Source organism: Centroberyx affinis, unplaced genomic scaffold (genome assembly GCF_046629955.1).
Source record: "Centroberyx affinis isolate AG114_WGS23_722 - 3 ecotype Tasmania unplaced genomic scaffold, CSIRO-AGI_Caff_v1 ptg002071l_1, whole genome shotgun sequence".
Lineage (NCBI taxonomy): Eukaryota > Metazoa > Chordata > Actinopteri > Beryciformes > Berycidae > Centroberyx > Centroberyx affinis.
Genome location: NW_027280401.1, coordinates 34,448 through 106,536, shown reverse-complemented (window position 1 = coordinate 106,536; position 72,089 = coordinate 34,448). Strand labels below are relative to the sequence as shown.

The window sequence follows — 72,089 nt, the reverse complement described above, 5'->3', positions numbered from 1 at the left end:
GTGTGTTTTTCAGGTGTTTTTCTCTAGTCAGTGAAAACAGGTCACTGAGTCTTTGTACTTCACCAATGTTAATTTTGGCAGGTTGTAGAGTGATTTAGTGAAGGCCATAGCTGGCAACAGGAAGTTGTAATGCACCGGTTTCCCAACGCAGAAGTTGTCATGACGATGTGAAAAGGGCCTATTAAGTCGTACTTAGCTCTGTTGCTCATCAATAGCTGGGCTTCCATCTAAGTATTTCTTTGCTAATTATGATTTATTCAATTAGAAAATTAGAAAAGCTGATTGGAAATGACAAAATCCAATAAAATTTCCTCAGTGTCGTAGGCTTGGCATGATGGACCAGATGAATGGTTCAGTTTCATTACATATCAGTTCAAATGTGGCTTTGAATGTCCTGAAATTTGGTCTATAAAATATCTGTTAACTACAACCTCCCAGAAATGTCTCCCTGCTGTTTCTCCCATGTTGTGGTTGTATGACGATTACTTGGTGCCCTCAAATATTGCCAAGTACATTTCTTAGTGTTTTTTCTTCAAATGAAAGCATGAAATATGGCCACCATCAGCTGACACTAAGGAACAATAACAATTTGCCCAATACTGATCAATTCTTGAAAGGCTTTTCTCTGTTGACATTCAGGAAGAATATTTATTCACTTTGACCCAGAAATCCACTTAATTCACTTTTTTTTTTTGGTGACATTTCAAAGGTTTGTGTAAAATTCACTTGACAGTTGGATGGAAACATAGCTAATGTAGTGGCCTCATACTTCTCAGTCTCTCCTGCCTACTGACAAAACAAATGGGGTATATACAGTATGCAGCAGAGGGTTAATGGGGTTCATTAGCTGCTTGTTGTTTCATCAGGCCACTCGTCTTCTCTCTTTGTCCACCTTGCAACCAGTGCTCGACCCCTACATAGAAATTAATGTTCCCTTAATATTCAGGATGCTCAAGTACTCTGTAACTAAGCTGACAAATGTAAATGCCATTTCCTGTTTACAGTAACTTGAATAAGCTGTTTTCCCCGACTATGAGAAACCTGGATGAGGTGCTTGGGATCCGATATTATGTGATACTGGCACATCCTGTTTACTGTTGGTTTTCACAGTCCACACAAGAGCACAGTGTCATGGGTGAAGTCACAACACATCGGTAAGCCTCAGTTACTCAGGTCCTCCTATTACTGGACTGGAGATGAAACTGAATTGTGTCCTATCATGAAAGATGTGGTCTGGAAGGCACACAGCATTGCAACAGTGATTTATTTAAGGTAGTTGTCAAATAAAGGCAAGACACTGGTTTCTGCAGACTGAGCAAGGCAGCTCACAGTGTAACGTTGTGAGGAGATCGTATTATGCAACCACAAACACTAACAACACTGCTGGGGTGAGACAGAGGCGACCAATCATCTCCACAATGGTCTCATTTGTTTACAGTAATTATACCAAGGTATCACAATTTATTTGGCAATGATATATCCAAAGACATGCAGGTCAGGTGAAGTGAGGACTCTAAATTGTCCATAGATTATGTTTGTGTGTAGTATGGTATATGATGTACAGTATATGATTTACTATGCACTGTATATGACATAGTATTTGATAGTGTGTATATGATGTAGTAAATGATATATATGAAGGATGTATATGATGTGTATATGTAAATATTATGTAGTATGTTATATGACATGTATATGGTGGTATGTAAAGCCCTTTGAGACTTGACTGTGATGAAGGGCTATATAAATAAAAAAGACAAGACTAGACATATATTGATATTTAAAAGTGCTACACATAGCACCTTCAGCAGAAGCATATAAACAGCCTGTCCCAAATCAGACCTTAACCGGGATATGAGCCAGTATCTGGGATACTGTATACATGTAAACGTTGCCACTGTCACCAGATAATAAAGAGTTCTATTCTCTGTCCGTGTCGGTTATGAAACATGGTCAGAAACAAGGCCATCGCATGGAAAAGGAATCAAATGGACTAGTTTTAATTAACAAGTGGGCTTGACTTTCACTTGTTTCCGCTCCATTGGCACGGTAATGCCCTTTGTGTGTGTGTGTGTGTGTTAATGTGTGTGTGTGTGTGTGATGCTGGTAGTGGGTATGTGGCGGGTACAGTTACAGGAGTAAATGGAAGGGATCGCTTGTCATCAGTTATGTCACACCAAGGCTGGAGGAGACAGACAGAGAAGAAGCATGTGTCTATCTGTGTGTACTGGTGACAAGAAGAGAGTGTTTAAATAGTGCTAGTAGACAGAGAAAGACAGAGTGAAAGAAAGAAAGAAAGAAAGAAAGAAAGAAAGAGAAAGGGAGAGAGAGAAATAGAAAAAAGAGACAGAATTAGTGTAAATAATGAAAATAAGAGGAGGCAGAGGAAATGTGCAGTGGTGACAAGAAAAAAAAGCGTATCACCAATACTGGCAAATAACAGCAGTGAGCAGAGAGTATTTGTGTAAATTATGAAAATTTTATTAAAACAAGAGAGCAACAGTGCTGAAGCGGTGGTGGTGTTTTAGGGAAACCAATCTCTTTGTCTTCCGAAACTGCACCTTAATTATTCTTTTTCTCAGTTATATGAATCATACCCCACTTTGCACCAACGTTCAACAGTCATACAGGGAGAAATCCAGCGTAGAAGAGGCAGAGAGACTAATTTCTGACAGAAGCCTCAATAGACCAGAATGCAATGCAGCCACACGGCATGTTACATTTTGAGTAAGCGATGCAGCGATCATAAACACACCCCAATGTTCACAAACTTGTTGGTTAGGTAGCTACAGTGTATTTATATGTCCATACGCCCACCTTTGATTGAAAGCAACAAATTCAGGCCCCTTCTTAGGTAATTCACCATAGGGATTGTGGGAAACGTAGGAAATCACAAACTGAAGAAGAAGGATGAGTAGAGGGTTTTTTGGATTGGATTTTTTATTTTGAAAATTATTATATTATCCTACTATAAAATGAGGAAAACTCTGTCCGTCTGTCTGTGTGTCTGCATCCATTTTGCTCCTCAATGGGTTGGACAATCAATCTGAAACTACTCATGGGCATTGAGCATTGGCATAGGCAGGAACTGACGGAGCTGATTTTTCCATTTTCCCAAATTTACGCTGTTTATGCGCATTTTTGGCAAGTCTGCGCGGAGTTGTGGTGCGCGCATCCCTGGGTATGGACTAGAATATTATATTATTATATTGAGCGAGAAGTTGGGTTGTGGTCCCACTGACTTGCATGGAGTTGGGAGTCGAGTTTAGAGTCTTTTTGGAGCCGGATGTTAGAGGACTTCCGTATCGGCTTCAAAATTCACCCACGTTTTTGGCCACTTGATACATACAAACTCTCTCAATCCCATTCTATTCTGACTAAAACGTGTTTACAGCACACCGAGTCCCCTCAGAGCAGCTACAGTAAAAAGCCAGGAGCCGACACTCAGCATGACCGTCTCCAGAACAGTAACTTGGCTCCTCAGCAGACTCAGTGTGGGGGCCTTGGCAGCACAACTGATTGCCGGTGCTTGTGTGTTATCATTGCAATCAAAGCCGACGTTTAGCAAGGACAAGAGAGGTGTGATGCAAAAAAACTTGATTAATCAGCAGAGTGCCCTCTTAACACGTGGGTCTAATTTAGGCCCACAAAACACACACACAGGCACACCTACACACACACACACAAACACACACACAAAACAACTTATACCTATTCACACACACACACATACACATGTATTCCTATTGTCACACACACTCAAACACACACCTATTCACAAACACAAACACACACACCTGCCCATAGGAACACAAACACACACACAAAACAACTTATACCTATTCACACACACACAAACACACACCTATTCACAAACACAAACACACACACACACACACACCTATCCATAGGAACACAAACACACACACAAAACAACTTATACCTATTCACACACACACACACAAATAGACACAAACTTATACCTATTCTTACGCACACACACACACACACACACACCTATCCAGAGAAACACAAACACACAAACAATCCAACTTATACCTAATCACACACACACACACACACACACCTATCCAGAGAAACACAAACACACACTCAAACCAACTTATACCTATTCCAACACACACACACATACACGCCTATCCAGAGAAACACAAACACACAAACAAACCAACTATTACCTATTTACACACACACACACACACAAACATATTCCTGTTCTCACATACACCTACCTATGCACAAACATGCCTATTTAAACACACACACACACACACACACAAACTTATACCCACTCACACACATAACTATTCACACATACAATCTCTCACACCAACAAACAATTGCAAGAGCGCATACATACAAGCAAATACAGAAACACATGTAGACAAACACATATATGTAGTGACATGGAGAGTTACTTCCACCTACAGTAGTGTGTGTGTGTGAAAAAGAGGAGGCAGTGAAAGAGGCAGAGGGAGAAAAAGAGAGAGAGAGAGAGAGAGAACGGAGAGAGAGAGAAAGAAAGGGAGAGGTGAGCGAGGAAAACCCATTAGCCGGGTCCATAAGGTCGGGAGGTGAGGAACACGCCACAGGCCACATTCCCGGACCGGCGGATCACCCCGTACCCACCGCGACGGTACGCCCCCCGTTACCATAGCAACCTTCCCTAAATGTCAGGGGACTGCGGAGAGGAGGGGGATCCAAAGTTGGTAAGTCACATAACAGCTCAGTATGGCTTCCCTCCCTAAGGACTGAGTGTGTATGTGTGTGTGTGTGTGTGTGTGTGTGTGTGTACTGCGCACCTGCAGTACTGAGGAGCAGTTTGAGTTTTGGACACAGGAAGTGAGGACGTTTCTGGAGGAACAGCAGATATTTTGGCTGGCCCTCACTTTGAAAAGTGGATACTTAAAGGTGCTACTTGTAGGATTTTTAAACATCAGTGCAGTATTTGTAATTGGTGTAATTTGGTATTAGTTACCCTACAATTACCGTAAAACAAAGTAAAAGATAAACAGATTGGAAGTCCCTTGAATGCAAAAAGTGAAAGTTTATACCTGCATGTATATAAGCTTTTTTTTGTGTTTGTCCCTTGCTAATCTATGTGCTTTTGTTCATTTGGGCGCTTATATGTAGCATGAAAAAACTTTCACGTTTAGCATTCAGGGAACTTCCAATCCTATCATCTTTTGATTAATCTTTTGGCTACCTTAGAAGACCTTTCCTCACTGTTTTTACATATAATTACCCTAAACAAATGAAACCATGGCTGAGATGATTGGTAGCCTCCATCTCACACCAGTAGTATTGATAGTTTGAGTTTGAGTTTATTTATTTAAGAAGGGACAATGCACATTAATTAACATGAGTACTTAAGTCCATCATGTAAAAGTGCCAGATTTAGCCGTACAGGCTAGTTTTCATCTGCAGTCCCTGGCAGGTTGATGGCATATAAAAAACATTAAGAGAAAAACATACAGGAACACATAGGCACATAAACACATAAGCACAGACAAAAGCATATAAGCACAGAACAAATAGAAAGACAATGACATAACCCCTACTCCAGGTTATGACAGCAGTCCCTGGCAGGTTGATGGTATATAAAGAACATTAAAAGAAAACATACAAGAGCACATAAGCACATAAACACATAAGCACAGACAAAAGCACATGAGCACAGAACAAATAGTAAACAATGACATAACCACTATTCCAGATTATGACAGCATGTTTGATTGTCCAGTAACCACTGTTTTATAGATTTGGAGAAAGAGTTGAGAGATGTGATGTTCCTTAGTTCTGTGGGTATAGTGGTCCAGGCATGTGCTGCACGATAGGAAAGGGCTGACTGCCCAAAGGTACTTTTTCTATGTGGTCCCCTCTGGTACTAGCTCTGGTAGATGACTTTTGATTTTGTTTAATTTTCTCAAAATTAGGACCACATTTCCCATAAAACCTGTTGCTTCCTGTTGTAAAGAGGAATGGTGCGTTCCACTGTACTCGGAACTCGGAGAAAAACGACTTCCAACACGGAAAAGTGCAACAGAACGGTTCTTTCCGCCCGAGTTCTCCAACATAAACACAGCATCAATCTGTACTTAATAAAACTTGATTTTACTTGATATGTAGTTTTTGTGTTATGAAAACGTGTTGTAACAACTTTGTAGTTTCCATTTGTAATGAAATTCAGTTGACTTGTGCTTCGTTACTAGATAGAAGTCTTTGCTGTATGAACTCGCCTGCTAACGTAACTAGAGCTGCCAGATAGCTGCTGTTAATGTTAATGGGCAAAGGCTGTTGCGTCCATGTTTTCCCGAGAAGATGCACTGGAACGCATTTAGATCAGATTGCACCAGAAGTTGCTACTTGTCCTGCCTCCCCCTCGCTGACTCTGGGTGCGTTTGTTTTCTCTTTGGCTTTACTGAAGAGGATAATCATGTTGGAAGTGATTTGTCCATCAGCCTTTCACTCCTTCCATCTGCCATTGCCACAAACTCTGAAAGCTTTAGCTCTGTTTGTGCTGGAAGAACTCTTCCTCTTTTGTGCCGTAAAGCAATCCAGCAGATTTTCCCTTCAAATCCAACATGTAGCACACAATGTAAATTGTCAGCCTGCAGTGTGAAATGCAGGTAGAAGCTGACAATCTTCTTGGTGATAGTCTTGTTTGTTTACGGTGATTACACTACTGTCTCAAAATTAAAGCTACACTAAGCACTTTTTTCTGACCACAAACCGCAACACATTTGTAAACACACACAGCAAAGCTACTAGGCGACGGAAGCCCTTAAGGACAAACCGTGCATAAAGGCTAATGGCTAAAATAAACGTACCTATGGAGAAATATCGGCGGTTACCAGTCTCGCTTTGCCAGATTTTTCTCCTGCTGAAGGTCACATGTCCCACACTGATAGGTGATGAGGTAGGTAGCAAGATTACTAGTTGAAAACGTTTACTTGCTCGCTTCATCGATTCGCCTTTTCTCAAGCCGAATTTGACAACAAGCTTTAGGAAAGAGGTGAAAACAACAACACGACTGGTCTGCGTGTGTGGCTATTTGTTTATATCACTATGTCTCACGGATATCTCCACGTAGCACACGTTAGTTTCAGGATTGGTTACAGGGTCTGAAATCGCTTATTGCAGGTGTAAGTAAGTAATGATTTATTGACGTTAAAATTCTCCGCATTGCACCTTCAAAGATGCTCGATCTGGGCTAGGGTTATGGTGAGATATACTGTCTATAGCCGTTGTATTTTCTGTAGCTTTTCTATTGCTGTGACTCCTGTCCACGTCTAGCGCCCCTAGGGCTGTGGAGGACAGGCTTCCCACGGACCCATTGGTTTTCATTGAGTCAGTGGAAAGCCCTCACTTTGGATGCAGGGTAAGTGTGTGTGTGTATGAGTGTTTGTATGTGTCTGATCTCTCTAAAACAAACAAAACAGAAATCTTGAGATGTGTGTTCATGCGCACCAGGTCCCATGTTGTGATGTTTTCACGTCTCCCTGCTTGAGAAGGCAGCGGAGGGAAGTGACTAGTGTAAATAAATAAGCAGACCTCCTCCAGGGGTTAGCCTGACCCCCCCGAGACTCAGCCAGGAAGACACCATGGGGACAACATGGTTATTTATAGACAGGGAGACACTCCCATCCACTAACATTGTGTTTATTTACACTGAGGGGCCGTGTGCTCAGTCAGATAATTCACATTTTAAGTCTCTCAGATAGAAAGAACTATTTTTGTTGTTGCTTTTCATTTGATGATTCTAGTTGTGTCATACTTCAGTCACCCATCCTCCCCATTCCTCCTGTTTTTAGCTCCTTCCACAAGACATGAAGACTTCACAGCTCATTACCAAGCTGGCAAGTCCCTTTCATATGCGCCGTTTTGATCTATGTTTATTGATTTGCAATGTGGTTTGTTTGAATTTGTACCCCTCAAAATTTGGGGTACACTTTACCTCCGTTTCCACCAACAAAACGTGAGTGGATAGGACAGGTGTTAACACTCAAATCAAAATTCTTGGACGGTCAAATGATGTCTGTCCTTAAATGTTTAGATGTGGCTCCCACTGGTTATGAGGGATACACTGCCATGTTGAAGGAGTGACAACAAAGGTAAAGATCCTCTCAGATTTTTTCACTCCTACAGTATGGATTAAACACCCTACAGCACTGGCTCTCAATCCTGGTCCTAGTCTCTTTAAATACTAGGCCTCCCTGCTGCCCATAGTACATACGATACAGTTTAAAATACATTCCTCCTACATTGATTTCTAAAGTGATACCACTGGTATTTATTTATTTATTTACCAGGGACAGTGCACATTAATCAACATTTCAGTTTCCACATCAATGTAAATGTGCCAGAGTTAGCTAATAAGCTAATTTTCATCTGTAGTCCCTGGGCAGGTTATTGCAAATTAGTGGCCTAATGTAATCAATACAATGCTTCAGCAAGCACTACAGTACGACACAATACAATACAATACAATACAATTGCAAAAGTAACATATGTAGAAACAATGAGACTATGTAAAGGCAGTCCCAGAGATGAGGTAGTATGATTACTCATGATTGCAAGTTTGGTTTGCTTTAAGCCATCTCTTGGTGCTGCGTTACAATCAGTTGTCAAGTCCTCAAGAAGCCACTAATGATGCGTCTATTAACATGAGGTTGGTGCCAGGGTGCCGTATCTCACACAGGAAAGAGGCGACTTCACAGCCCAGCAGGCGGTTATATCAACAGCAGTGGGAGAGACGCATTGAGATCAGCTGAGGTCATGTTTTCCACGAGTCCATAATTAGACTTGGGTTATGAAACACACAAAAATGAATGATTGACATATGAAAAGCTCTAGTGCTTTTTTACAGGAAATGAGGAAAGGAGTTTCCTTTTTTTTATGACTATTTTAAACCAATTCAGCTTTGATAGACTGTATGCGATGCAGAAAGACAGGAAAGACAGGGGAGAGTGAGAGAAAGAGAGAGACAAGCAACAAAGGTCAAGTGTCGGATCAAACCCATAGCGTTGTTTAGTACAGGATGCACCACGGAAAGCATTTTTAACTCTAACTTTTAGCATAATATGAGTCAGTACTGATATGTTAAACTGCTTTTTGTTGATTTTGAAATGACAAACCAAGGTACAGATTCCCCCTTATCCAAACTCCAACTTGGCCTTCTAATCCAAAATAATCAGGTGGCACGGAAAATTTCCTGAGGGAAAATTCAGTTTGCAAATTAATTATCAAATTATCAGTATGGTCAGTCTAGTAATGCCACTGAAATTAGGTGAATGACGAATTTAGCAGACTGACAGTCCTGCAGGGAAACAACAAGGACTTAGAAGTGGACCCGAGAGAGGCAGTTGCCACGTCAACCGAACTGAGCTGGATATCAGAAAGGAGGAAAGGTGACGAAAGGAGGAGAAGAGAGGAGAGGAAAGGAGAAGGGCGGGGGACAGGAGGGGAGGGAGAAGAGGTACTTGCCCTTGTAGAAACCACAACATACTGTATAATCTAATATGTTCTGCAAATCTTTGTCAAACCAAAGGATTTTCTCAATTGTTGTTTCAAGCGACACACTGTGAGTCGGTCCCAAGAAGCCATTTCGGTGGATTTCAGGGAGCGGCACTGATGCATCTTAAGTACAGCAGCCTGTCTCAAGTTAATACATTTAGGGAGAGAGAGACACAAACCTATTTATCTCTCTCAGAACAAGGAGTAGACCAGAGGGAGGCAGTCTCCACGTCAACCGAACCGAGCTGGATATCAGAGAGGAGTGACGGGTGATGGAGGAGGGGTGGGGAGTAGGAGGAGGGTGATGGGTGGGAGGGGTTGGGGTGAGGTGGGGTTGGAGGGGTGGGGGGGGGAGGGCGGTAAAGGAGAGTGGACTGGAGCCAGGAAGCCCAGGAAGCCCAGGGGAGGGGAGGGGACCCGAGCTGGGAGGCTGAAGCGTATCGGTCAGCTCGTTCCCAGACCGACTTCCCAGCAAAACACAGCAGGAGCCACATGGGGCGGAGGGGTGGAGGGTGGGGGGGTGGTGGTGGTAACTAAGACTATATTTAAGACTATATTAAAGAGATATACACACACACACACACATTCATGGACAAAATACACATATAGCTGGGTGTGCACATTTGGAGATATACACACAGACAGAAACTCGAACAGGAAACCTCTCAATCACTCACGCCATGAAAGATGCAGGTCAGTATAGATTTCCCAGAATGCACCGGTAGTGACCCAGTTTCCAGCTAGGCCTACTAGCCTGCAACCATCCTGTCTGTCTGTAAACACAAACAAACTCACAACTTGTCCTCTTTTGAGTGGATGCTCTGCTTTTTTAACTGGTTAACAGTTTGTCGATCTTGGGTTTTTTTTCTTTTCTCACGCTTTTCACTTCCCACTGCTGCAGGCTATAATAAAGAAAAAGTAGTGTCTGTGAAGAAAAACTAAGTTGTTTCCAGATGATGTGTTAATTCAACTGTCCAGAGGCTGGGAAATATATCGGGACTTGACATGTTGTGTATTGTTACTCCAAGTTATATTCAACAATTGACTCAACGCGGTCGGACAGCTGGCACATTATCTCAAATTGATTACGCAAGTCAGTTTTTACTTAATTAAAACATTACGAAACCCTACCGCATTTGTTTTTACAATACATGGTTATATATCTCCCCCGGATTTATTTCAATTTGCATTTGGCTCAGGCCTTTCGTAACCTCACCCAACCCATCTAAAGCTCCCTAATGAAAAACAGGGTCCGAAGGTTTACGGTTTACCGCCTGCTAATGTGGGGCTGCAGAAGCCAGTGGCTGGAAATCAGGTTGCTACAGTAAACAGCATGGACAGTAACGTCAGTAGACTGAAGCCTAATTGGGTGTGATCCACATAGCGGCTCCGGTGGCTAAAGACAGAGCTAAAAGGGGTTACCGGCAACCGCAGCTCTGATGCAACTCCTGCAAAGCCACATGTTTCCAGCTCGGCAAAAACAGGTGTCGGGATCAGGAGCTCGCGAACGCCGGCTAACACAGGAATGCCGGGCAGCCTTGCTCGCTAGCTAGCGTGCCGCATGCCAAATTCCTTTCCCGGCAGAGTGGAAAACGTCAACAATAACAGACAGAGTTCAGAAAGTGGTGCAGAGACAGGAAGACAGTGTCCCAATCTGTTTATGTGGTGAGAAATTAGATGAATAGATAGTATATTGGAGGAATTTTAATTTTATTTTCCTGGCCTTTGAAGTCACACTTAATAAATGTATGTGAGAACTGAGGAATTGTAATTGTATTTCTAAATTAAATAGTGTAGTAGTTGTAGTGTAGTGTAGTATAGTAGTTGTATAATATATAATAGTTGTAGTGTAGGTTTTGTGTATATATATATATATATATATATATTTTGTAATTCCGTGTTCTGAATTTTACCTACCTCATTGTGTGTGTTTTTGTTTTCATTTATGTGAATTGCTGCTGCAACACTGTAATTTCCCTTTGGGGATAAATAAAGTACTCTATCTATCTATCTATCTGTCTGTCTATCTATCTGTCTGTCTGTCTGTCTGTCTGTCTGTCTGTCTGTCTGTCTATCTATCTATCTAAACAGAATATTAAATATAGCTCATTTTTAAAATGACTGTCAACCTCTATAAAGTGTATTTCAGAATCAAAATCAATCACTTTATTCAGCAAGTACAAAAAATACATATCAACAAATTACATAGCAACATAGTACATACACTTGCAAGAGTAGGAGTAGGCTACAGTAAGTAGCCTACATCAATTTCTCCCCATTTGACTTGACAGCTTTTAATGGATTGAATTACAGTCAAGGTTGTTTTTGCAGCAGTTATAACTTTTTGGGAACCTACATTTACATTTCAGGCATTTAGCTACTACTCTTATGCGGAATCATTTATAATCTGTGAGCAGGTCGGGCTTTTGCTCCAGCTTTCGACAGAACACAAGGCTCTTGATGGACACATGAAATGGCAACAGTCCTAACACCAAATTAGCCTAAAGGTTCAGTCCGGGGGCCGTTTCATGTTCAGTGGTGTGATGTTCCCTTCAGGGGCAAAATGTCCCGCCCTGAGCTTCTCGGAGTCTCACATCCAGGAGCCAATAAAAGTCTGGCACAGCATGGACTGCTTCTCACCTGCACCGCTCCAACAAAAGGCCTGTGACCTGTTACACAACCTGCTGCACTCACCACAGGCTCAGCAGTGTTAACTCTCTCTCCACACAAGAAACTGAAGACAGTAGCGTCCACTTGACCTATTACACAGCATGAGTCCCTAAATCCCCCTTCACACACACAGAAAAACACATATCAGATCCCATAGTCTCTACTGTTCTCTCCAGTATTATCAAAGCTGTTTGGTCAGATCTAGGGGAGGAGATGAGCGGTAAGGAAAACAGCGGTGCGTTTTTGATATCCTTACCGTTACACCGCTGCCAGCTGGGTGTTTTGGAGAAACATTATGGTTTTCATTCAGTGGTGGAAGAAGTACTGAGATCTTTTACTTAAGTAAAAGTAGCAATACAACAATGTAAAGATACTCCATTACAAGTAAAAGTCCTGCATTCAAAATCTTACTTAAGTAAAAGTACATAAGTATTGGCAGCAAAATGTACTTACAGTATCAAAGTAAACATACTCATTATGCAAACTGTCCCCATTTAGAGAGTTATATTTTTCATAAATTATTGGAATATTAATACTGATTTATTGACATACATGTACATGTAAGCAGCATTTTAAAGTTGTCAACGTGAAGCTAATCTTAACAATTTAGCTATACTTTTGGGTAGTCTAATCTATAACAATGATATTTTATAGTTATTTTATAAAGATGATCAAATGTTTTAAATATAAAATATTGATCTGAAAAGTAACTAGTAACTATAGATGTGAAATAAATGTAATGGAGTAAAAAGTACAATATTTCCCTCTAAAATGTAGTGGAGTATAAGTACAAAGAAGCATAAAATGGAAATACTCAAGCACAAGTACCTCAAAATTATACTTAAGTACAGTACTTGAGTAAATGTACTTAGTTACTTTCCACCACTGCTTTCATTTAATACTTTAACACATCAGCCGGACCAGAATAAGGAAAGAGCCAAAAGAAGTTGTCATGGCTACAGTGTCCGCCCTACTGATGGAAAGGTAGATGGAAAATTGCGTTTATAGGAAAGACTGCTGCCAATGAGTTTATGGCGTCTTGTCAGTGTCGAGAGGTGTTTAGTTTCAGAAATTCACCAGGGTGGTCTTAAATGCACGCTTGCTCATGCATGTGTGCGTACACACACACACAAACACACACACACACTCAGACACAGACACACACACAGACACAAGGGGTGCATCTCAATAGCGTCAAGTGGCTTCCTCTTCTGCTTTCAACTCTTTCATCCAAAGCAGACCAAACAACGATGAGGACAAACAATTGAGTTCACTGAGTTTTGCTGGCAGTGGCAGAGCAATTAGTTAGTACAAAAGACAGACAAAATGGACTATCATTGATTATGAAGCAGTGTGAGTGTGTAGGGGTTGGAGCAGGGCTTGTTTTTGTAATTTTTTTTTGTTTTTTTTTACTTAAAAGTAGCTTGTTTAGCTGAGTATTAATAACCATACATTTATGGGCAATTTTGTTTACCCCAAAATCTACTGAGCCCGGTTTTCCCAACTCTGAGCTACTAACCTCCACTGTTCCTAACATAATACATATATAAAAAAGAAATTGATGTAGATGTAGTCATTTATTCCAGCTTGAAACCACATTTCATTATTACTTCTGTGTTCCTGCTGTCTGGTAGGTCTTTGCTGGGAAAAAAAATCCTCTGGCGTACAGCGGTTTGTTTGGAATAAACAGAAGAAGAACTGGGTAGTTGGCATGAGCAGCGATAGCCACCCTGGCTGAACAGACAAAGAAAAGAGCGTCACCTACACAAACTTCAAACTTCATCAACAGAAAATCCAAGGAAAAAGACGTCACAGTCCCGCCCACACTGTTTGATTGACAGGTGATCTCTGGGAAGTGCAGTGCAGAAACACAACAGCAAAGTTGGCAAAATAAAAAAATAAAAAAACAAGAACCACTTTAACTCAGTAAATGAAATGACACAGTAGATTGCAGCCTACATACTGTGTACTACTGTATACACTATGTGTGGCAGGCTGATTGTATCTTCATAGAATGATTATGTGACTGATTCTTGTTTTTATCTATGCTTGATTTTATCTGCATTTGTGTCCTTTTGGTTTCTGTAAAGCACTTTGTGACAGTCCTGTTTGTTAAAATTGCTCTGTAAATAGACTTTATTGCGATTGCAGGACAGTTTGTACTAGTGGGATTTTCCCATCAGAGTTACAGCGCTCTGAAACTGTTAAATGAGCCTCAACATCCGAGCCATTTTCCTGTTTCCCATCTGTTTTGAGGGGACACTCGAACCACAACCACAGCATGTAATCATCAGGGGAGCCTTTTGCTGTGATGAACCATCAGATCCGGGTAATTGATACCACACAAACAACTATTAATAAACTACATGGATGTCACATGACCACCGAATGACTTAGTGTCTAAATATAAAGGTAACATATCACCATGAATCAAACAGAGGGACAGACTGACAGTTTGTCCATGTTCACTTTAAAGAAATGCTGGTCAGCTATATGCTAACTCAGTAAAGGGGATACTGGTGATTCTTCTTCTTCTTCAAAGCTGATGCTCTTGTTCCGTGCAGCTTAAAATGAACAGTTTTGGGTTCAGTGCCGTGCTGAAGGATACCTCAACAGGGATTGAACCTGCAACCCTCCACGTCTGGGATAATAACTCTGCAAATGAACTGTCCCGTCACTGGCATATCCCTTATTTAGAATCACAGAAAATGTATTTCCATGAAGATAATCTGTAAGGAGCCTGTACGTTTCAGTCACACCTAATGGGATTGGCTACTGTAGTTACAGCAAGACATGTTCCCATGCTGCTGAATATCTTAACTCAATTTCGGCTAAGGCAGCTAGTGACCCGTGACTATCTCAACAACATGCATGAGCCTCTGATGTGTGTTTGGGGGAGTGAATGAGTGAAGAAGGGAATGTAAACATGGGATGATTTATCACCAAATTAAATCTACATACACATAATATGTAACTTAATTTATATATGGACTGTAAAAAGGTCAGTAATGCCTATGACACAGTATACAGGGTAACTCTTATTTTTCTGTGAGATAACTCCACTTGTTTCCAAAGCAGTTTCACTTGTTTTGGGAATTTTCTAGAGATTCAAGGCAGAACAAGGCAGATCACTGCACTACTATCAAGAAAATTACACTTGATTTGCATTGGAATTTGATTTGCATTGGAATTTGCAGTTGATTTGCATTGGAAACAAGTGAAATTATCTCAACCCGTTGGCAGATTTTTTTCACTTGTTTTAATACAAATTCTAGGACTCAACAATAGACTGAATTACTTGTTAAGATGGAGATTTTTTGCAGTGCAAGCATGAACAGAATTTGGCCGCAGGGATCAATAAAGTATCACACATTATTATTTTGTCAGAGCGTAAAGTCAGTCTCATATTAGGGCTGGGCAATATATCGATATTATATCGTAATATTGTGATATGAGACTAGATATCGTCTTAGATTTTGGATATCGTAATATCGTGATATGGCATAAGTGTCTTTTCCTGGTTTTAAAGGCTGCATTACAGTAAAGTGATGTCATTTTCTGAACTTACCAGACTGTTCTAGCTATTCTATTATTTGCCTTTACCCACTTAGTCATTATATCCACATTACTGATGATTATTTATCAAAAATCTCATTGTGTAAATATTTTGTGAAAGCACCAATAGTCATCCCTATAAAATATTGTCGCAATATCGATATCAAGGTATTTGGTCAAAAATATTGTGATATTTGATTTTGTCCATATCGCCCAGCCCTATTTCATATTATTTGTGAAATGATGATTTGCTGAAAATAACCAGGTAGACGGCATGAACACTGCTGCCCAAAGCACATGAAAAGATAAACTAAGAGCATGAGGTATGTTATCTCAGCATGGACACTGATGTTTCCAACGTGACTGACCACAGTATGAATAAACAAGAATTTGCTTTCCCTTAAACACCCTTATCGCATCTTTTGGGTATAAATCCAGCAAAGGACAGATAATCTTTGTAGTCTCACGGATCTGGGAATAAACGTCTTAATGTTCCCTGCATTTTGCAAACATTACGCACTGATTGCAATGGTAGATATGCATGAAAATTCCTGTCACAAGCCTGTATTTTGATTGAAAACCCCACTGTCTGAACTTTTTGGCTCACCTGTCTAAGGCTGGTAAGATAAAAAGTAGGAAAATACCTGCCAAGAATATTTTTTTTAATGGCCAAAACAATTACTATGCATTTTTTAATAGAAATATGTCACCCCACCTTTATGTATGGAATCAGGTACTGTATGACAATTTAATACTTTTTCACTCATAACATGGATCAAGTTTGTAATTCATCACAAGGTGCAAACAGAACTCATGATAACCAAGTCATTCAAATGTTATCGTCTCAGAAAAGATATTTTGAACCCTTTTGCCGTTTATGAAGTTCCCTACAACCTCAGAAACCCATAAATCACTTGCTATAACAACATTTAAATGGCAAAAACTAAGTTCCATTAACTGTGTTTTGAACATATGACACACAATTCAAACTGACAATCACTTCTTTATTTCAAAACCACTCAAACCAAGAACACCTCTTGCATCTCTTTAGTGTTACAAAATAAATAATAACATATACTAACAAGTGTGTGGTTAAAGCAGGTTCATGTCTACATATCCTCTAATCAAAGGCAATGAAAAGCCTCAAAATGCAGATTTTTTTTGAATAAAGTTTAAAAAAAATTAGTCTAGCTTTTTGGTATTTTCACTGAGGAAATTAAACCCGGATTGATTATTTAGAATAGCACATGGCAGGTGGAAACGTTACACAGAAATAATTTACTCGTATTGTTTTGGTAGAACTGAATTTTGAGTAGCAGAACCATTATCCATATTGAAAAGTCTCCAGCGATACCCAGCCTGTCAATGAACAACATACAAGAAGGTCTGGTATCCAAAAACGAAGACATACTGAACTAAGGGATGGTTCAGGTTTCCAAAAAGCCTATTTGATATCGTATTTATCAACAGTACGTTCAGTCCATCAAAAAACAAATAACGAAAGCCTGATGCTACTGATGCTACTACAAGTTGATAGGACCACAAACTTTTACTCAGAGAAAAAACAAAAAACAAAAAACAAATAAAAATGTAGTTATTTCTAACCCTATCAGAAATGCATTATTCCCAAATTACAATGGGCGCACAAGGAATTTGACTTGGTTACTTGTTGCTGACACATAACACAGTTACACAACATTGTGTTGTCTGGCTGTCTTTAAGGAGGAATTTAACAAGGACTTATGTATGATATTGTTCAGAAGAATTTTAACCCAATTGACTCGCCTTGTTTTGATAACAACAGCTTATGCATCTAATATCTCAAAACCCTAAACACTGGGCCAAGTTCATTTTAGACGGACTAAAAGGACTGCCGGTTCATGATAAATCAGACGTCTTAAAAACCTGAACTGTCCCTTTAAGGGATAGGTCAGCCAAATTTTATTCAGCAGGATAATTAACTAATTCCAGTCCTGATGGAGCTGTAATGGGCCTAATTGGCCACTTACTTGTTCCTTCACTTTTTATAGCAGCCATGTTCTCCTCAAAAAAAGCTCCCTGAGATAAACAGGGCTGTAAAGCATTTATATTTTAGGGCATTTAACCGACACTCTCATCCAGAGTGACTTACAGTGAGTAATCAGGTAGAGTTCAGTGTCTTTCTGAAGGACACAGAACACATGGACACAAACTGACTGTTTAACCACTAGGCCAACCTCCTGCCTAAAAGCCAAATCGCTAAATAAAACAAAATGTAATTTTAGGTCAAAATTAAAGTTTGGCAAAAGTCTTAACTTTTAACTCACTCAGAATAATTACAAAAAATACAAATTACCAAGGCCAAAAAAAGGATAACTTTTTAAAAACCTGACTGAACGTGCATACTGGTTTTCAGTAACACCCTGCTTCCCAGTTCCACAAGTCTTTTACTTTATGTGCCTTGCTTTCTCATTGACCCCCCCCCCCCGCCCCCCCCGCTCCACCCACCCCATCTCCACACACACACACACACACACACACTTTATGTACATTTAAGTACTTGCATTCAAATTGAACCCTGGGACTTAAGTCAACTGAATTTTTTATGAAAGATTTTATCAATGTGGCTGAATTTAAGGCAGATTATTGTATAAAACGATAATATACAATTGTCTGCTCTAAATAAATAAATAAATAAATAACTAGATTGTAACAGCTTCATGTAAAGAGTTGTACAAACAGGCAGGGGCCTCCAGTGACATCATCACCTTCTTCTTCTTCTAAACTCCTCTGAAACCCATCTATCTGAGAACCCGTCTACCTCTGAGTTACAATCCTGGACAATGAGGCTCTGGTATACAGCAGGTGGATTGTACATCTATGTCTAAGTCTATGTTTAAGTTGGGGGGAATCAGCTGTTACTCCTACTTTGCCTTGTATTCAAACTATTTGCTTGCAAGACTCATTTGAAAAATTGTTTGCGAGGGCACTGAGGAGGAACACTGAGGAGGAACACTGAGGAGGAACACTGAGGACGAACACTGAGGTTCATCCAACATCCCTTCCTCAGTAAACAAGTTCGATTTAAGTGTGAATTTTGGGCCTATATATAATTTGTCTTTCACATACCTGTATGTAAGAGAGAAATTATATATAGGTCCAAAATTGCCAAACTTATCCTTTAAATAAAGTCTTCTTCACACTGTAGTCATCCATCAGATCTAGCAGTATCTGGTATCTCATCATTCATAAAGTTTTACATCCCTTCAGTCCCTTCAGCCTCAGCAGCTGACCTGAGGAGAGTTCACGGTTGCTTGGTTGTGAAGCGCAGCTTGGTGCCCGGCCTGCGGCCCTCGGGCTCCGGGTGGATGGTCCTGAAGGTCAGGTTGATGCGAGGGCCGCGGTCGTGGTACTCTTTAGCCACCTGGTGCTGTTGGACACAAGAGAAAATGGATATAAGAGACATTTTACATTTACAGTTTAGATATTCAGGTGACGCTCTTATCCAGGTTGGCATCTCTAACCATGAGGCTTCCCTGCTGCAAACATGAGGCTGACGAGAGAAGTGCAGCGATACAGTAGTGTGAAATAGATTTCTCTTTTTTTGTTCTGCACTCATCAGATTTGCATTTCTTATCAAAAGATGAGTATGAGGCAAAAGTACAGGCCGTCAGTTATTGATCCTGACAATTTTATATTGTATTCACATATTAATATACATTTTAGAGCTGCAACGATTAATCGATTAATCGATTAGTTGTCAACTATTAAATTAATCACCAACTATTTTGATCATCGATTAATCGGTTTGAGTAATTTTTTAAGAAAAATAAGTCAAAATTCTCTGATTCCAGCTTCTTAAATGTGAATATTTTCTGGTTTCTTTACTCCTCTATGACAGTAAACTGAATATCTTTGGGTTGTGGACAAAACAAGACATTTGAGGACGTCATCTTGGGCTTTGGGAAACACTGACCCACATTTTTCACCATTTTCTGACATTTTATAGACCAAACAACTAATCGATTAATCGAGAAAATAATCGACAGATTAATCGACAATGAAAATAATCGTTAGTTGCAGCCCTAATACATTTACTAATTTATCATGATACACAATTCTGTTGTCTAAACTAATGATAAGAAAACTTTATTTAAAAACTGACAAAAATGAGGTATAAAACATTTTAAGGAATATTATTTGAAATTTTCAGTTTTGTTTGACATCACCCGTAACATTACCATGCAGTTCAATGCGATAAACATCAATTTGATTATTTAACATGATTTTTCATATGTAAGCCATATCGTCATACATGACAATGGTTATTGTGATATTTCAACCACATTGCTCAGCCCTACAGCAAAGTGTATTTGAATCTATACACAGCAAAGAGGACCAATTTCACATGACAGTCCCAGATTTATATACAGAAAAGTATACTTGAATTTATATATGAAAAAAAGGACCGATACCCTCGCTGCTGTCGGTATGTTCCAATAAGCAGATATGGAAAATAAGAAGCTTTGACACTGACAGACACGCAACTAAGATAAGAAAACAAACAAATATGAAATCACAAGGGAAGGAGATCGATGTTGCCAGGAGTTTTTTTTTAAGGGTGTGTTTGTTTTGCGGCTGACCTCTGCACTCGATACACAGGTCAACAAGATGATGTCGAAACATGCGGCTCCAACAACAAACACTGCTTTCACACGGGGTAAATGTCCCTCTTTGCATAAACAGTACTAAATATTTTCCGAATGAGCACACACGTACGAACATGAACACACGCACACACACACACACACACACACACACACACACACACACACACACACACACACACACACACACACACACACACACACACACACACACACACAGTTCACGTGGCAGCCTGGCCAGGGTTTTTTCCAACTAGTTCAACATTCAACACTGTCTTGACCTCTGAACAGGGGACGGGGATGATGATCTATCTCTCTCTCTCTTTCCTTCTGTGCAACACACACACACACACGCACACACATGCACACACACGCACACACGCACACACACGCACACACTTGTTATGGTTTGTTTTAGGCTGGAAAGTTTAGTTTTCAGCATCCCTTGCTCACAGGCAGTTCACTGGTATTTGCTGAGCGTGGGGGAGAGCATTACTCACTCACTTTCCCGTTCCTGATTTTCACACCCGACGATTCGAACCGGTGACATTCTGATAACAAGTTCTCCAAGCTTTATGCGATCGGTTTGTCACTTAGTATAATACGATGAGTGCCGGAAAGTTTAGAAAAATCACAAAAAAGTATGTAAAAGAACTTACCTGACGCTTAATTGCCTTGATGCAGTAAACATACTCCAAGGAGTTAAAACAAACACCAACAAGAAGCACTTGAGCTGCCTAATGTCCCGCCATAATCACCATGATATATTAAACATGACCAGTTATGCTAATGAGGTCATTAATTAAGCGAATTAATGCATTAATTAGCAAATATTTCTGTGTCAACATACTTGTCTTCATATCACAGATGGGTGGCAAGAAAATCAGTTTCTCCTCATTAATATGCAAATTTGTGCAGCAAAGGATGAAGTTTCTATCATGTATTGTTGAGTTATTGTGTCTAGAATGTGTCTACACACACACACACACACGCACACACACACACACACACACACACACACACACACACTCCATGCATGTCTACAGCCTCTTGTTACCTCCATCTCAAAAGGAGGTGAGAGGTTTGTTTATCCACAACAGCGTAAAAGGAACGAGTCCAGAACTGGCAAAAACAAAAAAAACCCTGAATCCCCCCTTCAGATAAATGAAGTTCTGTAGCAGGATTGACAGGTTTAGCTAAATATTTTATTTATTTCCAAACTTCTCTGACGGAGTTAGGGGCTTTGCTAGACCGGCTTGGATTAGAGCGGCAGAGGGAGAATTATGGCCGGAGTGATCTTCTTTTTTCTGGCAAGTTCTTTAAAGGAGAGATGAAACTTTTCTTGAGACACTCAGGGAGGCTTTGCCATAAAACGCTGCTGACCTTCTCCCTTTTTGTTTAGCTCATCCCTCTCTCACCATCTGTCTCTGTAGCTCTCTCTCTCTTTTTGTCTCTCTCTCTCTCTCTGTCTGTCTCTCTGCCTTTCCATCTTTCTCTCAGTCCTTTTCAATTTTCAATTACTTTTTCAGCACGATTGGATTGTTAAACAGAAACAATATTGCTAAAGCATTGTACAAAATGTAATGTCCATTTTGAATGGAAATATGGCTCTCAATGATGATTTGGAGCTTTTCACACTTCAAGAGAAAGTGACTCTCTGTCTCAACCTTGCAAAGAGTGACCACATACTCCATTTTCTATTCTGGTACCATGATTTCTAATATTACCCTTTTTCAGCTGCCAATTGACTTGGGGTGAGAAAACCGAGGCAACAAGAGAAATGGAGAGAAAAATCGGCTCTACAGGAGGTAGGTGGTGGCGTCCTTTTCAACACAAAGTTTTATTAAGTTTATCTCACTGACTTACTAATCCTAACCTCCAACTCTAAAATGAGCTCTTTCTCTTGGCTACAATGCCCTAACAAGTCACTTTCTAGTAATCGTGCTTTACTTGTGAGGACAAAGAAAGTTAAACCGGTTGTATATCAGCATTTCCTCTGTATTCCTTTAGCGGTGTTGCGCCACCACAGCAAGTAAATGACCACCACTGCTAGAGAAAATGTGAAATTAAAATTAGCATTGTAATTTAGTCTTACAACCATCCAAAACTAAAATAAGTGTAGTCCAAATGTTTTAGAAGTAATGATTTTAGTATGATTAAAAGACACTTTTAAGACTGCAAACTCAACTTGAAACATAACTTAGACCCAAACAGCGACATGGATATGGAAAAAAAACCAACTAGAATTATTCCCTCAAGCACCACAGCTGCATAAAATTACAGAAGAAACACTGTATATATTCTATCAATATTTGGTATCTATTCAGGATGTATATGAATTTGTATATTTGTTTTATATGTGTATTGATATGGCTTGATATAAACATATTTGACACAAGACAGAGGTGGATCTTTTATCCACAGACCCTGACAAAGGCTGAAAATGTTTTGTTGTCATGAAACTGAATTCACTGCAATATAATAAATATATCCTTGTCATCGAGCGCGACCCCATTCTTTTGAATAGAAACTGGCTACACACTCGCCGACTCTCTCACACACACACACACACACACACACACACACACAAAGACTTTCCCATCCTCTCTCATGCACCGATATAAACCCGTCGCCCGTCCCTGAGTGTAAAACAAATTGCTCTCATTATGCTGAAGCTCTGCTCTTCTCTCTAGGCCACTTCATCCATCCAGACTGCCTGTGGAAACCGAGCTCCTTGAACACAGGTCTATCCTCTCACGTGTATTCAGTCGGAAGTACTAACACACACACACACACACACACACACACACACACAAACACTGTAGAGCTGTTTGTCATGCTACATCCACTCCGTCCTCACCTGACCTCACCTGGCTGAGGTGGAAGAGTTTCTCAACACATGACTATTTAAGTGTCCAAGGGTAGATGGGATTACCGTTTGTGCCGAGGTCACTGTCTTTTAGTTTTCTCCTATAGGCCCCGCCCCACTTTGGGTTTCCACACCAAGACAAAGCTGACAAACTGGCGGATAAAATGCTGAATGTCGGTGTTGAACTTCAGAAGTAAAGTTCAAGTCACCATCTAATGGTGTGGCCTGGGTGGGTCCTTGTGTTTGATTGGTGGAGCCTACCTGCCAATCATCCTGCGTGGCTCCGTCCATCAGCAGTAGAGTTCCATGACTGAGAGGAACCCGAATCCTCTCCACATAGGTGTAGTCACCGTTCTCCTCCTGACACACACACACACACATAAAACAGGTATACATGATAAAACTCACAAGAACACACACACAGTGGGGAATAAAAAAAACACAAACTGAGCTCAAGGTACATGCTGTTGCCCACATATCACTACTAACTGCCAACACAACTCATCTACATCACGACTAATGAACCCTACCACCTAAGAAGTGTATACTTCAACCCTTGAAATAACAGATGACTATCAGCTGTAGCGCTCTAAACACTCATGTCAGTTTAAACACAATGCCTAACTTAAGCCTTCCATCTGTCCTTATCTTAGTGCGTCTCATTCCCAGCCAACTCACCCTCGCTTCACTCTTTCACATTCTGTACCTCTGTTATCCACCACCCCACCTCCTCTCCACTAGTCACGCCCTTTTTCCTTTTTATTAAGATTTTAACAGCAGTTCTGCTTTATTAGGCAGTATGCAGTCAAAGCAGGAGATAACCACCTTGCCTAAGAGCCAAGTCTAACTAAGTAACTAAGCAACTAACTAACTCAATAGAGACAGGAAAGATTGGAAAGATTGAGCAGGTTTCAGAAAGCCAAATCTAAGACTTTTTGGGACCATTTTAATGCTACTTGGAATTGGATTTAAGACCAATTTAACAAGCAAAATGAAAGAAACAAAAAGCTGGCAAAAGCATAGCTATTGAGGGTTCTGAAACTGTCAATCCTAAAATCTCAAATTTAATTGAGAACAACAACATGGTGAAAAAAATCTCTAATTACTCAGATGATCTCCTCTGTTGCAGCCCAAATCAAATGAATAATTTAGCCTGATGAGACAGAATGATTTAGGCCAATAAGACAGTTGTATTTTTACATAATTACATCATTTTAAAAAAATGATGATTAGCAATGTTGGGTCTCCAAATTTTCAGGTAGATGTGGGCTCACAGACAGCTATCACAACTTTGGCTCTGCTCAAGTTTGTGCCATAATTTGATTGGGTTTAGGTCAGGCTACACCAAACCAGGCTAAAGTTTTCAAGCTCTACCGTCATCCCACAGACTGATCCTCACCGGCGGAGGCTGCTTGCGGAGGCTGAAGATCCTGGTGTCGCCCAGACTGAGCGAGGCGATAGTGGGCTTGGCACCCAGAGAGGCCTCGTCGTCACTGTGCCAGCCGATGCTGTCGTGGCCGTCCCGGTAGTGGTTGCACAGCAGGGAGTTGAAGCTGTGTCCGCTCGCCTGCTCCACCGCCTCACGAAGGGTCAACAGCAATGGATGCCACTGTTTTGGGGAAAATAGACAAAAAGAAAGAAAAATGAGAATTCAGCAGATAACAAAAAAATGGGAGAGACAGCAAAATAAAGAGAAACAGAGTGAGAAGCAAACAAGAGACAACAGAAGAAAGACGAGGCAGCACTAAACATGTTGTCCCCCATGAATAATGCAATCTGGGTGTCAACGTGTCACCTCTTTTGACCTGTAATTGTGGGCCAATCAGTGTCATTTAAAAAATTCTGGGGCATAGTGGTGTGATACATCATTTCCCTAGGTTTCATCAAAATCCGATCAACAGTCTCTGAGAACGGAGACTTTATGATGCGGTAAAACACAGCAAGTGAGGAAGAGACAACAAAATTATGAAAGTGAAGAGAATGAAAAAGAATGTGGGAAAGATACTGAGTGAGTAAAGTGTTTGTTTCTTCCTTTGGGTCTTGGTGGTATAATGTGTTTATCTGACCTGTGTGTTGGCATCCATGGTGGAGTGAGCGTACGTATACGGCAACTCTCCATACCAGCAGGTCAGCCTGGGCTCCTCATACGCCTCGCCTGGACAGCAAACACACACATTCACTTTAAAAAGATGCTGCATGTAGCATTCCTAAACACCAAAATATCATTGTCAAATATATAATAACTGTAAACAAATGAAACCATGGTGGAGATGATTGGTAATGGTGCTGGTATTTCTCCAAATTAAAACCACATTTCCCATAAACCCCTGTGCTTGCTGTCACACAGAGGATGTTAGTTGCTTCATTTGCAGTGGAAGAACAGCACCCTCTAACTGTTTTGTGCCATAAAGTAATAACCCTTTGTGCCATAAAGCATTCCATCAGATTTCCCACGACCCGCCGGCATACAATGTAAAATGCAGTGTAGAGGCTGCAAGTCTTCTCAGCGATGGTTTTGTTTGTTTACAGTAATTACACTAATGTCTTAAAGTTAATAATGTATTGATTTATGAATGCTACACATCACATCTTTAATGATTTATTTAAACCCACAGCAATGAATGTTGATTCGCATTCTGGTGCTCTCAACCCACCAGATGCACACACCCAAACACACACACAAACACACTAATCAACAGGCTCTAAGCTCTATCTCAGTAATTGGGTCATGGCAATTTGGACCCAACAAAGAGAATGGATCCAGTCTGCATTCACAGCCCGGCTAGACGTCCCTTGAACCTGGTCTACCTTTGTTTTCTGCGTGACAATTAAGGCAGAAACTTGACACATTTCTGTTCCCCATGTATTCCTGGCCAGTGTCAACACATTGATCACCTGCTTGGTCACTAGATCGCTTCCAAGCAGAGAGAAAGGTAAACATCTAAATCCCATCTCTCTCTCTGCCTTTCTTTCTCTTTCTCGCTCCGTGTCTCTTTCTCTGGGCACAACAAGGCCTCTTCCAAGAACCAAAGCTTTGCCATCAATGTGTTTTGGCCAAGCCATTGGTACTAGGAAACAGCGAAACCAAAACACAGCCACTGCTCCAATGGCCATTACTTTTTATGGCCCTGAGCAATTCAGGGCCTCCGGGGCTAATAGTTGTTACTGCGTGTGTTCATTTTTCAACTAAGAAAAGCCTTACTCATCCATAAAAAGATGCTATCAGAGGGAAAAAGATCAACAAAACCAATCACAGAGTCTGATTTAGAGCCGCGTGCTCTGGTCGGAAAAAGTGAGTCAATGCGTTGAAGAGGGTTATGAAAGAAGGCAGGGTGGATGACAGACAAGAAAGTAGGAAAGGTGATTGGTGGTGGTTTTAGGAGGAGGGGAGTAAACACCCATTCCACTCCTCTTCCTCAACCCCAATGTCCTTTGTTGACAGTCTGAGGAGCGATGCATCGGGGCTTACCCAACCTCCCTCTTTGCTCCATGTTTAGAAATCATTTTAGTCACTTGTCTTCATCGTGCTGTTTATCTGCCGCTGAGTTATCGCAGAATAACACACAGATGGACGAGAGCCAGCTGAGAGAGAGGCTGACTCCTGATGCAACGCCTGGCCGCGTCCCAACAGACTCACTGTATATAGCCTGTCTGGATACGATGTGTAATGAAAAGTTATTCTTTCCTTTAAAAGGAAAACGCCAACTGTTTCGTAAATCAGCTCTTTGCACAACGTACCCACGTGTGAGAGGGAGACTGGTGATAGTTTCACCTCAGTGTGTGTGTGATTCATAGTCATTCATGTTGTTTCCATTTTGTTTTTATCCTATCATTATCGTCCTTATTGAGTTCTGGTTGCCTTTTAGTTTCCATTTCCCAATTCTGTTGTGTTTTTGTTTGTCATCTTGATTTGTGTTATGTGCGTCACTGTTTTTCATTCTCACATGTGGAAAAACATGAAATCAAACTTGAGGAAAAGAAAAGTAGCTTAACACTAAAATGATAACGGACATGACCCCAAAAACAAAATGACCCCCCCCCACTGCCACAGCTATGAAAAGGGGAAACCCTGGTACCCCCCATCTGTAGTTTTTAAGCCCCTGGTACCCACCTTGTCTGTAGTTGGTCTTCTGGGACCAGGGAAGCTCTGCTAGCAGCTTACTGAACATCCAGTCAGCCTCCTCTGGGGGAAGAAAACCAGGAAGCAGCCGCAGTCTGGACGGATGGAAAAAAAAACACACACACACACATATATATATATATATATATATATATATATATATACAGTATCTCCCATGTTTAGTATTCTTGACAAGGATACTCTAGACTAACTGAGGACTGACTTGTGTGACTGACAGAAAACTAACTTTCTCATCCACTGGCCAAAGTAGCTGGTGGATTCCAAAATTCAAAATTCAACACCCACTTTCAATATTCCAACAGCCAAATTGCTTTGTAGAACAGAAAAGAGAGTCACTGTTTATCCACCAAAGTGTCTGGTTAAATTGGCAAATTTACCAGCCGAAATTAAAATTTACCAGCCTTTGATTGGTGGCGGGTGTTAGTGTCCCACCCTGTTTAAATGGCACAAATCTAAGGTGAGTAAGATGAACATTAATATGTTATCCATCTAAAATATCTGATGTAGAGAAGTATAAAAAGGTCTACTCGTTTTAATTACTATAAAGACTACTTTTGGAGAAATTAGATGTTTGGTGCCTTGCTCAAGGGCACTTTGGCACTGATGGCGGCCACCACAGATGTAATTCCAGACAGCTTCCAGTCACCAGCTCACAGCTGGAATACACCCTCTCTGCTGGGAATTGAACTATCAATATTCTACATCTCTCTTTGTCTCTTATTTTATTTCTATTCCTATAGCAGATCTCTCTTACATGATCATTCCTGGGTCTCAAGAATATTGTCAGGGCACTTTGCCACTGACCCTTGGACTCCTTCCTGTTGGTTGCTTGTAATTTTGGTTACCTAAGGATTTAAGCGTCTTCTAGTGTTGCACTCCTAAGTCGCTGTAGATAAGAACATCAGCTAAATTCCTAAAATGTAAATGCAAATATATTCTTGGTTGTCCTCTCTAGATCAAGGCCAACTTGCCATATGTACTGTGCCTCATAATCCTACAGATAATAACATCATAGCTCAGCCTCATGTGTCCTGGTATGTTAGTGAGACACAAGGCATAACGTTCACTAGGAGCTAAAAAATACTAGAGGAATGACTGCCATCTAGTGGAGCGGGTCCTCCAGCACCATCACTCACCATAGACTTGTCATCTGCTCTGAACACACTGGTTTGTTTCTGACCAATCACTGTTCACACTATCCCTTTCCCTTTGGTTTCATTTTCTTTCATCTTTACTTCCATCTGTGTAAAATTTCCTCCCCCTTAGACCGTACTTACCTGGAGACTCCTGATGGTCCATGGCTGATCTCATATTCACCTGCCTGCCTGTCCAGAGCAAAATGATGCTTGTTAGTCAACCTGTAAACAGTACACAGCCAAGTGACGGGCCAAAACTTCAAATGATTCAAGTAAAGATCAACACAAATAGTAGGTAGACTTCATATGAAATTGAACCCTGAAGAAATCAATCTGGTATTTACAAGATATTCTATGTTGTGTGTTGAGATACTCAGTCAGGTGATAACTCAATATCATTCAAGGAATGGTAAAATCCCCAAGATTAAATTAGTCAGCATCCCACTAAAACCAATGCCATCCTCCGACTGCAAGGCTTGTTTGCAAGATCATGTTTTCCTGGCTTTCATTGCAAGGCTGTGCTGTTTTGCACAACCTGTAAATGTTTACAGTGTAGGCCTAAATCCATTTGAAAAAGATACGCATCTTTCACAAGTCATGATCATTTTCATAATCTTACCAAAATAAACAGTCTGATTTCGGTTTAGGAAACATCTGAGGAAGGGCAGGGGGTCGAAACATCAGTCGGCCAATAAATCACTGGGAGCTGATTTGCAGTTGTGCAGATTCTATTTTCATCATCACATATTGTGGAGGGTAGGTAAAATGTTTGAAATCTAGCCTATGTGGAAATTGCTATAATGCAGTAATGGAGACTACAGAGATATTTTGTGACTCAAAAAACAAAATATCTTAGCATGTCACTTACTCTATCACCTTCTCTGGTGGGACGTCTCTTATCGACTGCGGTGAAGAAATGAGAGAAGGGAGGAAGGATTAGCACTTCCTTAAAAACCATACATACATACTATAGAAGACCAATTTCCAAAGAATGCTATGGCTTTTTTCATGTTTACTCTCTACCTTGGTGGGCTGTTGAAACTCAAATGCTCGCTGTGGCCCAAATCCCCAAGACACAGGGGCTGAGTTGGCACTTTTGGGTTGTGGGTTGTTTGGGATTGCGCCTGTGGAAAAAAAAACAGAGTTGTTTTCTGCAGATCAGACAGGTTAGTGGGACTCTACTAGACAATGGAGGGTCGATGGTTCAACCTCTAGTACTGAGCATAGGATAAGAAGAAGGTGATAATATTGGGAGCATTGCTTATCACTAAAATCACTATGGTCTATGTTATCCTGGTTCTCTGTAGATATCAGGGAAGGGAACCAGGGATTTAAAATAGTAGCAAAAAGCAAAGAACAGCAAACATGTGTCTGTGACTGTGTGTATGTCAAAAAATGTAAACAAAAACATTTACTGCAGTGTATGGGACTATAAATAAACAAAATAACCTGCTCTAATTATAGGATGGGTAGAGCAGGTTATATTCTATCAAACGCTACAGTGTACTATAGTGTAACCTAACCTACCTGTTGGTCTTGGTTGTTTTGGCAGCTGTTTGGCCCAGGAGCCCTGGACTCTGGCACGCTGACGCTTATCCGACATCACATCTAGTTAGAAAGACAGATCACTTGCCTATACTATACTGCTTTCCTACAAAGATAAACGCAGACTAGCTTGTTTGAAGACCAAGAGCTTCCAGAGGCAATATGGGACTCTTTCCTCTGTCCTGGACACAGCAGCTGATAACAGGCACTTTAAATATTTTATTTGAGTTTTCAAATATGACTGTTCACAAATGTGCCAGTCACAGCCAACAGCTGGCATTTAGTTCATTTTAATTTCTACACTCGCTGGGAAACCAGCAGTTGTGGACTTTTTTGTCTAGGTTTATTTCACCATTCATTATCTGCTGTCAGCTTTGATTAAAATTACATTACGCTTAGATAACAGCAGTGTGTGTTGTTATATTAGGTTTACAGTAATGGGGTCTAGATTTGATCTGCTTTGCCTGACTACAGCTGACATAACGCTCCAGAAGCTAGCTTTAGGTTAACAGAACCTTAAATAAAATATATAATGAGTTAGTCAATTAATTTCTCAAGGTATAAGCCGAGGTGTTTTAGGTAGCTAGCTAGTTAGCCTGCTTGAAGCAAAGCTAGTTCATTCAAGTAACGTGACTAGCTAATGCTAAAGTTACTTCAATGAATAATCTGTACATTTCCAATTACGTTAAAGTTTCATTATGTAGTTGACTAATGTTGAACACTATCTCCAAACTGTATTACTTACCTAGCTGGTCGATAAAACACTGCAGAATAGCCAGCAGAAATCAAACAGCGTCACATAAGTTTGAACGACTATGGTTTGACAGCCATAGCTGCATGGAGTGTTACAAAAAAATAAACCCTACCCGGAACTGAGATGTTAACATATGGTTCCTACTCTCTCCCCGTGTTTTTGTGTGTGTGTGTGTGTGTGTGTGTGTGTGTGTGTGTGTGTGAATGCGAGAGAGCACCTAGATATAATTTGTCATTACATTTAACATTATTTGCCTTCAAATCTTGAGTAGAAACTCTAATCTTGAGTAAACTCCATATTATTAAACCACGTCTTTACAAAATGATACAGACCTCCATGGGGTTTGCCCTGCTATTGAGCAGATAGTTTTGAATGTATAGATTTCATATTTCAATTCCAAGTTGCCATTTTCTTTGGCTTTAATAACCATCTGAAAGAATACACACAAGGCAAAGTATTATATTACATAAACAACTTTAATTAACAAACAGTAGAAATATATTGCCATTTTACGTTACCAGCAGCAAAACAAATGGAGAACATTGCATTGCACATGTAGAAAATCTGATATAAATTCCAAGCATATAAAAAGATGTTTGACACATGAAAACCCTTCACAAGGCCCCTTAGGTGATGTCTTACCCGGCAAAATTATTCTTTTAGGCACTGGCCAGACTAAGTCATACAGGGGTATTTGGCATAGATGGACGAGACACAGCAATCAAAACAGTTGTGCACAAACTGTGTGTATGGTGGGGTAGGTCGACTGTTTTTGCAGCACACATTATTTGTCATTATGTGTATATAAACCCCTAGGCAAAGTAGAGGGTAAAAGTGATGGTAAAAAAAAAAAAAAGTGTTGTCATGTGCAAACCACGCAACTCAACAAATTTTGTTGATTAGCATGTTTTAACTTCCAGTGAAAGATTACATGCTCCTCGATGAAATTAGGAAATTCTGTGACCCTCGATGCAAATGAAACCCTTTCAAAAACACACTGGATAAACTCAGAAATGCATGGTCAAGTTAAAAATCAAGGCTATTTTTCTTAGCTCCTGAAACGTTTTCACCTGACGGCGACAAAATGGAGCAAGCATATAGTTTACCTGGCCGCAGCACCAGTTAAATTAAATTCTTATATGCCATTTAATGATCCCCCTCTCATTAAATTTGACCAATACCGGCATGAATGATGGTACAGCGGAAAGGCACTTGTATTTCAGCTGAGAATGAATGATGAGTGTGTAAAACTTTGGTTTAGAACAAGAGATACATCAGTGCAACCATATCCCACCACACTGTATTGTAGTAAATATAAGATCACACAATATATAAAGAACAAAAAAAAAAAAAGAGCCAATGCGTGATTACGGCTCAGTGAAGCAAGCAAACTGACGTGAGAGAAAGGGAGAAACCGCCATCTTTACATGGTCCATTCATTTGTAAACAGCACTAGGTTGTATGCTCATCTTTTCAAGATCCAAGTTTGGCTTGAGTGTAAATACAAATATAAAATAAATAATTATATATAAAAAAAACAAAAAACAAAAAAAAAGATAAGTCCACCACCATTTTTCCACTGCTTACAACAGCAGGGTTAACATAAATCACCCTTTTTTTGGTTGCATATTTTTAAGATTTCCACCATCTGTATCAGTGACATGGAAAAACATTAAATTCCTTTGCAGAGAGCAGCATTTTATTATCATTTCAGCTCCTGCCTTCTTTGACAGCCATTTTGGTTCTAGCAATGTGTGGAAACAGTATTTCACCACAGACAAATGTCATCAGAATGGAGGTCACTATTTTAAATAGGAAGTCATAAATGTTCCCTCACACACGCACACTCACTAAAGGCACAGAGGTGAAGTCCCAGGTCACCCTGGAGGATCAATCACACAGATACAAACTCTCTCTCTTCATTGATCGCTACACTGGGCCGGAGCAGAGCGACCCCGCCCAGAATCGGTAGCCGTTCTTCCTATTCGCTCTTCAGGCTTGCTCCGTTTTTCTGCTCCCTGAGCTTCCTCCTGTGCAGGTACCCGGTGCGCTGCAGACGGTTCATCCTGGCACCCAGGAAGATGACGAGGCTGCTGGGCACCAGTTTGGTGGTCACCCAACCCTGGGAAACAAGAAACAGATGCAAGGGTTAGTATCAATATAAAAGTCTGAAACTTGGGTATAGGGGGTGTCTAATTTCTCCTGATTAGGTGTCTATTTTTATTTATTCTTTAACATTTATTTATCCAGAGAAGGGCCAGGCGTGGTCTTCGGAGTTAGGTGTAACAGGTTTCTGTTTAACAGTAAGTGCTGGGATTCCTTTTTTTGTGGTAACTAGCAACATCAGTTTTCAATTCTTCTAATCTGTTGTAGTTAAAATTAGACTGTTAATTTTATTTTTCTTTCATATTGCTTCATTTTAGCACAGAGTTTTAAAAAAGTAGAACAAAAAAGGTAAAACCCTGCAGGATCTTATGCAGGCAACATACTGCTAACTGAAAAAAACAACATAATCCAAGTCTGTGTGATATAAAAAAAACCCAAAAAAACCCCAAAAAAACACCCAGAGCAATAAATTGATCGACAGCACATTTGGCAGCACGAGCCATATCACTGCAGCATGTTTATGAAGTAGGGAATGTAAAAAGGTACTGTGTATGTAAAGTATGTAAAAGTACAAGTTAGTTTTAATAAATAGCAACTTGTAATGTAACTAGTTAGTTTAAGGTAACTGATTGGTAACTAATAAATTAACCCAAAACTGATGTCTTTTTCCTGCACCGCTCTGCTTCATATTCATACAATTACACACACATTAACAACTGCCCAGTACAACTAGTCATTTACTGTTGGCCACTGAGCAGCTCCACTGAAGCAGTTTGGAGGTTTAGCGTCTTGTTCCAGGAACAACAAGTTTCAGCCTCTTTTGTTATGTTATGTTGGTAGTCTAGTGTGTGTTCTCAACTTTTCAATATTTGAATGGGTTTCCAGTCCTTACCATGACAGCATGGGGGAAGTAGCCATTGGTCTGGCTCTGCAGACCCACGGTGGCCAGCTCAGCCGCCACATAGCGCTCCGGGGTGGGCTTGTCCAGGGTGGGCTTCCTGATGCGGGTCATCTTGGTGGCCACGAAGAAGGGCAGCACACTCTGCAGGAAGAGGGGGGATAAATGCGAGCCTCAGGTTAGCGGTAAGCATAAAGTCTCGAGTGAGATGGGTAAGTTTAGGTTTGTAATCAACTGAGTTCCAGCTTTACAGCATGGCCATGAAGTAACAACCATAAAATAAAAGCTACATACAAAGTATTTAAATCCCTTTGGAGCACTTCATTTAAGTATCTAGCAAATAATGTGTCTCCCTTTACGGCCTGGCAAGATGAAACTCAACTTCAAATGCTTGAAATCTCTTTAAAATGTATTTTTCTCCTGGTCTGTGATGGCTGAGCTCAGCAGGTGGAAATGTACTGAAGGTTTGCTGAGGTGAAACTGCTGTATACAGTCCAGCCACAAGATGGCACACGACTAAAACTTACATAGGGAGCCACAAACAGAACAAACAAAGGCCTTGTGTGGAGTAACATATTGGGAAAAATGCCTCTGCTGAGAAAAGGCTAGAAACAGTCTCTAAGAAGTGTCACTCCTACATATGTATCCCCTGCCATCCCCTACCCTTAGTTTTCAGGCTGGGTTTAGTTCCTTCACTTGAGTCAGATCTGTGAGAGGGAGTAAACTATTCAAGGGACAGATTTTACACTCTTTGACTCAAAATTTTCCTACACCAACTATGTCAGCTTCCCTGCCCATATTCCTTTTGTTCAGCGTTTTAAATTTAAGGCTAGGTGTAGCATTTTCAAACCTCAATATTTCATCGTCAAATTAATTACCATAAAAAAATAAGAGAGTATGGTCGAGACGATTGGTAGCGTCTATCTCACGCTAATGGTATTGTTGGTGCTCGTGTCTCTCAAAATTAAGACCACATTTGCCTACTGACATAGAAAAAGATGAAAACTCTGAAAGCTTTAGCTCCATTTGCTCTGGAAGAACAGCGCTCTCTTCCTGTTTTGTGGGGATCGAAAGTTATTTTCCCACCACTAGAACACCTTGACACCTGACCACAGCAGTATGCAGGTCACCGAACTGAACACAGATCAATATCTAGGGGAAAAGACAAGCTTACTCTCGTTTGGCAGTTAGGATTCTTGCGAGTAAGATGAGATTTTCACCAAACCAGTTGAACTAGGTGGTAGATAGCTGTATGCTCGTTCACGTCCTTCATTTATGTTTTAGTGAGTTCTCCTCTAAAATCTTCCCATGCGGGTTGGAAGGACAGGAGTCGATCTGTCCAGACAGACTCACCTGGATGATGATGCCCTGACGCCTGTACTCCTCCTGAAGCCCACGAGAGAAGAAGTCCACAAAGGCCTGCGCACAAAAAAATAAAGTTAACCCATGTATGCATAATACATGTGTCTGTTATCATCACCCCAGTCCAAAATGTAACCAAACAGGTTGGGTTGGCTTTATGAAACATGAAGCAGGTGCAGCTCCTCCTATGATATTACAAAGCAGCACAGAATAGGATGTAGATAAAAACAAATATTGAAAGATTGAAGATACATCCTCATCATGCCAATAGAGTTTTTATAGGCTAGAAAGAATTCTTGCGATGTTGAAAGTTGACACATGTATAGATGTCTGCAGTGATTTACAATGTACAGATCGGTGCACACAGACACATACCTTTGTTGCAGAGTAGACTGTGAGCAGAGGGACGGGGTACATGCCGCTGGCAGAGGAGATGTTGAGGATAACACCTTTGGACCTGAAAACACAACAAGACGGACAGATTTAGGAGAAGAACTAGGAGAAGAGTGCATTCCACACTCGCTTGGACATCAAATTCAATGACTTTGATTACTTTCAAGGTCTTGTTTGGTGAAACTCAAACTGCCATGCTTTGGGGTAAGACATGAGTCAAAATTAGACATCATAGAGGCGTCGTGTTTTAATCGTGATCTTGTCAAGCCAAGAAATCCTGGTGAAGTGTTGATGCTCGGGCTGAGCCATGCATTCATTTTCAGAAACTTTTAAGTCCCCATCTCATTTTTCTCAAATCCACAAACTTTCAAGAATTTCAAGGCCCATGGGAACCCTGTGTATACACATTCAGTACACTGACAAATACACACAGAGTAATGTTCCCCACACACACACACACACACACACACATACCCACACAGTGTGGTAGTGGTGCTGGCCGTGTGCGTTGCCATGGCAGCCTGTTGCTGCAGTGATGTAGTGGAGCGACGCTCCAGCCTCACACGGCACCAAATGTGCCTGCGCTGCTATTGGCCAGCGGGAGTCACATGGGAACAGTGCAGCCAATCAGGAGGGAAGAGCACTTTGTGTGAATTGAAAGCTTGTCAGCATTGCGAACAAAGGAGGAGAGGGAAAGAGGGATGCAGTGATGGAAAGGCTTGATGAGGATTTCTTTTTTTTCCCCCCCAAAATAAGAGTCACCTTTACAAAGTGTAACCTCCCAGATAATGTTCTTGGAAAAACAAAGGCTCTCCGTTTTAATTTTGGTATTCCTCAAACCGCTGTGCCACAATCCCTAATTCACAACACCAATATTTGACTGCAGTCATGTCGCAAAACATGGAAGCCTATCATTTAACTCACCTATCAGCCATTCTGGGCAGCACCAGGCGGGTCATCTAGAGGAAAAACACAACAGAAGTTCAGTTAACATGCAACAACCATCACACAAAAAGGTGACACAAGTCTACACTGTCATGAAAGAGGAGAGACAGAGGGCGATGGATGGACGGGGTGAGAAGAGGGAGACAGTTTTTTTTTTTTTAGTTTTTTTTTTAAAAAGAGACTGAAAGTAGGAGGGAGGGAGAGAGAGAGAGACAGGCAGAGACCGACAGAGAGAGAGAGAGAGAGATGCGTGGGTGGCGAGTACAGACAGCGTTGGTGTAGTCCACCGTTGCTTTGGGAACAACTGAGAGACTGCAGGTAGCATGGTAGAAACAGCAGAAGAGGAGAAGGAGGAGGAAGAAGAGGAGGAGGAGAGGAACAAAAGGGGGGGAAAGTGAGGAGAGGAGGAGATTGATACCCATGGATCAGCTTGATGCGAAAGCCAGAAATGTCCTCAACTTTACACGACACTTGGGCGTGATATAAATGTATAGTTGGCAAACATTCTACATGCACACGTACATATCTCCTCCCTTAAGAATATTTATTAAAAGAAAGAGTGCAGAGTTGTTCAGAGTGACAAACTTACCTGACACACTGAGGTCATGTTGACGTTGATCATATTTGTGATGAACTGAAACATATAGAAAGTGTCGGTAAGATAAACATTCAAATCTATCGTGCATAAGAGTCTTTGTTCATGGATACTTAGCAGTCCTAACAGCCAAGATAATAAAGCAAACTGATGTTTGGGTTGCTAGAATTGCAATAAAGACTACTGTAGAGCACTGAACAGAGAAAAACACCCGCTGAAAATGGTAAACTCTCATGCTTTTTCGAAACATGTAGAAGAACCAGCCCAGTCGCTTTGTGGCTGTACTCTATGGCTGCAAAACTATGAAGAGAGAATTTCCATGTGTGAACAAAGAGCAAATAACAGGAAAAACAAACTCACATTGTCCAGATCAGGAATATGGAGGTAGTACTCGGGATAGGAGTAGGACACTCCAACATTGTTGACTGTTGAAGACAAAGAAGAAAAAGCAATTTATGCCACTGTTTTGAGAAAAGCACCACTGGATTACCTGATGCTGGGGGGTCAAACTGGTTGAAGTTTCTACCACTAGGTGGAAGCAAAAGCCAGCAAGATAGAAACAGGCATTTATACGAGACACAGCCACACCTTACGACTAGGAAAGCACATCTTGGTATCATAAAAAAGGACAAAGAGTTCCTGAAATGTTCAACTAAAAAAGTACAGTGTGGACTCTCAACCAGAATAACACTTCAGCTCATATTAGGGTTAGGACTACTGACATTGTACACAAGATAGTTTGAACTTCTTCGTGAAGAACACACGACACCGACACATTTTTAAACCCAGTCGGTCCAGTCTGGATAATGTCAGCCTCGGAGGCAAACTTCCAGAAAGAATGTAGGCCTGAAGAAAATGAAAAATACATTCTTTTCTCCATGCAAAAACAAATATTTCCTCATTGTCATGCTTCAGGTACTTCAGGTCTGTGCTTTCATCAGCGTGTCATGAAAATGACCTGTCAACCGGACTTTTAACCTAGGATCACACCTGTCAACAAGTGATGTCGCAAACCTTTCACTTAATTTCTTGAGAACAGACAAACTCCATAGAAACCAATTACAGCTCAAGTTTCTCAAGAGAGAGATGAAAGGAAAGGACTGGAATCAGGCCAAAGCATCAGACTAGATCAACAAAAACAAAACAAAACTGGCCAATGGACAGTCACTGACAGCTGAAACATAGTCCTGTTCATGGAGGGAATCACACCACCTCACATTTCTAAGTAAAGTTTTTTACGCTATACTGCTGATAGATACAGTGAAATCCAACAGGAAGGTTCATGAATGGAGAGGATTCATAGCTTGAGTAACACAAAGGCCAAAAAACTACTCACAATGTCTGTACAAGCATTTGTACGCTACAGTACTCAACCTCAGGAATTATGTTCAAGTTCGACAACGCTCATAACTCTTTTCACACATCTCACTGTCCGTTAGCATAGTAGAACAGGTTTTTCTTTTACTGTTTGTGTCACTATGTTCTATGCAAGTTGTTGATATACGATTCTCTGCCTCAATGCCACCAAGACAGATTCTTGTACGTTTATTGCACTTGAGACAAAACTGAAAATCAAAGTCAAAGTGTAAACTGTGCCGGCACGTCGTCATTGGACTGAGTAGAGAGCTACTTCTTCTTGACTTTACAGGCTCCACAGGTTGGCATGTCCATACGCTGTCCTGCCATTTGGAGGCTTAGGGATATAAAAGCCGCAGGAATCGTCTCTTACCAAGAACGCCGATCTCCAGCCCGGCCAGCCCCGTCTCAATCTTGGGGTAGATGTCCGTCCGGCCAAAGTCCACTGCAATGGTCTTGGTCTCGACGTTATACTGCGACTCTGTGGAGGGAGGAAAGGAGAGTACTTTAATGAATATACTAAAATGGTGAATATACGCAACATCTTTTCAATATAAGAGTACAAGAGAGTATGAGAGACTTCTATACAGGGCTGTGTACAAAAAAAGTGTTGTTTTGGATTGTAGAAATCAAAATATACATTCAGAGTGTGAAAAAAAAAAAAAAAAAAGATCAAGGCTCAGGAGGATGTGCGTTCAAGATCAGGCGTCTTAGCGAGCGATCATGCCTGCACGCCACACACTCATACCATGCATTCATGTGTCACAAGTCAGCCATCGCACTGTGCAGAAAGCTCATTACATGGCCCAACGACAGAGCAATCCCCTGTTTCGACACCCTGGATCCCTCCAAATGAATGGAGCATGAAACCCGTTCACTGTCCAACTCAAGCTGGAGAGGGCGCTGTGCACCAACAAACAAGCTGAGAAATCTGCTCGTCCGCCCCCCCCGCCCCCCCCCACTGCTCCCTCGTCATGTTTGACGCGCCTGCTGCAATTAGAATTTATTGTCCAAAGACTCGTTTAGCTGATGGGTGGCGGAGGGAGTTATAAGAGGAAAATTCCTGGGATGTGCCTCGGCAAAGAGCGGCTGTGTGTCAGTATGTGTGTAGTCTATGCTAGATAAAAGAAAGGGGGGAACCTGAGTGTGTGTGTGTGTGTGTGTGTGTGTGTGTGTGTGTGTGTGTGTGTGTGTGTGTGTGTGTGAGAGAGAGTGAGAGGGGGGGTGGTTATGGGTTGGAACCTCTCTGAAATCTACATCCAATTCATGAGGCTATTTTTAGCCATCACAACCCCTGAGAGTCAATTTCAAAGGAAAAAATGATAAAAAAGGTGATGAGGGAGATATGGTGGCAAAAGGATAAGGAATGGAGTTGCCAGATTGGATGAGTAATTTGTAATTTGGGGTTGCCAGGTTGGTGCGATCAAGAAACATTTAAATGTGGTGGCTGCATAAGAGAGCGGTGCAAAATTTTGACTATAAAGGCAGGTGATGGTGAAGTTAATAGCTCGGACTAAGTGGGTTGCCCGGTTACATGATGGCTAAACAGCAATAGGGGGGGGTGCGGGTTTGTCAGGCTAATCGTGAGGGAGGAGTGCCAGGGTTTGGCACGCCGCACCCCGCTCGTGACTACCCATCAGCCCCCTCTGTGGACTTGAAGCACGACAGGGGAAATTGCGCTGTGGGAGACGTCAGAGACAGACGGGGAGAGAGGGCATTATTTGAACAGGGGGGGCACTCGCCATTCAGTCTCTGTTAAAACCTGGAGATGGGCCAGAAAGGAGAAAAAGTTTCTCCTTTCAATGTGGATTCTCATTTACCATTTGAAGTTTTTTTCTTTTTAAATCACTAACCTTTGTTCATGTACTAGTAGTCTTTTTCTACCAAATACTTGTGCTCACGAGAAAAAGATCCGCAAGTTTGTTTACTCATACAGGCCAGATAGTCAAGACATTTTTTCCCCAGTATACTGAATGTGAGGAAGTAAACCAACACAGCTTGCTTTGGCTGCATGTGTTCCCATTCACCAGCATTCAGAGAGACAGAATGAAGGCAACAGGGAACAATAGAGAGTGGGGAAAACTGAGGCTGGAGGAAGGGATTGGGAGGATGAATTTGAATCGCCAAAAACTGAAAATGAAGTGTTCCAAAATTAGATATCAGTCAAAATGAACGATGCTACAAAATAAGAACATTGTACTTTTAAAAAAGGCAAGTAGGTAAAGTAAGTCCTTAGTTGTAACTCTTTTTACAGCTTGAATCATCAATATTTTAGAGATATTTGATAATGAACTTCAGTATCATTTTCTGTCCCCCAAAACAGAAAAAACAATTTTTACAATGTTCCAGTTCCTTATGTTGAGGATTTGCCCTCTCATCGTGGCCTGGGAAACCCTGTAGCGGACGGGGTGGGAGGCTGCACGTCACTGCCTGCCCATACACACATCCTTATCAGCCCACTCATTGTGCTCTCAACCCCGAATAGGTTTCCATGATGGTGTGGAGACACACACACACACACACACACACACACTCACTTACCGAGTGACCTGGCCACGTCATCCAGCTTGTCCTGGGAGCGACTGATCAGCATCATGGCAAATCCTCGACGGGCCAGCTGGAAGGGAAAGACACACAAAGTTTAACCCAACCCAATGTTAAAGCTGTGCAAGGCAACTTCACACACTGGTGGCCCTAAATGGCTGCAAGAGGTAACTCTTTGAAAAATTTGAACTTCAATACCCAGAAATCATGAAAAATTTGAACTTCAATACCCAGAAATCATGTAAGGTGAAGTCAGTAAACTGTTCACAGCACACTCATGTTTCCCAGCTTGGCTTTATACCAAAGGGACAAGAGAGGCAAAAGATCTAATGTTGGCGAGTTCAGCTTTCTCTGGACGGAGCTGCCGTTTAGGAGACGGTTTGTGTTTCACTCTTTGAGTTTTGATTTGTTACTTTCCTGACACCAGAATTTCATTTAGCTAAATATGGCAAATCTACGGAGTCGCAATTAGTGGCAACAGGACGCTCTTCTCTATTGCAGTCCCACTTTATGATCTGGGTTGATGCTACTTTCAGATTGGACCCGGTTTGCTCAGCGCTTCGCACAGCACAACTCTTTGACTAGATGTTTGGGCAAGTCGAGGTAACACAAAGAAAATAGGCTATTTTCAAGACACAGGAAGAGGAGCCATTCCTAGCTCACCATCTTGCTGGTGTTATATACATATACACACACACACCATACAAATAGATTACTAATCTTACACCTGGTATGCCCACTTGGCTTGAAACCTCCATGAAAGAGCTTTTCTACAGCTTTAGCCTTGTGTCATATAATTTAGGTAATTCTGAATCTGCTAGAATTACATTTTTCACCACTTTCCTTCCCTTCCTGGCTGGCAACTCCCTCGTCACTTCTATGGGACATGCAAGGATTTAATCACAATGCACGGAGCAAAAGTTCAACTCGGTGGAGCTTTTGGCGCCATGTGTAAGAAGGGCGTATTTCTGCATAAAAATCTTTTGCCTCGTGCAGCTTTAAAAAAAAAAGACTGCATGGTATTACACACACGTTAACTTGGCTTTGAGATGTGAAAAACGGTGGCCTACTGTTGCGTGACAAGCAACTAGCCCCACTGTGGCACCAACAGCAACAGTATGAGTCAAAGGGCCTACATGACTACATTATACAGCCAGTCCGCCCACACTAGTATGGGCCGAACACGTGGCAGGGTAGCCCCGATTCAACGTGTGCTTGTTACCTCGGTATTAACTCTCGTCAGCGAGCCTGTGTTGAAGTGTATGCGTGCATATGTGTGTGAGGACTCTTTTCCACGTTAATAGGCCTGTAAGAGCTCTCCCCTACCGTGGCCTATGAGCGAACACAGTGTGTGTGTGTATGTGTGTGTGTATGTGTGTATATATGAGTCACAGCTTTTCAGTGAAGGAAATGAAATAAATAAGGGGTCCAGGAGCCTCACCTCCTCCGCATAGGATTTCCCGATTCCATCCGTGGCTCCCGTCACAACTGGAGAGACAAAAGGAAGAAAAAGAGGTCAGTATAAGTTCTCTTCTCTCAGTTCACACACTCTCACACCACATGGCAGGACTGGGGGTCAAGTCGGCTTCTCTTCAACCAGTTCAGCTATGTTGGATGTTCCTCAAAATCCCCCAGAACTAACAAGAATCCTCAACATGTTTATAATCACTGAGAACAAACTCTCCGTTATCAACAACCAATAGCAGTTTCACAGTACATTTTGAATTGCCAGAAAACTGACCCTATCCCTGCTAAATGAGCCAAAAGTCACACTGCATCAGCAATTATGTCATCGGCCAGTCATGCTAGATTGACTAATTATTTGACAGATGACTAATTGCTTGACAGAAGTCTGGCACATACTCTACAATGTACAGTTTCTGTTATCTTTGCGCCATGTGACGTTCACACACACACACACACGTGTGATCCTCTGTGTTCAGAGGCACCAATATGGAATTTAACCTGCAGCCTTTGTGGGTGACTCAGGAGCATGAAGGTGTGACGATGGACAAATCCAATGGCGGACACACCCGACAATACCATTTACCACCATAGGAAAAGACTGAATCTCTACCCTCGTCAATGAGAATAGCCTTTCCATCAATCCAATAACTAATGGGGCCTCCATTCTGCCTGCAGTACATACCAAGGGTGTGCTTCAATTTTGACTGGAGCAGAGATGCAAATAATACAAGCCAAAGATGGTATAGATAGAAGCGAAACAATGATAGCACAGGTAGAGGAATAAGATAGCAAAGATTAAGCTAGAACAAAGACAATAGAGGGAACAGAGATTGTATAGAGGCAGAGATAAGATGGTATAGATTAAAGTAGAACAAAGACAGACCGGAGAACAAAGATAGAAGACGGTACAGGACTCACAAAGCCCTCAACACCCCACTGAACCCAGACTACGACTGTAAAACAATACGATTTTACAGGACATGTTCGATGTTTTTAGTCGTATGAACGCAGCGTTGCGTACGTTTTAAAAAAATCTCATATCCAGTCTTTTCCTTCAGTTTATACTGACGGTATCAACTTGCTGGCACGAATACCTCGAGTGTCTACATCAGCATCTGTAGCTTAGATAAAAAAGGCTGAAGAAGAAGAAGAAGGACTATGGCGGCCAACCAGCGCTGATCAAAGAGGACCAGAGCAGATCGGTAAAAGCAGAGCAAAGATTTTATAGAGGCACGACCAAAAGATGGTAACGAGGGCCGGGCAAGGGGAGATGAACGCACAGAGCGGAGCTGATGTTCTTCCTTGTGTTCAGAGCGATCCTCACCTTGTCAAGCGAGCAGGGCTATTTTAAACCTTCACTGCCCATCAACCCCAGCCACTGCTTGACTGACGGAGATGGGGGAGAATGGATGGAGGGGAGGGAGGGGGGGCAAAGAAAGAGAAGAAACAAGGGAGGCAGAGACAACTGAGACAAGACTAACAAAAAAATAAAAAAGGGAGGGGGGTACAATTTGTGGGTACACACCCTTATACGCACAGTTGTGCATCATGAATATATTATTAGCCAGGCTTGATGAAAGATTAATAGAGGTAGAGGACATTCTCTGGCAGAGAGCTGGAGAGCAGAAAAAGAGACAAGAAGAGAGAGAGAGAGAGAGAGAGAGGGGGATGCAGAGAGGAGGGAGTGTGATGACGAACATGGAGCAGGGAGAAAGGAGGAGGGCGGGGGGGAGCAGGGGGGTTGAGGAGGGATCCTAGGGGCGGCTAAAAATAGAACTGGAGCGAAGCAAGAGAACGAATGAGTGAAGGGGAAAGAGACAGAGGGGGGGGGGGGGAAAGAACAAGTGAGTGAATGAGAGAGAGGAGTGAGAGTGAGAGAGTAGCACAAAGTCAAAAGTGAACAGAGAGCAGAATCCCTGGTTATTTTTAAACCTCCCCCGTGTTAAGAATGAAACGCTCCGTGGCAGAAAAGCCTCAATGGGCGCGGGCCGTACCAAATCAGGCTCTCGCTGCAGATGCAGGTGGGGGCACAGAGAGACAGGGGAGAGGCTACATTCACTGCAAAGTAAAATGGCTGAGGAAAAAAAAAAAAAAAAAAACACAAAAAAAGGGGAACAGCCTCATCATAAATTCACTTTACTCCAATATAGTCTTCTCCTTACAGAAAAATGAATGAGCCGTATTTTGCATTTGCATCATGAGCAAGAAAGGTTCAGATTTAAACATAAATTCAAACACACATGGCAGCCTGTGTGCATGATAATGAACTGAACTACACTACATGCCAAAATGACACCGATAATATTTGATATCATAGCGGTCGTGTGAAAACCTTGCATCTTCAAAACAGCCTCGTTTTCAGATTGACCACCATGAAATTTTGAGTTCATCCAATGGGTTTTGAAAGAGTTTCATGAGCACAAGGGTTGCGGAAATTTCTCAACCCACAGAAGAATGTAAATCCTTCCAACTGAATATGAAATATGAAAGGTATGAGGTTTTAAAATTACACATATTTTAACAGAAACTGACTGATAATGTCTCTCTCACCCCATCCTCAACACAAACCTGACCCGGTCTCTGCACGTACTTTGCGTTCTTTGAATTATTAGCAGGCCTACATAATCCTTTGAGGAAGACATGACAGGCCACGTCAGCTGACCTCGGTAAAGTACCAAGAAGTAGAAAACAAAAAAAACAAAAAAAAAACAAGATCCTCGCTGCACCGACCACATTCCAGTCAGATGGGACACTAAATTTACCCCACGGAAAGCCAGCTGGGACGCGTATGCTCGGCCTGCATGACTGGCTTTCAGGTGGAGAGAATTGCAATCGAGTGCAAGAATACATTACGTGCTCATATGCACATACATCACCGTTTGAACTTTACCCGGGATGTGGAGAATGTTTTTATTAATGTGTGTGCTCTGTGTGAGACTGTGCATGCGTTCAGGTGATGCATGCCACGCTTTTACAGTAAGCTGCAAAAAAAAGTGTCCAACTTAAGAAGTCGTTTATTCTAGTTTAGAGTCTTATTTTTCTCAAAACAAGTGGGAAAAGGTCTGGCATTTGTTTCTAATGCGATTCAATTTTCTTGAATCAAGTGAGATGTTAAAGGAGCCTTATTACAGGAATTTAAATTTCTCTCTATACACACACACATGATCAAAGAGGTTTGATGAAGGCATTGTTAAAATGTGATTTTGTTTGAGGGGTTAAATTTCAAGTTGTAGCATTTTCAAAAAGTGGGCACGTTTCAGAAGAACTCCAGTCAACACATCACAACTAGACTTAGTCCTGATTGGCTCCACTCACTAAACAATTACTAAAATCCTTTCCAAATCAGGTAAGTTTGCGGAAGTTAAACAGCAAAGCCTCCACTCAACAGGTTTACCTCGTTGGAATTTAGAGGAGCTGCTGCTGCCAGCCAATCAGGGTCCAGTATTATGACCGCTCTGCCTGTGAGGACTTTAGTCTTCAAATCATTTAATAAATGCGCTTTTAACAAAACATCATGAAGAACATTATTCTTATCCTGAGCCACAGTATGTATATTCGAAAGCAAAATCATGAAAACATAATAGTATGATTGACCTGCCGAATTTCAAGATGCCTCCACTTGTTTTAAGAAAATTTCTTCATCCCATTGGCAAAGGCTTCCACTTGTTTTAAGGAAAACACGATTTTAAGACAAGACTGCACTAAATGTCTTTCTGTAAGACGGACGTTATTTACACTGCGGCCAAATAAAAAAGCAAAAGGTATGTAAAAAGGAGAGATCTGTTGAGTCGAAGGATGAGTGGGAGGCCTAATACAGTGGAGAGAGAGAGAGAGAAAGAAGAGGTTTGCAAATAATCCCTCCATCCACTTTACATAGAAAAGTGAACAGCTGGAGAAAAGAAACAGAGGGGAAGAAACATGGCGAGGAAACAGCAGAATACTGGAGCTTTTGACCGGACTTGATTTCTATTGCCACTTACTTTATGGACACTGTCATTTTTAATTGTGATTTTCCATTGTGAGTTTGGCCATCATTCCCCCCCCCCACCCCCCACGGCTCCAGCCCCTCCCTCCCTCCCTCCCTCCCTCCCCCCAAATCCTCATGCTGTACTTATGAATGACTACACTCCACCCACCCATTATATAATAGTACCATTTTCACAATAAATGTTGTCTAGGGAGTGAGTGAGAGAGAAGTGTGTGTGTGTGTGTGTGTGTGGGAGGAGGGGGGTGGGGGTGGGGGGGGGGGGGGGGGGTTATTCAGTGGAGTGAGGACATAGAGTTCCCCCTGAATCTTAAGACATCTCCTTTTTGTTTCGAGTTGCCATCAGCCATCAGCGCAACAAAGATAATATAAAACACTACGATCATATTCTGGAAAATCGTAACGTGTAATAGCATTTATGGTTGAAAAATCGGATCTGATGCTCAAAAACAATACTTAACATCATCAATCAACCATGCCTGAAATATAATAGACTGAAAACTGATGCTATTTGATGACAGCCTGCAACTGGCTACACTTCACTTATAGACTTACACTGGATACAGACTGCAAAGATTATATAGAGGAAATGTAAATCACCTATTCAACTTTCCCTTTCACAGACTAAAAGAGAACACTGTGTCCAAACATCCCATTGTTAAAAATCACTCACTCTCACACACACACATACCCCAGTGCTCCCAGCAGGACTTAATTCCCCTCACGTGAGCAGCACATTACATCTGTGACACACACACACACACACACACACACACACACAAAAGGGGCTACGCAAGCAAGCACGTGAGTGATAGCAGCGCTACTGACGCTCGACAGAGAAGAAGAAGAAGACACACGCACACACCGACTACAAAGGCTGAATGTGTGTTGATGGGGCAACCACGTATGACAGCTACGTGTGCAATATAACAAGACTGGAGATTTGGTTCGGCGAGTGAAGAAGTGTGTGTGTGTGTGTGTGTGGTTGGCAGAGAGGATGTGAGGATGTGTGGACGGTTTCAGTATTCCATTCATTCCCAGCATCACGGCTCTGAACCCAGTTTCTCCCATTCCAACGCCTCCGCCTGGCCCACCATGCCGGCTCCGAAGCGCCCTGACGGGGGCGCGTTTGCACCGTGGCTCTGCTGTGCTTAGTGCTGCGCATCACGTCCAGAGGTATTGACATCCCCCAGCCTTTTCTCTCTCCCTCCCTCCCTCCCTCCCTCCCTCCCTCCCTCCCTCCTCAGCAGTGGAGCAGCCCCTGCCGCTGCCTGCTCACTATTCCGAGGGTCTAAAAAAAGCAGCAGGAGGAGTAAAAATAGCAGCGCGCCTGCACTGCCTCGTCTGGGAGCTGCCTGCCTGCCTGCCTGCCTGCCTGCCTGCCGCAGCACCTGAATACCAACAAGATCCCCCACCACCACCACCACCATCACCACGATGACCAGGCTGCTGCTGCTGCTGCTGCATCCTCAGCCCCAGCACCAGCGCTGTAGCACTGCAGGCTGGGAAAACCTCAGAAGCTGCTAATCTGATGGACAGAGGGAAAAGAGCGGGGCGAACACCAAGCTCTGTCTGCTGACACTTGTGAAGAATCAGTGTCTTCAGTGAGATTAACGTGGACCGCATGAGGAAGGCTTTGGGGATGAGTCTGTCATGTTAAAAGACAAAAAAAAAAATCTCATCTCAAATCATAAGAGTATGCAGATTTTCACTCCAGCCAAACACCTCACCAGCTCATTTCACTGATTAGTTCCTCCCTCTCTGGTTGAAGGTGTGTTAATCAGTGAAATGAGCTGGTGTGACGTTCGGTTGGAGTGAAAACCGGCATACTCCCGACAATCGATTACCCCAGATAGGGCTAGTCTTTTAAAAGATTCAACTTCCTCTGCAAAAAGAGCGCGAGACAGAACCAAAATGAGTGCAAAAACTTGCACCCCCCCCCCTCCACCCTCACACCCCCCCCCCCACCCTCACCCACCGCCCCTACCACCAAATCCCCAATTAAGATTCTCGGTGAGGAGAGACTGCGGTCCTTGTATGCCCCGCTCTCGTTACGTACTGTTATGTAATCTGTCGCACCCCAAGCTCGCCTATCAACGAGCAGCCCCTCCTACCACAGAGAAAGAGAGAAAAAAAAAAAAAAAAGAGGGAAAGAGGGAGGGAGGGATGCAGCAGAAGATCCAAAGACAACCTACCCCCCCCCCCCCCCCTCCCTCCCTCCCTCACCCAAACACACACACATACACAACGCTCTCCATCCGCCCACCTTCCACATTCAAACACACACACACACTGCTTTAAATAGCAGGGGAGAAAAGTCACATGGGTAATATAAAAGTCGACAAAAATAAAGCTTGATCGGGCCGGGGGAAAGGGAGAAGGAAGGGAGGGAGCGAGGGAGAGAGCGACACAGAGAGAGAGACAGAGAGAGAGAAACCATGTACTTCAGAGCTGCCCAAGATAGAACTAGCATCTATATTTGGGTACAGAGCTAAAATAGCCCCAACCCCCCCACCGAGTCACATGCCTCGTTTAAAAAAGGAAAAATCGATGGTTTCCTTCACCTCGACTACTCAGGGAGAATCAAGGGGATTTTTGAAGAGTAAACGAACTTCACTGCAATGTTGCATTTTCTACCTCCGCAGATATGGTGCCAAGTGTGTGAAGCTGCAACTATTAGTCGACAAAGTCACGATCGGGAGTCTCTCAGCGATAGACTACATTCAAAAAATAAAAGCATTTCAGAGAGTGCAGCCATACATCCAAGCAGAAACACCCAGAGAGCAGGTGGATAATGGCCTGTAACATTTCTTTACCACTAGAGATATGAATGTACCTATTGTTAAATTCTTCGACTAGGGAATTTGACTCCCTCTCTGCAACAACAGTCAGTTTCACCACAAATTATACCCATCAACGCTCCCTACTTCATAAACTTGCGGTCAAAATTAAACACAGACTGATGCATCAACTACTAACACCTACGTTCTCTCTTTTAAGTAGAGGAATGTTGTTTGTCTTTCCATAAAAGGTGAGGTTATGAACATTGCGGCCGTGTCAGGCCTTCACACATTGTTCTGCGCGGGTTCCTTCCATGAACATTGCAGCCAATACCTAGAGGTACGTTTCAACAGATACTGATCACTGAACAAACCACTTTTTGATTGGCAGCTTGGGTTACGACTTACGAAGGAAGGCGTCACTTTTATAGACTGCAATAAAGAAATGCCTCTCCAAATATGTTGGTGGTCCAGTATTGTGCGTTTAGAGGACTGTGACACAGTTACTTCACATACACAGGACTATTGTACCTGATGCCCTCTTGTACTTGATGTACTAGACCTATATTGTTAGTCTGGTGGTTAGCTAAACTTGATGCATGCAACATCAGAGAAACTGTGCACAGCTCATGCACTGACCAAAGAAAGAAATCATTTGGAATATCTGGAGGGATATGAAGCTTTTAGTCAGGTGCTGGCACTTCAACCATATAGTATTTTTTTTGTTTTTCAAAAACGACACTGAACTGAAGGGAATTAAAGCAAATAGCAACAGGAAAAAATAAACTTGTTGCCCTCAATCACCTTTGTTGGCCTATGTGTTTTGGACCAAGCTCCTTTGTCAGGGCACAATGGATATCTAGCTTTGTTGTAATAAAGTAAAGTAGGTTTTTTGTTGTTTTCAAGGAAGCGGCAAAAGCAATATTTCATTTCTCTAGGAATAAAAGTTGAAAGAAAAAAAACAGAATGAGTCGTGACACAGTATGAGAGAGAGAGAGAGAGAAGGGGGTAGTGGGCTATTAGAGAGGGCAAACAAATAGATGGAGGGAAAGGAGGATGTGAGAGAAATGAAACTGGAGAGAACAGGATGCTCAGAGAAAGATGGTACTGTAGCAAGAGAGAGAGGGAATTCTACATATGGAGAGGGAAAGAGAGATGGAGAGAGGGAGGGGAGGGGGGGATTGAGAGAGCAGGAGGAGGGCTTGAAATGAGGGAGCTGCAGAGAGACTTTTCTTTTTTTTTTCCTTTTTTACCCAGCATCCCTGGCTGCGGCACGTGTCACAGAGCGTGTTCATCACATGAACGGCAGTGTTCTCTCTCTTTCTCCGCCCACACACACACACACACACACACACACTCTCTCTTTCTCTCATACAAAGCACTAGGGGGAAGCACATTCACAAGGATGAAGAAGTGGAGACCCTGCCTCAGTTGCAACACACACACGGGGATACATTTCATTCACATATGTGCATTTTCCTTAGCATGAATGAAGCGTGATGCCTATTCATGAAAAAAAACACCCTGAAACTGAGTCTCTCAGAGCAATTATCAACCCCCAATAATGTTTATAAGAGCACATGTCCCAAATATTTATTTCTGCAGCCGAATCAAAACCCCAACTAAATTCTTGCGTAAGTGCTGACCTATGTCTTTGTCACTCTTGTGCTGTACTCATGAATGGCTTCATCCATCTTATATAATGGGACCATTTTCTCAATAAACTCTAATGTCATCAAAAGGGAGGGGGGAGGGACACGTCTAAAGCGCATGTCACATTATTCCCTAACCCCCCCTTTCCCATGTAAAAAGTACCGCTTGGTCTAATTCACTTCCCTATGATGGAGTTTTAACACACACACACACACACACACACACACAAGTGCAACAGAACAGACACTGGCTTCCTTATATAATATGGGATGCTGGGGGCTAGGAGCGGAGGAGGAGAGTGGAGAGCAGAGAGGACTGAACACTACTCCACATTATGAAGAAAAGCTGCTCCACTACTAAACTAAAAAAAGACAAAAAAAAAAAAAGAAAAACATAAAACACTTAACACTGCATGAGCAACAATCTGGTAAAATGCCATGAAAAACCAGGAAGATCATTTTTGTGGTGAAATGATTCTGATGAATTAAAAACGCATCCTGTTCTAGAGAATTGCCATTGTTTGACACCAAGTAAAAATCTTAAAGCTGCAGATATGTTTGGTTTTTGCATAGAGGGGTGAGTGTTGGATGCACAGTGCAAGAGAGAGGCTGGGGGATGCCGCCTTGACTCATGCTGCAGTCCCCCCTTTCCGCCACTAGGGGTCCCATCCACTAAGGGGAAAGACCAGTCATTGGCAGAGGAACTCCAGAGAAAATCCCTGCCTCTGCTCTGCATGTGAGAGCTGCTCTCTGCCAGCACTGCTACTCACTTCTGTGCTTCACCACAACACACACACACACACACACACACACACACACACACACACACAGGCCTTGTAATGAATTAAAAATGACTTGCAGTGATAATCTGGAAACTCCTCCAAATATGTTGCCTCTAACCAAAGATTTTAACCCCTTTAAAATGAAAACATCACACGTAAATGAAATAAGGAATTTACTCTTATCTGATCCAGTTTTCTTTGTTGGAAGGAAACCAACCCTATAACCTAAACTCCCAATACACACAGACGCACACAAAAACCCGTCAAACCAGGAAATACCATGTGTCCTGTGTCACAGTGGCAGCCATGTGGGCTGAAAGGAGCACATGGCTGAAGGATGAGCCAAGTCAGCAAACTCGGCACCTTTTTCTAGAAAGCATTTTGTCATTCTAACAACTTGATTTTCTACGGATTCAATAAAAATGACAATCATAGCACTGCGACTATTTTTCTTGGAAGGTTTTGGACTCACAGGTTGTTTGACTAGCCGATATGATTTTCTTTCCATATCATCAAAAAAGTTAAAAACAAGTTTAAGTGTAGATTTAGAGACGCTGGCCAATTAATCAAACATTCTAACTATGATAATTATCTATGTCTTTAGAATGAAGGGTTAGGAAAGCGACTGGTACAACTGGTTACAACCAAAACTACCTGTCAGTCAATTAGCTTCTATAAATTGGCAACACATTCCTTAAAAAAGGCAAATACCAATTTTAAGATTCAAATGTTTTTCCACTACCTTAGGACAGTTTGTATTAGTGAATATTGACCGTTATAGCCAGATACAAGAATCAAAGTTTTGTGTTGCTCCCTAATCTGTGATGTTACGCAAATGTACAGCTCCAAAAAGGGACTTTAGAGTTATTTGGCATTTTGAAATACCAAAATGATTGAAATTCCCGCTGTCACTCTCTTATTCATTTTCAGTGGAGCGGCTCCAGGCTGTACATCAGCACAACATCACAGATTACAGTCTTGGTTCTTTGGTTTCGTGCTTTGAGAGACCGGTTCATGTTCACAAACTGAGTCCAAGGGCAAACAGAAAAAACATTAAATCAGTGGTGTTGCCCTTTAAGAGAATTTAAGTGACCCGGACAACAAATTATTGAAGGGTGAGGAAGTGCAGCTTGTTGCAACAGGTGCCTCCTGTGAAGGTGGAGACAGGGAGTCACACCACTTCTTGGCCTGTGTGTGTGTGTGTGTGTGTGTGTGTGTGTGTGTGTGTGTGTGTGTGTGTGTGTGTGTGTGTTCACCCCATTGCTTAACCCAGCCAGACCTGCACATCTGGTTCAACAGGCTGAGGAACGTGTCTCCCCCAGCACACAGCTACCTCCACCTGTAGCCTTCTTCTCATGGCGTTATGGGACACAACAACCAACCCTTGTCATTGGAAATGAATGTCAGAGACGAGTCGGACTGGTGCCTCTGGTGACAGCAACAGTTTCAGGGAGTGGCATGCAAGTTCCCATCATTTAAAAAAAAGATTATGTCGGACAATAAACGTGATAAGTGTGTAAAGTTGGCAAATAGTTTAGTGAATATTCCTGAATTGTCTGATTTGTTAAAATACAGAACCAACTTTTTTTTTTTTTTTAAGTTACTGTAATACTGCTGATTTAGAGCATTTCATACACTCTAAAAGAGGTTCTTTACAGCACCATAGAGGGTCTGTCTAAATCCATCTGAGCATGGTGCTTTAGAGAACCTTTCTAAAAGGGTTCTTTAAAGGGATTCTGCTAAGGTACAAGCCTAAGGAAACATTTTCCGGTTACTATATAGAACCCTTCTCGTTAAAAGTGTAGGAAGGTAGCCGACGTTACAGCTATGACAAGATACTGGGGTGGTGGAGGTGGGGGTAACGGGGGGAGTGGGGGGGTGGATATCACAATTTCTATATGACCAATGGATGACGAGGCGATGAGCAAGCGCATGACTCATCGGTGTGCACCGGTATTCCTCCGCATATTCCAGCAGAATCACTAAAAAAATGTACATTAGTCATTCATAAAGGCACTCTACCTTTGCGTCATGCGTTACATTCCCTCTTGTGGCGCACAGGGCATCAATTAGACCCCCCATTCAAAAAAAACGACGATTTGGGACCAAAGTGCGTCACGGTGCAGAGATAAACATCTGGGTTATTTTAAAAAACAGACAAGCCCACAAATCATCCGGATCGCCGTTTTTGTATGAGAGAAATGGAGATATCCACCTATCCCGATGCGATGGGGAGCGCTCGGTAAATTGCGCAGCAAGAGGCTCCAGACGCAGCAGTCTTCTCCAAACAGGAGACTGGAGAAGTGGGTCAAGCCATGGCAGGGCGACTCCTATGAGACTAGTCTCCACAAAACCAAAATATACTCTTACAATTAACTGTTACTTACTTCTACTTGGCCAAGCACGTTAAAAAAGCATATCTATTATAAAACCCAATTAATGACACTTTCGTCTAACAATATGTAAGGCAAACCGAAAGGGACGCAAAAGAACGAGGTAATCTGAGAAGGATGAAATTAATAGAAGGAAATCCATTACCCAACCAAAAGCATAACAAGAAAGACCGCATAAATATAAAATTATACAAAATAGCGTGAGAGATAATTGACACATGACAAGTGTTGGATATCTAAGAAAGAAAAATGTTGGACAAACTATCCAAATACACATTTTGGGAAATCGAAAATGATCTAGATATAGGTCACGTTTTAATTGAGCATTTAGGTCTGTCCTACATCATGCGGATGGGCTAATGTGGTTCAGTAGTGCGCTGGCTGAAAGCTCACCCACATAATACAGCTCTCTGAAAGTGCGCATAGCCTGCGCAATTTGGCTCCTGGCTCACCAATGTGGGGCATCCCCTACCGCTCCAATGTGGGTGAAAACGCTGATTGGAGCCCATGCACGGCAGCAGACTGTGCTGTGTTTGACGCGAGAAAAACCAATTGAGCTAATAAGGAGCATTATCTTGTCAATCAGCTGCTTACCTGTGCCTGTTACGCAACACAACTTCCCCTTGAATTAAGCCACAAAAGCGAACCAGAATGCAGCTCTTCTTTGTGCCAAAGTGAAGTTTGAGTGCCATAACCTCATTTTGGGGTTTGCACGTCGAGTCCACTTGCCTACTTCTGAGCTGCCCTCTTCGTGACCATGATGTAGGTGGCGTGAAATTGATGTGACCCAACTCACCTGCCCATTTGCCCAGCTTCGGGGAAAGCAGCTGCCCATTTCCCAAGACCCAGATCCGAAAGCCTGAGAGCAGCCTGTAGAGCAGCCACAGCGCCAGGGAGGCCACGGTGGACGCGCCGACCCAGAAGAGAGGCGTCTCGGCCCTGCGGAGCATCTCATCCACGTTCAACCAATGCATGGCAGCGGCTCTCGGTGACTCGGCGTGTATGTGTGAGTGTGTGGAGACCTCAATTTTAGGCAATGTGCTCTAATTTCCAAGCCACAACGTGAGAGAGAGTCCCTTTATAAGGAGGTTGTAGCATCACACACACTCCCCCAACTCCCCCAACACTTGTCTAGCCTGATTTAAAGCGCACCGCCCACCTCCTACTCTACACCGCCCACCTCCCCTCCTCACTCGCTGCCGCCGCTGCCCGTCAGCCGATCCTCCCCGCCGGTTGGCGCATTTGCATGTCAATCCAACCGAGAGCTTCCCCCATTCATTCGATTTTCTGTATGAAGCGGGGTGGGTCAAAGGGAGACCGGGATGAGGAGCGATTGGGCAAACATTACGGCAGCTCCCATCCGGAGCCTGTCATTGGTTCTCGCCAGAACAGGTTTGTCGGTTTCAGTCAGGATTATGAAACCCTCCAAACCCACGCTTTCGAAAAAAAACTGCCCACACCACTTTATGAATGAAAGGATGCTCTCATTGGTGGGGAATGTGCGCGTCCGCCCGCCCCATGGAGAGCCTTTGCAGAGAGTTAATTGGCTAAAGAGACGCCAGTCAGTGAGGTCAGCCTGCTCCCACCAAGACATGAGTCACTCGTCTATTTTAGGTATTCTGTCTGCATCATACTGCTGATAACCACTGAAAAATGGGGAAACGGGAGCAATTAGCAGCCTCCGTGCATATATCCACCCCCGTTGCGCCATATCTAACTCTTATTGCGCACTTGCTTCCGCTGCAATGTGCGCAGGTACGCCTGTCCAAAAAGAAAACTACAATCCCCAGCTATCTTTCGCTTTTCGTACTCTCGCGAGGTTGCCCCCTTCGTAGTAAGTTCCCCATCCAAAACACTGAGGAGGGGGGGGGGATGAGATGGGATGTGTGTGTTACATAAACACAGAGACAGGCATGTGAATTTCCATCGCTTTATTTCAATGATTTTTTTTACATTGCCAGACACATGAATAAGTCGATCATGCTCACAGACGATGGATGCTTCACCACAACCGGTTGTCACGATTCTCCTGAGCGGCGTGTGCTGTCTGTTCCCCCACCGACCCAGAAAGACAATTTGCAACAGTATTTTTAGTCTCCAACATCCCCCCTCCTGCCGCCATGCTCGCATACAGCCGCACACACACACACACACACATACACATACACACACACCCAAAACTAAACATGAAATTCAGACAAACCGCATCTTTTTGGCAGAAAGCAAAGCCTGTCATGTACTCAGCAGAGGGTCAAAAGTATAAAAATGTGTTTACATCCTGGGAGTGATCGTGCAGCTGTTCGCATTCTTTGACACAAGTCGAGGACCGAAATGGACGTGACATATAGAGAGGAAGGACGGAGGATGAGGGTGTGTAACAATCTGAAACAGGATGAAATTAAAACTTACACTGTGACTTCTCACCAACTTTCTCTCACTCACATTTATAGTGTGCAGAATCATATTTACAGTGTCCAGCATCACATGCACACAAAATCACTGTGTAAATAGCACTGATTTGATTTCTGGCATCATTCATTGCACAATCCATATGATAAATTAACCTGTAATTCACAAAAAAAATATATCAACCTATATTATACATGGACCCACTTCTAGCACACAAACAGTTGCCAACAATTTTCACAGAGCCACATCAAAGATACCAGGCACCCAGCATTTAAATATACTGTCATAAAGGCAGCAAAAATGATTGTTGGAGTATAAGACAGATAAAATGAGCCTGTAGTCTATTTATATTGACAAAATCTAATTTAATCAAATTGCACAGATGAGAAATATGACTCATATGGGACGTACTGAGAGTCCACCGTCACGTCTCGGTCGTGTCCTCACATCCAACAGTTGAAAACAAGAGAGAAAATGTGGATTTAGTCGTGCAGCATCCCCGTGGAAGTCCACACGTGTTTCTCTTATCTACAGGAGTTAAAACAGTCAGTGCACAGCAGCCACGCAAAGACGAGAGAAGGTATAATTTACAACAAATTCAAAGATCAGTTTCACGGCAGTAAACCTCCGTTAACACGCACGATATTGCATTTTTTTTTTTACCCTTTTAATTTCAAATGCACATGAAAGTCAGAATAGTGAGGGTAAAGCTTTTTTTTCTGTTGCTTTCTGTTTTTACCAGCTTGTGTAACAACGATACCACACACTATAACTACAGCTGTTTTCTGTTGTGAAGCTCCTATAGTATTTACACGTAAAGTTCTATATTTTCCATGAAAAACACCGCACTCCTCCCAGTATCGATAGCCCAAAACACACACACACACACACACACACACACGCACCACAGAAGAAATAACAAGGAACTGTTTCACCCCCAAGCTTTTCTCACACTGCATACTTGTATCTCCAATTTGTGCCCCCCTTCTTTAACACACACACACTCTCCCTTTTTTAACACACACACACACACATTCCCCTCTTTAACACACACACTGTCCCCTCTTTAACACACACTCTCCCCTCTTTAACACACACACACACACACACACACACACACACACACTCCCCTCTTAACACACACACTTTTCCCCCTCTTTAACACACACTCTCACCTCTCTACTAATTTCTGTGAGTCAACACTAAACCCATTTCTTCACACACAAATCAAAGCGTCCACTTTGACACTGCAATATGACAAATCAGTTTTGCCTGTGTTGGTATTGCTGTGACACTGACCATACCTTAGTCTATAAGTGAATCCACATTTCATGGTGTGTTTTTTTAATATTATAATCGTGAAATAAAATATTTTAGGGTGAGCAAATATTACCAGAATTTATTTGGAAAGCATTTCTAAAGAAAAACAAAATCACATCAGAGGAGCATTCAGGACTAATGTTCCCTTCTAAGCTGACTTGCGTCTAATAATTTCTCACACTGATAAAATACTATAATTATTTGTCTCCAGAAATTTAAGCAGAAGTTTGGGGGAGTTTAGTGAATTAACGTCCGTGTGTTTTCTGTTTTTTGTTTTTTGTTCCCTCAACAGATATTTTCTCCCTGCGCAGCATTTCAGCACCACATGGATGGACAGCGACGCGGAGAAACCCACTTTCTCCCCTAACGCACTTTGCCAGTAAAATGCAAAATCTCCCCCCCCCCCCTTGTCTAATGTAAATGAAGTGTTGCTGCAGCGCCTATACGAGTATCACACCTCCACCTGACCGAGACCAGCAAGCAAAACACTCCTGCTTTGTTCTCTGGACACAACTGTCATCTGTACAGTAACCTTCCTGCATGGTTCACAGACTGTTTTTTTGCCTGTCAGCTGATAATATTCACGATTTAACGCCTGTGACACAGCATGTTTATATCAACCTATACAATAACGAGCAAAGTGCACATTTCATTGGAAGCATCCGTGCACCTGCAACGCAACATCCACGGACTTAAATTCCTCTTTTCCATATTCCAAAAGTCTGGAGTGATAGCCGCGATATTCACGGGGAAAAAATAGAGAAAAAAAACCTACTGAAACTTAGTTAGACTCCTGATAAAATCACGTTAAAACCACTTCTCACGTTACTGTCCAAACTCTGAAAATATAACAGCTCACGGTACAAATATCTCACCTGTGGGTCAAATTTGCAACCGCTTAAAAGTATCTGACGATCAACTTCTGGATTTGTGCAGCCTCCTCCTAACAAAAAAAAAAAAAAATCCCACTAAGGTTTACAAGGTTTATAAAGTTGTATTTTGGTTTTCTACATACCGTCCTGTCGTTCATGCAACCGACGATCCGGCAACTTTTCCAGCAACATCTGAAGACACAGAGAACAGAAATGAGACTTGTTTTAATCTCAACAAAACGCACAGCAGCACTTTTTTATTTTTTTATTTTTAAGTCTATCCACTGTCGCTGCACTCATTTGAACGCTTACTCTGATATTTTCACATTTTTTGCCTTTTCGAAGAAGATTGACACGTATTATAGTAAATATGAGCGGGGATCCGAGTCCGTTACAAAAGCAACAATTCGAGTAAAATGTCCTGATACTTACTTACAATTTTCCTGCAATTTCTTAAACATAAAACTACTGGAAATCTCTCATATTCCTAAGTATTCCAATTTCACTCCCTGGCTGCATCAAAATACATTTTAATAAAGTGGGGCTGAGAAATTAGCTCACTCACACTGTCTATTGGAAATTTTAAAAATATTCTATTGATACCATCAGATTAGTGTTTCATTAGGCCTGCTTCTGAGATGTTTAGCCTTTAATGAGAGGGAAAACAAGGCCCAACAGACATATTTACATATTTATATATCAGTTGTGTTTCTCTCATCAGATTATATCATGAGTTTTTCTCATCACTTAGTAATTTAGTGTTAAAAATAGGAGTATAAGCAGAATTTTTGAGCATATGTGCATTGTGATGGTATATAAAGTATATATACTGTGTATGTGTGTGTCTGTGTGTGTGTGTGTGCATGTGTGTGTGTTTCCTGGTTATTGTATTTAGAATGAAATGTATAGTGTATAATCACCTGTGCGTGTGTGTGTGTGTGTGTGTGTGTGTGTGTGTGTGTGTGTGTGTCTCAGTTCCAGGTGAGCAGACAGTGATGACAGTAGCTGCTGCCTTGCTGGACGGTTGATGTCGTCACAGACAGTATATGCATCTTTTATCCTGCAAGATGAATAAAGACATTACATTACAAACTGTCCGACGCACTGTGTCGTCATAGAATAGGAGCTTCACACTTTTCTTAACACACACACTCGCTCACACACACACACACACACACACATATACAGTATATACAGGCATGTGCGCTGAGAAATAGTGAACACACACAGAGAGAGAAACACACACTTGCTCTCATGCTGATATGCAAATAGAGAGCCAACAAAACACACACACACACACACACACACAAACACATGCGCGTCAGCAAACACACGCACGCACACGCACACACACACACACACACTTCCACGCTGAGTGTTCTGATCTTGTTCTCCCCATCACACTCACCAACAGACGCTCACATCAACACACAATTGAAAGGTATCAAGATAAACGTCCGACACACACACACACACACACACACACACACACACACACACACACACACACACACACTGAATTATTAACATCTGAAACTGACAAACTCATACACACTTGTTGAGAAACTTAGACACACACGCATACACACACAGGTACAAACAGACTCTGAATCATGGACATGTGAAACTGAAAAAGTCATACACACTTGTCGAGAAACTTAAGACACACATACAGACACACAGACACACACACACACACACACACACACACACACACACACACTGCACCGCATTCAACACTCAAACCCTTCCTTGTATTTATTCTAAAGTCTAGTTTCACTGTACAGCCTGAACTGAGAAATAGAAAAAAAAGAGCAAAAAAAAAAAAGTAATTCTTCATCAAAAATTATTTGAAATTTAAAATAAACCAAATGCTCTTAACACATACATTTAAATAGAATAATATGGTGAAATATTAGATAAGGGGTCGTTCAGTTGTCCAAATCTGTGTTTGTAAAGCAATGTTTTATCATAAATCAATTTTCCCTCAAGTATTTCATAATGTTGCTGCTAACACTGCAAAGCATAAGACAAAGCTTCATTAACTGATCTACATTCCCTGAAATATACAGGAATACTGGAGTCACTTTATCAAATATAATACATTATAAGAATATAAATGTCTCTTTGTGTTTATCATGAGCTGCGGATATATTGTGTTTCAATCAATTTCTACATCACTTTCAGCTGTTCAGGCCCGCTTAGTTTGTAAACGTACGGTCGTGGGAGTGTGTGCAAATCTGCTCTCTCTCTCTCTCTCACACACACACACGTACGTACGGACACACACACACACACACACACACACACACACACACACACACACACACACACTCCCAGCCAGAGGAGTGGGTCATCAGCATGTCTGAGATGACCGTTATACCTGCCAGACGTGTGTGTGTTTGCTTGAGTGTGTGTCTGTGTTTTCTGCACATTTTATATCTTAAGAACTTAGCTGATACTGTGTCCAAAGCGACTTACAGTGTGTATATGTGCGTCTGTGTGTGTGTGTGTGTGTGTGTGTGTGTGTGTGCACTGCACTTCTCATTTGTCTATCTATAACCTCATTTGTCTATCTATATATAAACGGGTAAACCCCTCACACACATGCACACACACACACACACAAAATCAATCCAACACACTCTGCACCCAAATTTTCATTTACCTTATGCACACAGATACACAACCATGCAGTCAGACACACACACACAAAAGCAAGCAAACAGGCACACACACACACACACACACACACACACACACACACACACACACAGACACACACACACACACACACCAGCATGGACACTCACTCACACTCCTGACTTACACTTTGGAAAAAGTAGACAGATTAAAAACCCATCATAAGTAGGCAACTTAAAGAATTATGTGTAAAAACGAATGCATTTCACTATTATTTTAAATGCACACAATATTCTACATTTTATCTGTAGTTTTTACCATTAAATATTGATATTAGACTATATGAATCATGTCAAATTCTATTTATACACACCATCACACAGCCGTACGCCACGTCAGCTCCTCTGCCTGTTGTTGTTAACGGGGGAAACTTTAAGTGACGCACACTCCGGCGAGACACCTGCCGCGGCCGACATCACATCTACAAATCAGTACACATTAACGGTTAACCAGCCACTAACACACAGACAAAGAGTCACACACACACGCATGCACACACACACACACATGTTTTTGTCAGAGCACTATATGAGTCAGGTGTCCAAGAAGTTTGCACGGTGTCAAGACTAGACCAATATGTCGACCCGATATTGGCTTCTAATAAAAATCAAGTCAGTATCATCTACCTCCGATATGATGGAAGCGAGAATATGATTTTACCCAATCAGCTTCAGGTTGTGTCGGTCTATAAAATGAAATGGATCCTGCCTCATCTTGTCTTAACGAGCTGCCAACCCAACTTAAACAATTTCATTACTATGGGTTTCAGTGGAGAGATTTAGTGTCTGATGATGATGATCTAAATGCTGCTTCAGACACTTTTTCTACCACGACAAGAAGAATGAAACACTAAATACTTGTATTCTCTGGCATGAAAATGGTCAAGTTGAAAGATATTGAACGTCAGCACAAAATATCTTCTATAAGCAGCTTTGATCCGGAAGTATTGGTATTGGTATTGGCTTTCAAAAGCTCATATCAGTCGAACCCTGGACATGCATGTTGAAGGAGAATATAACTGATACTCTGTAGGATAAAGATTTCCCCCACTGTTGTTCTGGCATGACTTAGGTTCACTCATCCTCAGGAACAGGGGCGTTCTCAAAGGTTTTCATATCCCGGACCCCCCAAATAGAGATGCAAGGACCCCCCCCCCACAGGACGATTTTCGTTGTTGTCGACTTTGTATTGAACTGTATGACTGTCTACACTGAGGTAAAAGTGGTGCGAGTGAAACCTATGATCACAACAGCCACTCTTATACATTCTCTAATTGGGGTAATTTCTGGTGAAATAAATTATAGTATTATTATATTATACTATTCCTCATTTTTGGCATTTGACCTCCTGGAGCCTCCTGAGGGACCCCAGAAGGTTCCTGCACCTCACTTTGAGAACCACTGAGCTAGAAGAAGATAAAGCCAACGCTACTGTACAAAACCACCTATGTAATGACCCTTTTGAATGACCCTCCAAATTTATGGCACAAGAGAAAATGTTGCCATAAACATCATATCAGGTCATTGAAGAAGTATGGGAGACGATGCTGGTGACCCCCCCCCCCCCCACACACCTACTCCAAAATACTATACAATTAAAGTGGGAGTGAATGAACTTGCACTGTTTAATTCCTGGGCGACGTGTGATCGATTGATAAAGTTCACCTGCTCCTGAGCCGCGTTCATGTCGCAGCTAAACGGTTGAGATGTCAGACGTCACGTCAGGGTTTGAAAGGCGGTTTAAAACCGGCACAGGCAGGTGTGTTGTTAAGCTCAGCTGGAGCAAAAAGTTTCTGCCTTCAAGGACAGGAGCTGGTTGGTTGATTGTTGGAGATTTTTTTTTTTTTTTTTCAACAGCTGAAATTATTATTTTGCTGCTGTACTTGCTGGATTGAACAGCCTCTTTCTTTTCCTTGCTCCTCCTTTCTCTCTATTACTTCATTCATAGCCCATTCACTTTCTCTCTCTCTCTATCTCACTTTCTGTTTCTTCCTCCACCTGCAGTTACACACATTTTATATGGAATGATAACCAAAATATTAATAGAGGTATAATTTCATAACAGGTAAGCCCAAATCTTAAAAAAAAAAAAAAGAATAACTATAGATATTAGGCATTCTAGAAAAGTAGGACTTGCATTTAGACATTTTCACTCTGAGTCAATTTTACTCCAGTGCTTTGAAACTATCCAAAAGCAAATAAACATAAAGCTTCTAGTTATCACACACAGTAAGATCTTGTATCAAAACCTCTGTTCATCGATTTAATATTGAAAAATGTGCCATGATTAGATTTTTTTTTGTCAGGGATACCACTTTGTTTTCATCTGGATTTAGGAAAGGTAATTTCAACCAAGTGCTCTACACATGAATAGGAACCATTCATATCTAATTCTACACAGCATGCAAAGCATGTGAATAAATCTCTCTTTCTCTCTGTTTACTGTGAATAGATCTCCTTTCTCCGTTTGGTTTTGGCCCCACCCAAAACAGCTTGACTTTCAGGGTGTCGGTGGGTGAGACCAGAAAACAGGGTGTCGGTTGATACCTGCTCTCTAGCCGCCTCCTCCCTCCCTCCCTCCCTCCCTCCCTGCCGGTGGGGATGCTCTTCTTTCTTGCTTCTCACTCTGCTTCACTCTCGTCTCTTCTGTTTCACATTCCCTCTCCCCTCGTTCATCGTTTCGGTCCTAAAAATACAAATGCAAACAAATACAAAAACATATGATTCCATTTGTATTTATTTCTATAAATCATGTGTTTTTTTCCAGGTAATATCAATCAAACAAACTAGTAACGCATGCATTGTCAATAGGCCATATCAACTGTTACGACAAAATGGATTTTGGATTCAGAAAATACGTACACACAACAGTCAGTTAATTTCTTTTCAGGAATGGCTTTTATCTGCGTTTGCAAATGAACTCTTCAAATACCAAGACGGATTCAGGAAGACTGGGGGGGTGTGACACACCTGTGGTAGGTAACACACACGTACACACACACACACACACACACACGTCATTTAAACACACTATGATCATAAAGATGTGAAAAGATGTGTGCTTTTTTTAGAGAGACAAGATGTCAAACGATAAGTATATCCTTTTCCCCACAGCCTGAAGCGGCGTAGTTAACACATGGAGGGGACGGTAATTAATAAAACACCATTCTGTATGAGTGCAGGTAGGGAGGGGTAGCACTCTTTTTTGGGGCGGGACACCAACTGTGGGTGTTCCGCTTTTATCAACCCCCCCGGCCCACGGGACAGACTGTTCACAGTTCCTCTTATTGGCAGGACTGCTTCTGCATCTGCTCCCACGTTAGGGGTGAGATACATAGACGCACACACACACACACGTAAAGAAGTAAGACTATATCACACACACACACACACAGACACACATAGGCCCGTGCACTTGAACACACACACACACACACACACTCACACACACACAAAAGAAGAGAGAGTATGTCAAGCACACACGCCAAGCACGCACACAAACACACACAGGGGTGACACACACAGAGGTGAGGTGATGTCACAGGTGTACACACACCAAGTAAATGTGAATGAACACACACACACACACACACACACACACACACACACACATACACAGAAGCACATTTGCTAACTGTCTCCTCATTACTTTCACTGAAAATGACAGTATAAAAATACAGCAAAAGCCTATACACAGTGACGATGTGGTAAATGGAACGGCACATAAATTATAAACTTGAGTCAGTGATCACTACAAGTCAAACAACAGCCAATATAGGCAAAAACAACATTTTGAGTATTAATTTGTGATATTGTCTTGAAAAAAAACTACTTTCACATAGGTTACATCAGTCTGATATTTCCCTGTTTAATGTATACAATGAATTTGGACCATAAAGATTTACATCAGCCTTAAAAAAAAGTAGGTAAACCTTATTTCACAAATAGAAATTTAATCTGAGATCTACATCCTTGTCTATAAGCCATAAAGTGTCAGTATAAACAATGACATTTTCAGTACTAATTTGTGATATTTACTTTAAAAATATATATTTTCACATAGGTTACAATGAATTTGGATCATGAAGATTTACATCAACCTTAAAAAAAAGTATCTAAACTCCATTTCACAAATGCAAAGTTAGGTAGTGAGAGTGTAGGTGGGTTTGCCCTCATCTACATCCCTGTCTACGAGCCATAAAGTGTCTGAAATAGTGTGAAATACAATCCTGGGAGTTTGACATCAACCTCCTTCACACAAACAGTCTGTACAAACAGCCTGATGATGCAGGAGTGCTGCTCTGCCTCTCTGGAGCTCTGTGCCTTCAGCTGTACAGTCAGCCATTTTCTGTCAAACAGGAGGAGGCTTCACTGAGGCTGCATTGCTTATGAAAGAAAGGGAGTTGTACCCAGCTTTTACCAAAACACTCAGAGACACGCAGACATGAAAAAAATACAAAAATGCAGCTGTGTTAAACGGTAACACTAACGTCACCAAAATAGCTTTTTTTTTTAAAAACTCAACCACTCCTCAGCAGAAGCCCTCACATGCCTTATAGCCAAATGTGTGGTCAGAACAAAATGGCTGCCCTGCATCTTCAAAGCTAACCACACCATCAGCATCCTGTGCAGGTTGAACATGGCACTTACACTGCCATTAGGTCCACCCATGCCAAAAAAAACTCACGGTTCTGTGTAAGTCAAAAGAAACGGCCGCCCTGCATCTTCAAAGTCAACCAGACGTCAAAGGTAAAAGACATCAGACAGGTAAAATCAAAATGGTGGGAAATCAGCTTCACCAGCATTTGTAGGCTATTGTTTATCATTTACTCAGCTGATATGTTTGAGACTGAACTGATATAACTTTAAGTTTTCAAAGCCTTTTTAAAGTAGATGGTAAAGTGCCTCAATCCCACTTAATTAGACGCTTGAAGGACGTCTAAATTGTTATAGACGCCCAGGATAAAATAAGACATAGCCTACATCTTAAACTATGTCTTCTGGGGTAAATGACAAAAATGAAGCATTATCTTGTACATATGGACTTCTCTGGTGCATATTTTTTTATATGTACAGCTGTTTATGCATTGGCTAAATATGTAAAATGTATTTACTGCTTGGTCTAAAACTGGGCTTTACATAGCCACAAAGGAGGTGGTTTTCAGTGCTATAGAAAGAGACTTGAGCCAACTAAAGTACATCAGTAGACACCTGGAAACACCTCTCTCTCATAAAAGTCATGAAATGAGAGTTTAAAGGGGCCCTGCTAGAGGAATTCAACTTTTCCTCTCTTTCTATTCATATATGATCAAAGATGCTTCATGGAGACATTGTTAACATTTGACTTTGTTTGAGGGGTTAAATTTAAAGTTACCCATCCTATTTTACAGTCAGTCTCAGACTACCATCAGTCACCAACGCATCACAACTGGACTTGATTGTGATTGGCTCCCCTCACTAAACAATTGCAAAAATCCTTCCAATCAGGCAAGTGTGAAGCATTTCACCTGGAAAGCCTTCAGTCTTCACTTAAGATTCAAATTCAAATTCAATCAGTAAATGCCTTTTTTTTCCACTAAACTTAATTTATTTGCAAAACATCATTTTCAAACATTATTCGCATGTTGAGCCAGAGCATATTTCAAGACAAAATCATAAAAAACTGAATAATATGGGACCTTAAAGATGTCATGGTGAGGCAGCGATGAAGGCTGGTTTGGGACGATCTCAATGAGACAGAGGAGAAGACAAATTATTATGAATCATGTGAAATTATTTTACTTAAACCATTGACTTGTCACAAAATAAGAAGTTGGCTGACAATGTGAGCAATGAGGATTTATTTATAGGTGTTCACCGAGCGGTGGGCGTAGGTGTGTGTGTGTGTGAGTGTGTGTGTGTGTGTGTGTGTGTGTGTGTGTGTGTCAGCACAGGAGGCTGAAAACAACCTGGGTGATGTTATGGACAGACAGACAGATGGATGGATGGATGGATGGATGGATGGACACTGCAACGTTGTTTACCGACCAGACAACGCCGCCCGGTAAAAGCAGAAACAACCAGCAGCCCCATCTGTACATGCACACAAACGCACATGGACACACACACACACACACACACACACACACACACACACACACAGAGGTGCATGAGTGCATGAAAACACACAGGTATACAGGTTCTCTCTCTCTCTCTCTCTCTCTAGCTCACAAACACACGCCAGTCCATTAAAAATTGTTTACAGCACTGATTTAGCTGTAGCCGCCTAAAAAAAACAGAGAGTTCTCTCCTTTTTACTTGTTTTTTTACTTTTTTGTGTTAGATTTGTTCTTGTTGTTGTTTGTCTTATTGTTTTTTTCTGATCCCAGCAGCGGGTCAGAAAGTCATTTTCACATAAGTGAGAACTAAACACGCAGGAGGAGTTTTGTCACTGTGAGTCTTTAAACATTCAAACCGAGCAAAACTTTGAGCCTCAAAAGAAAGAATACGAGGAATTTCAGTCCAATATAACGACAATTTTTATCAGTTATTTTAGCGTCTGAAGAAATTCAATTAGACATTGGATTTAATATGCAGGTTAGGAGAAGGAAAATCAATAGATATTATAGTTATGTAGTTATTTGTACTGCTTGTACAACATGACACTGGAGCGTTTTTTTCTATTAATTCTGCAGTATTCTATAACATTATCTAGTACAGGTACTTTTCTCAGCTCCTATTATTGGCAAATCATCATGATCATGACCCTAGTGAGTGTTTTGATTGGTGAAATTGAGCGACTGTTTCCACCTGTATGCAGATTTCTGACGTATTAAAGTTTGGTTACACTTAAAAATTTTTGGCATTCAGCTGACAGTCTTATCCAGAGCAACTTATAGCAAGAAGAAGCTTTAATTTCTCCATCACCAACATTACAAAGGCTAGCAAAGAGTACAAGAGTACAGAGCCGGACTGCCATGAAAATATTCCTGTGACTGTGGAAAGAAAGAAAAAGAGAAGTGCTAGGGAAAAGAAATAAGAGGGATAAGAGTTAAAAAAGATTGCTGGTTGCTCCGTATTGTCTTTGACCCAAAGCTCTTGTTACATGCAGTTTATTTTTTTCCCACTCATTTAAATCAACAGATATCAAAATTAAACTGTTAAGACTTCACATGTAATGAAAGATTGTGAATTACACACTAATGCCCACACTTTGCTATTCCGGTGAATTGTTACATAAAAGCACATAAATCCTTTTAAAGATAATCCTGGCCAAACACTCACACACATAAGCACTGTAATGGTCAGTAATCTGAAATTCTCCAACTATGTAGTAACCTTGAAAATATGCCGGTTCATATTGAAACTATGGAAAGCCTGCAAACTGTATTTTCTTTGCCTCTTCCAGTTAGCCTAGCTGTAAATACAGAATGACAAACCTCTGGCAATAGTAAAAATATAATATCTTTTGGAAAATCTGCTATTACTGTGTCTATTTCAAAACTTGTATGCTACACTCCTTAAATAGATGTCTCACATTTGTGCGTCTAGTTTGGGACAGCGCCTATTTGAGTCAGTTTTAAATACAACATGGTGATATCATCATGTGAAAACCCTCTAACTCCTGCTATGATTTTCATGCTCTCACTTCAGCTTCAGGATTTCATACATTGAGGAATTTCTACAACCTTTTGCGCTCATGAAACTCTTTCGAAACCGACTGGATAAACTAAAAAAATGAATGGAGGTCAAGCTAAAACTGAGGCTTTTTTTTTTAGTTCTTCTCAGTTCCTGGAAAGTTGTAATTGTGGAGATGTGAGGATTTCACCCGACAGCCAAAATATGTTATTAGCAACACAAACATATGCTGCTGTTACAGTAAAATATGTGTTGCTTTTCATCTGACTTCTATTCCTCTGTTTCTCCTTTTCCTTCCTCACTCCTCCTCCGTTTTACATCTGAGCTTCTACTATTTCTAAAGATGATCAGATGTGAAAAGAGGGAAAGATGAATGAAAAAGGAGTGAGGAATGGAAATGTTTGTGTGTCATTTCCCTACTTATCAGTCTATGCTTTGGTCAGTTCACTGTACACACACACACTGATTCTTAAAATGTACGCTTATTTGCATTTTATTTTAGCTAATACAAACCTTTATTTTCAATTTAGGTGTTTGCAATTTGTCTCTCCTACATATTTGTACTTGTTAATAAATATTTCCCACGCTCATGACTGTTCTGCTGCTTGGATTTCACTAGTTCTTATGATAGAGAGATAGATAGATAGATAGATAGATAGATAGAGAGAGAGATAGATAGACAGATAGATAGATAGATAGATAGATAGACTGAGGACTCGTACTGTAGAACTTCTAAAATTAGACACTGCTGTGGTAAAATGAAAGTATCACATACACATTCTCTTTTTTTTTACTGCAGGGGTTTGCTGGCAATTATTTTTCCAATTCAAATGTAAAAATGTATGATTTTTTGGATGAATTTGGATGAAATGTCCACATAATGTGCCATCAGAGAACATTTAGTGGCTGAAAAAGGGACCAAGAGGCACTTTACTGAAACATCTAAGTCAACTAAATATAAATGTTCATTTACCTAAAATAAACTATACCAAACTGTTGAAATGCATATTGGAATCAACTTCATACAATGTGTTGCTTGTGTTTAAATCAAAGAGGATTTTGGTAAATATTTCTTTCTTTCTTTCTTTCTTTCTTTCTTTCTTTCTTTCTTTCTTTCTTTCTTATGTTTGAACTTTTTAGAGCAGCAAAACAATAAATCTATACTTCTAGTTGGCCTTCCTTGTTATTTTACAGACTATTAGATGACCTAAAGAGTTAAGCAAACTACATTTTCACACTTAGTTATTTCATAGTTACTCAACTGTTAGTGGAAATGTACAAATAACCTTGAAAAAATGTCAAAAAAAAGCCTGTATATGTGGAAAAAGTGGAAAGTCTCCAAACTGTATTTTCTCAGCATGGATCAGTTAGCTGTAAAATGCATATAGAGTGACTTTGAAACCTCCAGTGTTCTGGTCATAGTACAAATACATGATAAATACATGATCTAAAGAGTTGGCAAACCATTTTTAATTGTCACACTGATAAAGTGTGTGTTGGAACAGATGGGATCCATCTTGACATCAGCTCAACTTTGATAAATGTAAATCCCATCAAGTTATTGTTAGTAGCAAATACAAAATGTCAAAATCACAAATATTTTTTTACTACCATTTTATACTAGAACACACAAGCCACACTGCACAAATTTTAAATAATTTAAATTATAAATTAATTATAGATTAATAAAACTTAGGTAACTCAGCTATTGTGTTTGAGACTGAATTAACCTAACTTTCTGTTTTCAAGGCCTTTTTGAAGCAGACTGTAAAGTGCCTCATGGTTTTCAGAAGTGTAGAAAGGGATTTGAGTCGACCACAGTAGATCATCAGACACCTGAAACCACCTTTCTCTCTCAAAAAAGTAATGAAGTAAGAGTTTAAATCATGGGAAGGGAACTACTGAGTGGTGAGGCAGAGAGGAACGCTGGTCTGGGTCAAATCAGCAGAGACATAAGAGACGTTCTCCTGTCAGACACCATGCATTAGGTTGTTGATGTGGAAATATTCCTCTGAATATGAGTATTATAGCCATAACCAGTGGTGGAAAGAGCACCAGAATGTCCTACTGAAGTGTAAGTGTTACTTTGCTGATATTTTACTTCATTAGAGGTAAAAGTACTGGTGTAAAATCTACTTAAGTAAAAGTAAAAAGTAGGTAATTTAAAATGTACTCAGAGCAAATGTTACTGAGGTACTTTTTTTTAGAAAGGAAAACGTTGTTAGCTGTGATCTTTTCCCTGCAATTCCAAAAGGATGAGAGGACAGAGTTCAAACTAGATTCTTAATTGGAAAATTTAGAAATTACCAAAAAAAAAAAGGTGCACAAACACTCCACAATTTGTCAATTCACGATGTTCCAGTTTCTGATGCTTATGGAGAGCCACAAAATCTGTCCTCTGTAATGGATCTGATTTAAAATGTAGTGAAGTACAATACTTCAGTAAAAATGTACTTCAGTAAAAGTAAAATTACTGACTTTAAAAAACACTCACAAATGTACAAATACACAAAATGAACTGAATTACACTAACATGGGTGAATGTAATTAGGTACTTCCACCTCTGGCCATGATATAGAATGATACAAATGCATTTTAATTGAAATGAGTTTTGTTTTCATATCTCACCATCTTAAGACTGTAAGTTAGCACATAGTGAAAGACATAAAAGGTTGTCTACTCTCAGCTGATGTGTAACATTCACACTCCAAAATGGTTTGGATAAACCTGCAAGTACAGTCAGGTTGTTAAAAAATGTAAAAACAGAACTTAATTGAGGAGTTTAACTGGCACTTTTATTCAGAGCGACTTATAATATGTTGTTTTATGTTATGATTGTTTTGTTGTTTTGTTTCTTCTTCTTTCAAATTCGGTGGACGTCACTCACCCATGTTAGTTTTCCTTCTTCTTGTAACTCTCCCTCTGCATGTCTTATATGTGTGTATGTGTGTTTGTTTTTATTCTATTAACTGTAGAGTACTTTATGTAGGTAAAGTGCTTTAGAAATCAAGTTTATTATTGAAATGAGTCAGCAGGTTGAGGTGTACTGTCTTGCTCA

At 41.3% G+C, this 72,089-nt stretch overlaps 2 protein-coding genes across 3 annotated transcripts; both read right to left on the bottom strand.

Moving 5' to 3' along the window:
* Positions 1-18,325: 18,325 nt before the first annotated feature.
* On the bottom strand, positions 18,326-30,928 carry alkbh3 (alkB homolog 3, alpha-ketoglutarate dependent dioxygenase). The gene is made up of 10 exons (XM_071531380.1): positions 30,845-30,928; positions 30,082-30,162; positions 29,578-29,678; positions 29,423-29,457; positions 28,696-28,743; positions 27,389-27,492; positions 25,344-25,432; positions 24,677-24,886; positions 23,539-23,637; positions 18,326-19,171 (listed from the first exon to the last, which is right to left on the bottom strand). Exons 2-10 carry the CDS (start codon positions 30,155-30,157, stop codon positions 19,046-19,048), a joined length of 888 nt encoding a protein of 295 aa, XP_071387481.1. The 5' UTR covers positions 30,158-30,162; positions 30,845-30,928; the 3' UTR covers positions 18,326-19,045.
* Positions 30,929-31,310: 382 nt separating this feature from the next.
* Positions 31,311-60,261, bottom strand: hsd17b12a (hydroxysteroid (17-beta) dehydrogenase 12a). 2 transcript variants are annotated; one of them, XM_071531379.1, is made up of 12 exons: positions 60,241-60,261; positions 54,908-55,061; positions 42,494-42,540; positions 41,050-41,125; positions 38,882-38,989; positions 37,513-37,577; positions 37,147-37,191; positions 36,537-36,571; positions 35,595-35,676; positions 35,211-35,276; positions 33,852-34,001; positions 31,311-32,975 (listed from the first exon to the last, which is right to left on the bottom strand). In XM_071531379.1, exons 1-12 carry the CDS (start codon positions 60,259-60,261, stop codon positions 32,835-32,837), a joined length of 990 nt encoding a protein of 329 aa, XP_071387480.1. In that variant the 3' UTR covers positions 31,311-32,834. The 2 variants fall into 2 exon arrangements, with proteins under 2 accessions (XP_071387480.1, XP_071387479.1); XM_071531378.1 differs by lacking the exon at positions 60,241-60,261 and having other exon boundaries at positions 54,908-55,192.
* Positions 60,262-72,089: the final 11,828 nt, after the last annotated feature.

What these genes read in the sequence shown, in the direction of transcription:
- hsd17b12a (XM_071531378.1), bottom strand. Translation starts at nt 55,085, where the DNA reads ATGCATTGGTTGAACGTGGATGAGATGCTCCGCAGGGCCGAGACGCCT. An exon ending in GAAGCTGGGCAAATGGGCAG is followed by an intron (nt 42,541 to 54,907) that starts GTGAGTTGGGTC and finishes TTGTCTCTCCAG; the next exon opens with TTGTGACGGGAGCCACGGAT. An exon ending in CTGCCCAGAATGGCTGATAG is followed by an intron (nt 35,677 to 36,536) that starts GTGAGTTAAATG and finishes TTGTGTTTTCAG; the next exon opens with GTCCAAAGGTGTTATCCTCA.
- alkbh3 (XM_071531380.1), bottom strand. Translation starts at nt 30,157, where the DNA reads ATGTCGGATAAGCGTCAGCGTGCCAGAGTCCAGGGCTCCTGGGCCAAA. An exon ending in GAAGACCAACTACAGACAAG is followed by an intron (nt 25,433 to 27,388) that starts GTGGGTACCAGG and finishes TTTGCTGTCCAG; the next exon opens with GCGAGGCGTATGAGGAGCCC. An exon ending in TCCGCAAGCAGCCTCCGCCG is followed by an intron (nt 23,638 to 24,676) that starts GTGAGGATCAGT and finishes TGTGTGTGTCAG; the next exon opens with GAGGAGAACGGTGACTACAC.